The sequence below is a fragment of the Rattus rattus genome, chromosome 5, assembly GCF_011064425.1.
Source record: "Rattus rattus isolate New Zealand chromosome 5, Rrattus_CSIRO_v1, whole genome shotgun sequence".
Lineage (NCBI taxonomy): Eukaryota > Metazoa > Chordata > Mammalia > Rodentia > Muridae > Rattus > Rattus rattus.
In genome coordinates, this window is record NC_046158.1 from 152,405,767 (window position 1) to 152,476,218 (window position 70,452).

Genomic DNA, 70,452 nt, shown 5'->3' on the forward strand with positions numbered 1-70,452 from the left:
GACAGAGACAGAGAGGCAGAGAGGCAGAGGCAGAGGCAGAGAGGCACAGACAGAGATGCAGAGAGGCAGAGAGGCAGAGGCAGAGAGAAGAGGGAAGGAGGCAGAGGCAGAGGCAGAGGCTGAGAGAGGACAGAGAGAGGCAGAGAGGCAGAGGGAGAGAGAGAGCAGAGAGACAGAGGCAGAGGCAGAGAGAGCAGAGAGGCAGAGGGAGAGGCAGAGGCAGAGAGAAAGAGGCAGAGAGGCAGAGGAGAGGCAGAGAGAGAGGCAGAGAGGCAGAGAGAGAGGCAGAGAGGCAGAGAGGCAGAGAGGTAGAGGCAGAGAGGCAGAGGAGAGGCAGAGAGGCAGAGAGGCAGAGAAGCAGAGAGGCAGAGAGGCAGAGGAGAGGCAGAGAGGCAGAGAGGCAGAGAGGCAGAGAGAGAGAGGCAGAGAGGCAGAGAGTCAGAGAGAGAGGCAGAGTAGCAGAGAGAGCATCTCTCCAAGTTTGAGGTCAGAATGGTCCACATAGTTCCATGTTAGCCAGGGCTGCATATGTAAGACCTGTCTCAAAACATCGAAGGTATATGGGGGTGGGGAGAACCAGCCTGACACGGGCTTAACACGGGATCTACCGTGTGTTAATGGGGTGTGTGTTTTAATGTAAAGTCCTGGTTTCTCTAATCTTTGCTTTCCTTATTTAAACATGGGGATATACAGGTTAAGTTTTTCATGAAATTATACAAAGAAACCACTCAGGGTGGTGCTGGGCGAAGAGTGGGTGCTTCCTAATGGCATCATATCAGGTCCTCTTGAGACAGCAGCTATTTGAAACTGCCACACCTTCTATATCCATTTTTTTCTGCCTTCTCTCAGCAGAAGCATTTGCCTCTCCAACCCAGGCTCAAGGTTCTGGGTTCAAAGCTCAGGACAAACCAGCGTGGGGAGCCTGAGCTTCTAGAAGCAGCCCTTGGCCAGTCACAACTGCGGGAGGACCATGCATGCCTCTATCCCCTCTGCTGGTAAATATGACGACTTTGGGGTCCTATTTTTGTACTGTCTCCCAGAGACGCCATGTCTGAGGTTTGCCCGTGTACTGTGGGCACCTACAGAGGAACCCACTCTTTTCGTCTTATACACAAGGAGAGAGGGGTGAGGAGTATCTAGACAGGGACAAAGGCATTGTTCCTGATGCTCTCGTGACTTTCAGCTGCCAGGGTCTGCTGCTTCTCCTGGGCGTCCTTTTCCTGAAGCTTCGAGAACTTAACCCTGGCTAAAAGAAGTACCCAGGGTGAGCCACCTACTGGGTGTGCCCAAAGGCAGACAGATCACAGATAAGGACTCTTAAGGGTATTCTGGGAGGCACTCCCTTGCCCTGAGTAGAATACTATCTGAAGTGTGTGGGCTTACTTGAGGGAGGAAGCTGACCGTGCTCACCTACTGTGGTGGCTGTCTGGGTAAGGTATACTATCAACTCCTAGGTATTCAACAAACTCTATGTCCCAAAGTTTAACGACTTCTTCCTGGGATGCTCAAATGTCAGGGTCTGGGGTTATGGGGGGGAAATGGCTCAGTGGGTAAAGAGTTTTTTATGTGAGAGTAAGGTATATAATTACCCAGAATCCATGTCGAAGCCAGACACTACAGAGCAAGTCCTCAATCCTGGCATTTCCGTGAGGAGACTGGAGACCGAGGCAGGAGACTCCCTGGAAGGTCACAGGTCATCCTGGTGTAAGCATCGAGAAAAAAAAATTAACAAGGAACCCCCGGCACTGACTGACCCACAAGGCTGTCCTCTGACTTCCGCATGCCTGTGTGGCCTGTGTATGCCACAAACATCAATAGTATAAACATACACCATACGCATAAAGATTTTTTTTTAAAGTGTGCTTGGATTTTGAAGTTTTAATTTTATTCTAGGTTCTCATTGCAACTTTTTTCTCTGAGCCGTGGAAGACTGGGGGAGAATGAGAACAATCACTTGTTAGCCTTGGGGTGGGAACACGATGCTAGGGTCTGCTTCTTCCTCTGAGGGATGACTTGGGAAGGTTCACGGCAGAGTCCCAACAGGGCTGAGTGAGTTAGAACATCACGGCTGGTTGAGACCATTTGTGTCACCATTGTTATTGCTTCCCTGAGATGAAGGGACATGCTGACACTCAGCTCTGCCCAGCACTCCCTGTTGCATTAATAAAAACCATGAAAAGACCTTAGAGATGCTTTGTTACCCGCGGTCTGCCAGCCCTCTGAGCCTGAGACCATGACTAACGTGCCTTAGTTCCAGGCTCCAGGCTGCTCAGAGCAGGGGCTGGACAAAGGAATGAAGAAGTGGTCTCCGGACGGTGGGGGTTGGGGGTGGGGGCTGGGCACAGGTAAGAGGCAGTGGTGTGAAGTCATTGGGGAGACACAGGGCTAGTCCACTGGGGTTCACTTTCCTTGGCGTGTGAGACCTCCGTGAATTTTCTACCCAGAATTAAAGGGCTTTCTTGAGAATGACGAATGAGAATGAGAAAAACAGCTCGAGGTCTGGGGTACCCTGAGCCACCAATGCAGTGCGAGCAGAGGAGTTAGTTGTCGACGTGTGAAGACAGAATGCCAGCCCAGGTAGACAGCCAGCTCCGGTCTCCCTGAGAAAGAGTTAGAGCAGAGAAGCAGAGTTTCTGCTGCAAAAATCTCTAGCCCCAAAGTCGCCTGAAAACGGAGCTGGAGTCGGCTAAGTCGCCTGAAAACGGAGCCGGCTACCGTCAGAGAGAGGCTGGTACAAACCTTTGGACCGCAAACTGGCGGGGTTTGGCCTTTGTGCTGGCATTTTTGAGTCTGAGGCCAAAAAAGAAAATGTTCAAGGTGTTTTGTGTGTGTGTGCATGAGAGAGAGAGAGAGAGAGAGAGAGAGAGAGAGAGAGAGAGAGAGAGAGAGAGAGAGAGAGAGAGAGAGAGAGAGAGAGAGAGAATATCTCAGTACTCAGAAGGCTGAGGAACGAGGGATACCTTGAACTCATGGCCAGCATAAACTACACAAACAACACAGCATTCTCCATGCTGGAGATGCAGCCAGAGTTTAGTGCATGCTAGGTAAGCCCTCTGCCCACTACACAACGTGCCCAGGCCTCTTTAGCCATGTGCATTTGTAGAGGAGAACACATTTCACAGTCAATCCCCAGTTGTAGGCATTTGGATGACCTAGCTACTACCCAGGACGGGTTCCACTTTGTGCAGGGAAAAGTTGGAGGCCCGGGATGCGGAGGGCGGGGCGAGGCAAGGTGTAGGCTGTGAGCGGGGTGTGGTCTGCGGGCCCCCAAGGTCAATGACTCCTGGCGTCGCACCCGCTTAGGCGTCCTCAGTGGGGTTTCGGGTGCCTGCTGCCGCGGGCGATACCATCTGTGCCGCGCAGGTGTGCCCGGGCCCTGCCCAACCTGGGGCATTGCGAACACTGCGCCGATTGTGACTCCGCGCACCCGCCAGGCAGCTGCGCTCGGGGCTGCCATCTGTGCACGCGGGCGGCTCGGGGCGGCGGGGACGCGCCCTCCCGGGCCCCATTCAAGCGCTGCCAAGGTCTAATTGATGAGAAATGTCCCCAGCAGGTGCGAACCTGTCTCCGGAGGCGGCGGCGCCCGGGAAGCGGCGGCTGCTTCTCCGGGAGCGCAGCTGTCGCGGGGTCATTACCGCAGCGGCGTCCCTCGGGCATTCCAGGAAGCCCGAAAGCCCGGGTGGGCGTGGAGGCTGGGCGGGGAGGGGATCCCCACCTCCTTCTGCCCTCCCATACCCTCCTTCTGCCAAGATCTACGGGTTTCGAGGCTTCCTTTAGAGATCCTGTGACCCTGGCAGGAGACACCAGCCAGGTGGAACCCTACCAGACCAGAACAACAAGTGGTGGCTCCTCCAAGGACTCTCTGGCTCCCTGTCCCCAAAGGACTTTCAGAGGTGTTGAGCGACCCTTCTACTTCGGGTAGTTTTTTGTTTGCTTTTCTTTTCCTGTCTTTTGCAGTGTTGGGAGGTTCAACCCAGAGCATCACACATGCTGGGCAACTGCTTTGTTCCCAAACACTATTCCCATCCATTTTTAATTTTTATAGAGAGACAGGGCCCTGCCAAGTTACTCTAGCTTGGCCCTGAGGTCACTTCTGAAGGGCAAGCAACACTTGAACTTTCCATCCTCCTGCCTCAGCCTCCAGGGTCGAAGCGTCACTTTTGTAACCATGGGTGTCCTTGAACTCCTGATCCTCCTGCTTCTATCTCTCAGAGCACTGAGATCGCCAGCATGCATGTGTGTCACCAGGTCCTGTTCTGGGCTTGGGATAGAACCCAAGGTTTGTGCATCCCAGGCAAACACCCTACCAACTGAACCTCACGGCCAGGCTAGTTGGAGGTCAGTTGGATCTTTGAGGCGTGAGTCTACTGTTCTTAAGACAATGACGCGTGAAAACAATGTTGACCCCAATCTCCAATAGCAATAACCCCAAAGATATGTCCAAGTGCCCCGCCACCCGTTTCCGGTTCATGGAATCTTAGATCATTCGGGTCAGGATCTCAAGACAAGATTATTCTAGATCAGAGCAGCACTAAGACCCACGATGACCTCTTGAGGAAATACTAAGCACAACATTCAGAGAGCCAGGGAAACAGACAGACGGTGGCAAAGGCAGGCATTAGGGTGATGTTGCCAGGAACCCAGGAATGGCAGGTGATGGTGGAGGGGCAGGAAGGCTCCTCCCCTAGAGCCTTTGGAGGGAGCATGGCGGCTGGCTCTATCTCGGCACTCAGGCTTCTGGAGGCATGATGAAGTATTTCTGGCGTCTCAAGCTTGTTGCGGCTTGCTGCTGGAGCCGAAGAAACAAATACCGCCTTTGTGGTTTGAGACCGACCCACTCCCCATGCTCCCCACTGGTGGTGCTCCTGTTTTAAGGGTCCCTGGAACCTTTGGGAAGTGGAACCTGGCCACCGGAAGTAGGTCACTGGAGGCTTCTGGATGTGGCTCAAACATCTTGTCTGTGTATTCAGACATCGTGTGACCTCTCTACTGTTGTCCCTGCCACCATGAGCGCCGCCATACCTTGCCCGCACAGTGGACTGAAGCCAGGAGCCAAACCAACCGCTCCTGTGTTACTTCTCTAGAGCAACAAGAGAATAAATGTGCCGCTCATCCCACGGGCTGAAGTTGGAGAGAAGTGGTCTTCTCTCTCTCTCTGGGGGACTCTAGCCAGGATCTGTAGGGTGAGGTGAAAAGATCACACTGTCCTTAGCATCTGAGCTGCTGGGATGGCCTGGCAGCTTTTAAAATCTGGTCATGGGCTGGGGTTAGATTTCAGTTAGTGACGACATGAGGTAGTTGGAGAGGCCTCCAATCCTGTCACACTACCCCACCAAGGATTGAAAACAGCTCCCCCTAAAAACTTAAAACTAGTCACCATCCTCGGGACATGAAAATGACTTGAATTGTTTCAACTCCGAAGGGAAGAAAGGTGGCAGTGACTTCCCCAGACTTGACACTTGTCCTACTACAATCTGAGGTGTCCGGGAATGAGGCCTGAGCTTCTACTCATACGCTGAAGCCCCAGCCTCAGGACCCTGGCATGTAACCGCATTTGCAGGTAGAATTTATAGAGGGAAATAGGGATCTGTGAGATGGCTCAGCAGACAAAAGTCCTTGACATCACGCCTGCTGAGACATGACTCTGACATCTGCATACACAACACACACACACACACACACACACACACACTACGCAACACACACACATACACATATGGACAAATACACACATACATACATACATACATATGTAATACACGTGTGCAGACACGGATACTGTCATACACACATACATACATGCCCAATATACATGTGCAAATATGCATGTACATATACATACACAAGCACTCATATGCACACAAATCAATCAATCAATCAATGTAATTGAAGGGCTATAGGGATGGCTCAGTGGTTAAAAGCACTGACTGCTCTCAAAGAGGACCTGGATTTGGTTTCTAACACCCACACAGCAGTTCACAGCTGTCTGCAACTTCCGTTCCAGGGCATCCAGTGCTCTTCCCTGACCTCCATAGGTAACAGGTATACATTTGGTGCACAAACATATATGCAAGTAGAACATTCAACACATAAAATAAACATAACTTTAAAAAATAGACCAGTAAATGCCACTTAAAAAACCAACTAGTAAATTATGTCTAAGTTGAGGTCATTGGGCTCCAGTTCAATCTGTGTCCTTAGAAGAGGAAGACAGGACAGACAGACAGAGGGACAGCCTCGTGCACACACTGGGAGAAACCCCCTCCTGATACTGTGACCTCAGAGGCCAGGCCCACGACTGCAAATCAATCAACTGTCGTCTAAAACACACAACTGTGGTGTCTGCTGTGACACTCCTGGCGAATGATCCAGTCAGTTAGGCGACTTTAAGAACAGAGACACAATGAGCTCTCTTTCTCTCTTTGTCCCTCTCCCTCTTCTCCCTCCCTCGTTCCCCCCAACAACCCCTCTCCTTCCTAGAGAGGAGAGGTGACCACAGAGCCTGTGTCTGGAATGGGGCAGAGACTAACAGGTTTCTCCTCACAGGAGCTGGAACATGCTGTTGACAATTGTCTTGTGAAGTGACAGGTCTTGAATGCTAGCAGCATTAATCACATGTTTTTTACATTTATTCTGGTGTGTGTGTGTGTGTGTGTGTGTGTGTGTGTGTGTGTGTGTGTGTGTGTACGTGCCATGCCCCATGCCACACAGCTAGAGTATTGAATGTCAGAGGAGGGCTTGCAGGAGTGAGCTATCTCCTTCCTCCACACAGGTCTGGGTATTGAACTCAGGTTGTCGGGTTTGGTGGCAAGCTCCTTTATTCGCTAAGCCATCTTGCTGGCCCAAGACCAATCACTCTTAAACTTTCCCAGATGGTTAATAAAAATGTTCTTTCCCCACCCCACCCCCTTTTTCTTAATTTTTGGTTTGTATCAGCTGTTTAAAAAGCATCTGGTTGGGGACAGGAGAGGTGGCTCTGCCGAGAGATGGCTCAGAGCACTGGCTCCTCTGCCAGAAGACCCAGGTTTGATTCCCAGCATCCAATACAGTAGTTCACCACCATCTGTAAATTCAGTCCCAGAGGATCCAACGCCCTCTTCTGACCTTCTCAGGCACCAGGCACACATGTGGTACACAGACGCATGCGAACAAAACAACTGCTCACATGCAAAGTAAAACAGAAAACCAACTGTTTGCTATTTCCTCTCCCGTGATGTGTGTTCCCTGGTCAGTCGTTTGCCATTGATTAGCAATTTTACATTTTTATTAAAGAGGTTGCCAGGAGGGTCTGTGCTGCAGGCTGAGTCTGGATCCCCGTTCTTACTTCCCCATCCCTCTTTTGCAAGTTCGGGGAGACCTTCCCCAGGCCCAAGACTCTCTCCCACTCTCTCCCTACTTCCCAAGCAAGTGTTGAGTGCTCCAAGCTGGCTGGCTGGCTAGTGAGGACAATTAATTATTAAACCCACACTCAGTGGGGAGAGATTTCATTATGAGGTCATTTAATTAAGCAGCGGGCCAGAGGGACCGCGTTCGAGTCTGAGTTTCGCATGCTCTTGTTTCTGAGTTTGATCCTCTACCATGGCTGAGAGTACAAACAGGAAGACCCCCGTATCTGTGTGAGACTGCCCTCTCCCCGCTCCCTCCCCTTCCTCTTTATTTCCTTTCTTCAATCTCCTTCTTCCTATATTTCTTTATCATTTCCTCTTTCTTTTTCCTGTGTTTCCTACTCTTCCTCTTCTTTCCTCTTCCCCACCTTCATTTCCTTCCTTCCCACCCCCCCAACATCTCCCACGTTTCCTCCTTCACTCATGCCTCCTTCCCTACCTTCCTTATTGGAATATATTTGCTGACTGTGTCCCATACACCATTGTCCCTGAATGCTACACAAATGCCCAAGAAGGGCTTGAGTCCTCTCTGCCACCCAGACAGCATGGCTCTGTCCCCATGCCTTGGGTTTGGTGGGGTCTGGTGTTTTGTGTCCTGTTCTTCATTTTTAAAATGACAAGCCAGTAAGCATTCACTATGAAACCACCGCCACGTTCCTCCCCTGCCTCATGTCAAGGTTCCCTCGGACCTGGCTCAGGACAGGCTAGGCCTTGCTTCCAATCCAGCACGAGAAGAGCTTGGGCATCCAGGGGCAGCTCAAATTTGCAATCAAGGGCAACCGAAGAGCCTCCTCTGCCCCAGTCTGTGCACAGGTGTGGGGAGGCCCTGGGCTCTGGGCCACCAGAAGACCCTGCCCTAACCCTGGAGGCAGCTGCTGGCCTTTCTAGTAGGTTGGTCTGGTGCTGCTGTGTATTCAAATGCTAAATACTGTATCCCAAGCCTGGTTACTCCTAGATAAACCTCCTACAGTACCAGCTTTTGTTGTGTAAACCTTACCCCTCAAGTTATCCCTGATTGGTTAATAAAGATGCCTACAGCCAGTGGCTGGACAGAGGAGAGGTAGGTGGGGCTTGAGGTCCTGGGCTTAGGGTCTCAGGCAGGGGCCTCTGGAGGTAGAGAGAGGAGAAGGAAGATAGGTCAAGAGGGCTGGCCTGTTGGAGTAGGAGCGACCTAAGAGGAACATGGCAAAGATCTCTCGGAGTTACTGATAAAGAAGTAGACAAAATAGCATAGTGGGTTGATATCGCCCAGCTCTGGTGCTAACAAAGTTTATTATAAAGGCTTTGTGTCTTTTATTTGGGAACTGTATGGTCTAGGTAGGATTTAAAAAAACTCCAAATATTTACCACATCACGTCTTAACTACCCAGGGCCACCAGGACCAACCTCATCTGCTCTTTGAGCCTTTCACAGCCCAGAAAGATACATCCCACATCCTCCCACGGCTCTGTGGGCAACAGCAGACCCCTGCCCACCTTTCCCGGTCCTTCGGCTCCTATGTGCTCGATAGCATCTGCCCTGATGTTGCCGGGAGTTGGGTTTTGTCTTCTGGAAACTGAGAAGAGGTTTCCGTATCCTGTCACATCCTGAACATTTAGAAGAGTGCCGGGGGCATAGTAGAAGGAGCAAATGGTGACGCATCCGGCCTTCCCATGGCAACCCATGCCACCCTGCAGCATGTCATCTCACCAAGACTACAGCTCGCGGAGCAGTTCCCTTCCAGTTCGGATTTTAGACAAATTCCATTTTCCCCCCTGAACAAATGACAAGCAAGAAGCTCCCGTGTGTGTGTGTGTGTGTGTGTGTGTGTGTGTGTGTGCGCACGCATGCGTGCTTCCCTCAAAAGCCCTGAGCATGGAGGATGTGTGTGTGTATGATGCACGTGGGAAAGTGTGCATACCACAGTGTTAGTGTGGAGGTCATAGCTCTATCAAATCAGTTTTCTTCTTTTACCACGTGGGTCCCAGGAATTGAACTCAGCTCATCAGCCTTCGCAGCAAGCTTCTTCATGAACTGAGCCATCCTGTCAGGCCTTATACCGATACAGGCTGCTCAGGGCACAGTCAGTAGGGTGCCATGTGTGCCATGTGTTTTGTTCTGATGCCAACAGCTCAGAGCTGACTCCAAGACAGGCAGGGTCAGGGGACTCTGGGAAGTCACGAGTCCCATGTGTCCAGGGGAACTAAGGGAGACTCCCTGGTTAGAAGCCATTTATGTGCTCCATTAACACAGTAGGAACCATTAGTTGAGCATCTACCTTATGCTAACAATTATTCTAGGGCTGATGCCTGTTCTTAGGCAGAACATTCTAGCAAGGAGAAAAAAAAGTGGTAGCCAGATGTCCGAGTTAAGGTTTCCATTGCTTTAAAGAGACACTAATGAGCAAGGCAACTCTTATAAAGGAAAACATTTCATTGGAGCTGGCTTACAGGTTCGGAGGTTCAGTCCATTATCATCAAGGTGGGAAGCATGGCAGCGTGCAGGCAGGCATGGTGCTGGAGAAGGACCCAAGAGTTCTACATCTTATTGCTAAGGGAACTGGAATAAGACTACAACGCTCTTCCAGGCAGCCAGGAGGAAGGTCTCAAAGCCCATCCCACAGTGATGCACTTCCTCCAACAAGGCCACACCCACTCCAACATGGCCAAACCCACTCCAACATGGCCACACCTCCCAATAGTGCCACTCACTGGGCCAAGCATATTCAAACCACCACACCAGATAAAGGAACAAACATGAAAAGGGTGTTAAGAAGAAGCAGGGTCTGAAGGTGTCATGGCCACCAAGGCAACTGGCTGCTTAGCCTGGGATGCCTCCAGGAGGTGACGTTACAGTTAAGCTATGAGAGATAAGAATTTGAACCACAGAAAGGGCAAAGTAGCCAAGGAAGTGGCCACTATGCTGTGCAGCAGTGGATGGGACAAAGCCGTCCATCACTGGACAGGCTCCAAGTGGTTAGCTACAGCAGGGACGTTACCTCCTTCCTATTTTCAAGAAATCCTTTGGTGGATAAGGGGCTAGAAAAGGAGGCAGAGTGCACAGCATCAAGTCAGACATGTGGATGGGGGGGGCTACAACTTAAACCAGGTGATGTCGGGGGAAGCAGGTGGGTAAATATATTTTCTACCAAGAGCTGGAGTAATGTGTAGCTGGCCTACAATGTGGGTTGTGCATAGGACAGAGAAAGGACACAGGGTCACAGTGATGGACCTCAACTTATGGTAGCTGTGCTTATGAGTGTGTGTGTGTGTGCGTGTGTGTGTTGTGATGTTTGTATGTGTGGTGCATATAGTGTATGTGTGAGTGAATGTGTATGTGTGTGTGCAAACATGCACATGTGTGTCTATGTTTGTGTGTCTATGTGGTGTGTGTATATATGTGAGTGCATGTGTATGTGTGTGATGTGTGTGTGTGATGTGAGTGTGATATGTGTGGTGTGTGGTGTGTGATGTATGTGTGTGTGGTGTGTATAGTGTATGTGTGAGTGAACGTGTATGAGTGTGTGCATACACACACATGTGTGTCTATGTTTGTGGTGTGTGTCTATGTGTGATTACATGCATATGTGTGTGGTGTGTATGTGTGTGCATGCATGCATGTGTGCTTCTTCATAGACAGATATTAGTGTCTAATTCTACCATTCTTTACCTTATTGCCTTGAGCCCTGGTTTGGGCTAAGCTGTCAGGCCAGTGAGCTCCCAGGATCCCCCTATCTCTGCCAGTGCTGGCATGTACAGCCATAGCAAGCTTTCTACACTGGTGCTGGAGAGTCGAACTCCGATCCTTACACTCGCCTGTGCACTGAGCAGTCTCCCCAGTTAACTGTACTTCAGAGGTCTGAACTTCACTCCAGCAGAAATGCAGGGGGCGCTGAAGTAGCCAAAGAGGTGGGAAGTGAGAGAGCAAGGCTGCAAGGGCCACAGTGAATAAACGAATGAGTGAAATAGTGAATGAATGAATGAGCGAGTAAATGAATACATGAATGAAGTAATGAGTGAGAGTGAATGAATGAGTGAGAGTGGAGGAGTGGGTGAACGGCCTCAAACTTTTGGGGCTGGAGAACGGAAGCAGCTCTGTTGGGCCACGAAGGAAGGGGAGCCTGTGGTCTGACATGGAGGCAGGCATGGGGTAGAGGGCACCCAGGAAACCCGCAGCCAGAACACAAACTTGTTTCCTTCCGTGAGAGCTGTTTGAAGTCAGATGGGGGAAGGGGCAGGAAAGATGAGGAGAGGGTGACTTTGGTGCCAGCCTACCTAGAATTTGAGGTCACTTGTCACCAGAAGATCACTGGTAACTGCCCCAGGGGCAAAATACCTGAGGGGAAGAGCTTTGGGCAAAGCAGGGTAGGTAGCTGGGTGGGACTGTCCCTCCTTATCTCTCCACTCTCCGTCTGACAGGTTCCTGACAGGAGTAGCCTTCTCCAGGGACTCCTAGAAGCTGCTGGCCAGGGTCCATGGTGTCCACGGGGGATGCTAAGAAGTGTGGGTTCTGGGGGTCTCTTGATCACCTGGGCCCAATGTCCACCCCTGAGGCATTCCTTGGTGGTCACACGCTCTTCTCAAAGTCCCCGGAACTCCAAAGTTGCCACTCAGCCTCCTGCCAAACCTCGCAGAGGTCTGCAGTCACCCATAGAGCAGGGCGAGAGTAGATCCACAGGACACGCTCACAGGACGCACTGACGGGACGCGCTGGACACGTGCAGCTCCAGTGACCTTGAACTCAGCTTGTAGGAGAGAATATGGAGTGAGTGGGTTTGAACAGGGATTCAGGGCCGACCGTGGTTTCAACCATCTCATTTATTATGTGAGGTTTTATGTGTGCTCAGGGCATGCACAGGCCACAGTGCATGCATCTATGATGGTCAGAGCACAACTTGGAGGAATCAGGTCTCTTAGGGGCTCTCAGTGGTTGAACTCAGGTCATCATCAAGTGAGGCCTGGATCTAGCCTCACCTGAAGCCAGCTAAAGACCGCATCCTTCAGTTCCTTTGGCAGGAAGAGTCGTCTTGGCTGAAACCACTTTGAGGCTGTGTGTAGGACTTGGTACCCAAAGGGCATCAGTGTCAGGTGTGACTGGCAATGGGGGTTTGGGGGCTGGGGAGTGAGTTTGGGGAAAGCTGAAAGCAGAGAGGGCTATTGTATCTGGAAGGGCAGGTTTCCTGCAGAACCTTCCAGAACAGAAGGACCCTTGAGTTTACACTGTGGGAAGCCGGCTCAGAAGGGATTAGGGGATCAGCCAGGATCAGGCCTCTGTCTCATGAACCCCACAGTTTATCCTTCCCTCTCCCTCCTGCTGGGTTCCAGAGACTGACAGCCACAGCCGCTGGTCCTTGTCACACACACACCCCCCTCTCCAAAAACAGCTCCCCTTGCAGCCTCTGGGGGCCATGAATAGGAAGGGATGGGAATCACCAGCTCTGCTTCAGTGGGAGGTGACTAACAGGAAGCTCTGGAACACAGCTTGCCTTAGACTCAGTGAAAATTGAAAGCTAATGCTCTAAATGAATGACAGCCCCTAAGCCCATGGTTCTCAACCTGTGGGTCGTGACCCCTTTGGGGGACAAATAACCTTTTCACAGGGGTCGAATATCAGATATCCTGTCCATCAGATATTAACATCACAATTTATAACAGTAACAAAATTACAGTTTTGAAGCAGCAATGAAAACGATTCTATGGTTGAGGGTCACGACAACAGAGGGGAACTGTTTTAGAGGGTCTTGGCGTTAGGAAGGTTGAGAACCACTGCTTTAAGCACTGATGGAGAGTTGTTAAGAACAGGAAATATACACAGAGCACCAGGACTGTGCAGACGGGGCAAGGACGGGAGATGGAGAAGCTAGAAGAAACGGCAGGATTTCCCTTCCCTTCTCAGTGCACTGTCCTGATGACGCCCCGATCTCTGGCTTCTGCACTTGAGAACTGTGTGCAGACAACTGTGCTGTTGTCCACCACCCCACACGTAGCAGCCTGAGTGGTAGCTGTAGAGTTTGAGTCAGACAGCTCACCCTCCTGGTCCTCGACCACCGTCCTGTAAAACATTGACTCAGGCCTGCTGAGATGGCACAGTGAGTGGGTAAAGGGGCTTGCTGCGAAACCTAGCAACGTGAGTTCGATCCCCAGGTCCCACATGGTGGAAGGAGGGAAACAGTTCTTCCAATGTCCACACATAATGTGGCATGCTCATATCCTCCACAAACAATAAAGAAATAGATGTAGCCAAATAATTTTAAGTCACAATTTGTTGAACCCATAGGCTGGGGACATCTCCTACATGTCAACACTGAGCATGTGCAGAAAACCCAGCTGTCCCTGAGATGCTGATGTTCTGGAAGATGGAGGCAAAGCGTGCAATGGACGGGAAGGAGACACCTGCCATTTCAGGACAAATTAAGAGAGACCTCAGCAAAGAGGTGACATTTGAGCTAAGACGGGCCCGGCAGCATAGTGAAGGGTACCCAAGAGCACTGAGAACCACAGAGTGGGACCAGAAGGGGCTGGTCCAGGGGTTCAGGGTTTCCTTCTCCTCTGAGGAATGGACCTCTAGACTCAGCTTCCATGTGGCTCAAACCCCTTAACTGGAACTTTGCCCATGCTGGGTGGGGGATGGGTACATTCTTTTGGGTTGGGTAACTTTGGTCCATGGAATGGGGTGCCGAGACCAACAAGGGCAAAGGTGAACCAAGCCTGGTGATCTGAGCAGGAAGAGAGGCCCCCCAAAGGGACTGGGAAAGATGCTCCTTTGGGCTACAAACCTGCCCCACATCTCCTCGTGTCACCCCCCAAGAAAGACTGTGAGACATCTGGAGCCCATTACGATTCTGTCTGCCCCTTCCAGAGACGTTTTGACTAGGCCCTGAGATGGGTTTCTTGTACGTTAGCAGTGTTTATTTTCCAATGAAGATCCGTAAGTGAGGATTGCTGCCCTGGTTCCCTCTAAGGGCAGAGAGGAAACACAAAGTCTATCCCGTTGGTCAAGGGCTCTTGGGCCCTCCCATTGGGGACGGTGGATGCTTCCAGACATGGCCCAAGGTCATGCTAACCACTCTCATGGGATTTCATCTTTAACAAATGTCATTACCCGATCATTTTGTAGTAATAATCTTCACAAATGCAGCCTACATTCACTGTGTTAGCAAAGGACCAAACTATTGCATTGTCGGGAGGTAGATGGGAAACGTAGAGGGCGCGAGAGAGCTGAGGAGTGATAACACTAACACCTTAAAACTTTCTTATAGCTGCCCATGGCCAATCGGCTTAGGATGACGCAGCGGGAGGGGCGGGGCTATAATGAACAGTTAGGGAGCCAGTATCAAGACCAAGCATATTACGGTGTCGGTGTCGTAGTTTGCATATGAAGACGGATTTGGCTATTGAAGTCTCTGTCTCCAGCTGGGGGCGCTACTGAGAGGCGATTGGCTCACGGAGGCTCCGCCTCCCTCGATAGACCAATCCCCTGGTGGCTTTATAACTGGGAGTACTATTAGAAGATGGTGGGAACCAGGAGAAAGTAGATCACCAAGGTGTGCCCTGAGAATATGCTTCATTCCCAGGACTCCCTTCTCTCTGCTTCCTGGCCACCCGTTGTGGATAGCCTTAGTGCTGTTTCTATTTTGATACTAATTCTGCTTCCTGAAGAGGGGCTGTCCCCCATGAGGAGTGGATTACGTACTCAGGTGACTCCATGTGAACCTTCTCCCCATTTTTAACTGGCAAATAAAGGCTTGAACTTGTGATTGGGCAGTGGGAGGGTAAAGGTGGGGCTGGGAGTTTTAGAGAGGGGAGAGAGGAAGGAGGAAGAGACGGAGGGATGGAGAGAGAGGAAGAAGAGGTAGAAGATGGCGCAGAACCACGTGGCCTGGAGGAGCAGCAAGTAGCTAGAGATCTCATAGCTGGAGACAGAGTGGTGTGGTGCTGAATCCGCCCAATCTAGGAGCTCAGCTGTAAATGTAATAACGGAGTTGTGTGTTCTTTGCAGGGGCATAGTGGGGTTGGGGGTTTACCCATACAAATATGGCTGCTATTAAATATTAAGGCTGTCTGGTGTTTTCCATCTGAGGCCACTCAGGTGGGCAGGAGAAGAGCACAGTCGCAGGGTGGTCGTTTGAGGTTTGGCAGAACTAGCTGAGAGCAAGCCCCAGGGGTCAGAGAACCAGCTGGCCATTGGCAGAACTATGTTAGGATTGGGACCAGGGGCAGCTTGTTCTCAGAGCCGAGCTGAGAGAGTGCGGTCCCAAGAAGGTAATAGCATGGCATTTATAAAAATACATGCAAGAAGCATCTTGCTCTGTCCCACTCTCCCTCCGTGGCTGAAGCCATGTGACCACATAGTCTCTTCCTTCTTTAAGAAGGAAGAAGACAGGTGCTGGGCTATGCTGGAGATGCCCAGGGCAGAGGCTGTTTCTACCTCATGGAGATCAAACAAATGATGAAGAGGCAGCCAGACACTGACGGTTGTAAGCACAGGTATATGATCCAAGTCAAGGTGCCTGGACCTCACGGAAGTCCCCTGCCTGCCCCTGGGATGAGGAGGAAGATGCTCTGGTGTGGTGATTTGAGTGAGAATAGTCACTCACAGATTTGAATGCTTGGTCCCAAGGATCCTTAGGAGAGTCCCTGCATGGCGGATGCTCTGAAACGGGGTGCAGTCCCGTCACAGCCTCTTCAGGATGGCGATTAAGGACCAAAAAAACATTGCAGATAAGGAAGGGCGTTATGGCTTTCACTCACGCCTTTAATCCCAGCACTCTGGAGGCAGAGGCAGGGGGATCTTTGTGAGTTCAAAGTCAGCCTGGTCTACATAATTCCAGGACAGTCAGGAATATATAGACTCTGTCTCAAAACAAAACAGAACCAACAACCCCACCCCAAATACTACAGACAGCAGGAAATATTCCGGTTCATCCCACCCAATGCCTTCCAACCCTGACACCATAAAAACTCCCAAGCTGACAGTCCACACAGAGAAGGTGGGGGAGCCTCAGCTTGACAAAATTACGACAGGAATGCATTTTTGCTGGGGCTCTAGGGCCCCCAGCTCCCACATCTGCATCTGCGGGGCACCTTGGCTGAGGTTTCTGTCTCCACAGAGTAGATACTGTAGGCAATCTTTTTTGTTGTTGGCTAGTTGTCCTTGTCACCCTGGCCGGATTCAGAATCAGCCCGGTGGCACATCACAGACATAGATTTATGAAAGTGTGTTTCCAGAAAGGTTAGCTGAGAGGAGCTCTCCCCTGAATTTGAGTGGCACATCCGGAGGGTTGCAGAATCAGACTGAATAAAAAAGGAGAAAGCACGCTGAACAGTAGTGTCATCTCTCCGTGGCCTCCCTGTGGATGCTATACAACCAGCTGCCTTGAGTTCCCACTGCCGTGCTGGGCTGCACCCTGAACTGTGAGCCAAGAGACCCCTCCTCTCCCAGGTCGACTTTGTCAGGTTCATCAACACAGTGGCGAGAGAAGTAACTGAGATACAGGACTTGCAGACTGTGGGAGAGCACAGAGGCCACCACCCACCAGGTTTGTGGGCCAATCTGCTGTCCCTTTAATGTCCCCCGATCTTAAACCCCAGATCCACACGTGGCTTTGTTGGGCTCGTGCCTGAGCCTGAGGGGGCAGTGCATGGGTCAGGATTTCTGAGATAGCTCTGGGAGGATGTGAGGCACACATTCGACATGGACTAAAATGTGCGCTCCCTCAGAGCGGCTACATGCTGCACCCCACCACGGGGTCCTTGCAGCTCTCCTCCGCTCTTTGCTCTCAGCATCAGGACTATACTTGGCCACGTGGTGACCTCCCAGACATCATGTCTCTCAGCCTTTGGTTTGCAAAGCACTGCAGACATTCTTGATCCTGCTATCCCAGGAAGGTAATAGATGGGCCTGTTTCAGGCTTGTTTCAGAGGAAGGGGACTGGGGGTGGGGTTCGGGGACTGGCAAGGTTTGAGGAAGAGTCGGTAGTTCCTGGCCGCAGTCATTTCCAGAAGCCGCCCCTCTTCCTCTTCATTTGGTCCCTGTAGCAAGTTTTCAACAGTCCTACCATAGCGGAAACAACACAACAGACAACACAGAAACAAGTGGACAAAGCTGCATTTCAATAAAACTTTAATTGCATGAACAAATAGTTCCCCCACCCCCACCCTTTGTGTTTTGCTTGTTCCTATCCCTATGGTGCCTTCCAGACATGATACAGGATCATTAAATACTCACCATTATGATTGAATCTTGCCATGAGGCCTTAGCAGATGCCTTTCTCCGAGCCTCCATTTCTTTTACAAAGTAAAAACTTCAGCCAAGATGGTTCACCTCCGGGAGTGAACCATGGGCCGAGAACATCCCTGTATTAATTTCTTAACAAGAAAACGTGGGGGCTTTGGAGAGGGCTCCGTGGTTAAGGAGCTGCCGTGCAAGCGCGAGGATCCTCGCCTCCCGTGAAAGGCAGGCATAGTTTTCACGTGTAATCCTAGTGCTGAGAGGAGAAGACGGAAGAGCAGGAGCTTGATTGACAGTCAGTCTAGCCAATCAGTGAGCTCCAGGTCCAGTGGGAGACCCGGCCTCAGTGAGAGACTTTTCAATCTAGCCAATCAGCGAGAGACCATGTCTCAAAAAATAAAAAACAAAACAAAACAAAACACCCCAAACAAACCAAAAATACTCATTTGGAAAAGGTGGCCAAGCCTGATGACCCGAGTTCAATTTCTGGAACCCTCCGGGTGGAAGGAGAGAACCAACTCCCACAAACACACACACAAACACACACTCCACGTAAAGATTTGCTTTCTTAGTTACCACCTTTGATTTGACTTCACCTTGTTTCTCCTTTGCCTCAAATGTCTCTTCTTCAGTAACGGTTTGTCTCTGACCTCCCTCAGGGAACTCTGACGGCCTTTCCACCTGTCCCTGGGCTGTCTCCCACCGTGTCTTCTCATCACGACTCTTTCGGTTGCAAGTAACAGAAACTTGAACTGGCTGGGACGTAAAGAAATTTATTGGCTCGTGAAAATTAAAGGGCCGTGTAAAATATGGCTTCCCGAACCTTCTAACAGGAAGCGCCAAGGAGTCCAAGATCTCTGTATCAGAATATAGTCTTCCACATGTGTCCAGCCAGGGGAGGAGAGAAAAATCATGCTTAACGGGGTTTATCGTTCTAAGAATTGGATCATTTTGGGGGTACACTCGTGCTCTCATACCATGTTCCCCTTCCGATGACCTGAGCGGGGTGGGCTAACTTGGGCACTGGGGAAGGCAAGAAGGAGAATCTATAGCTCCCTACAAACTGGCTGTGAGCCCCCCCAGAGCAGGTGGCTGAGAAGTTCCCTTTAATATGGGCCTCAAAATAAAATCTAAGTGGCCGGGTCAGGGGGAGAAGTAGAGAGATAAACGCATATGAACTGCTTTGAGAAACTCTATACACCAGCGGGGTTATTATCACTGCTGGAAGTGATTAGTGGCCAACTGGCTTTCATCACCCTGGGAGAAGATGGAGCCTCGAGCCCAAGGGAACCTGGGAAATGTCTAGCCAAAGGGGAACAGAAAAGGGCTGCCGAGAGATAACGTCCTGGGTTTAGCGCAGCAGAAATCCTTAGCTTTGGACCAGACAGCTGCTGAGTATACCTGGGCTGGGAAAAAAGTCACCATGGCAACCCAAGCATCCTCTCTCTCTCTCTCTCTCTCTCTCTCTCTCTCTCTCTCTCTCTCTCTCTCTCTCTCTCTCTCTCAGGGCTCCCCCTCGAAAATCAAAGTTGAGAAGTGGGCTTGCAGCTGTGTGCTGAAGTGTATACATGGGAGGTAGAGATTCCTAGCATTTTAGAGTTGGATCCAGGACCAGGGATGTGGCTCAACAAGTTAAGGCACTTGTGGCCAAGCCGGATGATCCAGGTTTGATCCCTGAGACCCACTCAGTGGACAAAGAGAACCAGCTCTTCAAAGTTGTCCTCTGACCCCCACCGTGCACCACAGCATGTGTGTGCCTCCTTTACGTTACAAAAATAATTAAATTAAAAAAAATTTTTTAAAGCAAAACTTGAGTTTAAAACAAAGTCGCATGGGTGCTCTGAACTCAGCCCTGGGCAGCACTCAGTGCCCACTATGAACCAGCACCGTGCTGGGGACTTCTCGTTCTAACTACATACTGCTTATGAGTTACTCTTCCTCAACCACTCAAATGTTTCTGGCTTTTTTGTTATTGTTTCTCTTGGGTCTCCAAGTCGAGGACCAAGCTGGGGAGCTGTGGAAAAGCTAAACCCAGGCCATTTGAAGGCTTTCACCAAGGGCCTTGCAAATATCTTGGGGCACAAGGCACTTGTCCCAATATTCTTCCTGTGCTGTGATTTGAACCTGCAGCGTCCCCACAAGCTCCTGTTTTATATGGTTGTTCTCCAGCTGGTGACACTGCTTTGGGAGGCTCCAGACTCCTTAGGTCCTAAGGGTGGTTCTTAGCCGTCCGAATGCTGGGACCCTTTAATACAGTCCCTCAAGCGGTGGCAAACCCCAACCATGAAATTATTTTCGTTGCTACTTCATAACTGTAATTTTGCCGCTGTTATGAATCGTAATGTAAACATCTGATATGCGGTCCCGAAAGGAGTTATAGGTTGAGAGGTCGGGGTGGACTGGCAGGAGCCACCTGTCAAAGGCTCGTCCGAAGCTCTTCCCACTCTGCTTCATGGTGCACTGTGATGTGAACAGCCTGTGCCGTACACTCCTGCAGCCATGCTCTCACCAGCCCTGCCATGCCTTCTCTGCCATGACACGGTGATACCCACTGAAGCCAAGAGCCCCAAGAAATCATTCTTTAATCTGTCAGAGAGTGTGGTCGTGTGGCCGATGTGCCCACGTTAAGGAGAGGCTGGGCGCCTATATGGTGTTCTCCAGTTTGGAAACCCTGCTCCTTGTCACCACATGTTTAGAGCACAAAACCCCTAGTAAGCGGAATTCCCCTCTGGCGATGCCCTAAATCCCCCAGGTGCACTGTGCAGCCATCGGCTCGAGGGAGGGACAGCCATCAAGTCACTAGGGAGCCTGACCACACGCATCCTAGCCCCTTCTGTTCATCATCGGGGCACATCTGGCAAACGCTCTTACCTGTCCTCGATTTCATATCTGTGAAGGAAATAAAAGGCTATGCTGAGGGCCACGTGAGGTGCACAGAGCCGGGCCTGGCATAGGGAACACATCCAGCCATCGGCGTGAGTGATAGGCCGTGGTTTCTGAAGAGAGAGGGGCTTCCATCCTGACACTGGGCGATGGGCTATCTGCCCAGGCTACTAGGATAAGAACGACCATTTCAGGGCTGGGGGCTGGGTATGTTAGCTTAGGGATTTTACCACAGTGCCCTGCAGGTGTTTCTGTCTTTGGGAAGAAGGGCAGAGTCTCAAGGTGCAGCCCAGGCTGAGCTTGAACTCGTGGTCTTTGGAGTTCAGGGATGACAGGCCTGCACCATCACGGCAGAATGGTGTCTATATGTTTACTGCTTAGCATGACCACTGCTCAGACTCCTGTTGGCCCCAGAACCCGTTCTGGGAGGTAGGAAAGACCTGAGGTGGTGCAGTGTAGACCTGAGGCGGTGGGTGGCAGTGCCACAGTCAGAGGAGGGAGAGGAGGAGAGGAGGGAGGGGAAGAGGAAGAGGTGGGAGGGGCTGCTTGGCCTCACTGGCTTCCAGGTCTGCTGTGCCCAGGCATCCCCTGGCCTTGTTGCCCTGGGCCTCTCTCAACTCCTTCCTCTGAGGAAGCCCCTGTAGGCCGCTGTCTCTCACTCTGTCAAGGTCTTCTTCGACCTAGGCCAAACTTCCTCAGCCAAGCCAGACTCAGGTCCCCATCTCGTCACACCCCATGGGTAGGTGGGGACACCGAGGCCTGCTGAGCATCCATGATGTGTCCGGTTACACAATTATACAGGGTGTGATTGCAGGGTACAGAAGGACCCAGACCTCCTGGCACTCCCTCAGCAAGGGTAGCCATACAGGATAGCCGTGATCACACAGCATCAGGAACTGACAACTGAAGACCTTAGTCCTGCCTTAGCTCTGTGATTACGTCCATACACCTGTCTGGTGTCCTGCTTGGGAGGCAGGAGTATGAGTGTCAGCTTCTGGATGGACAGAACTGGGATGTGACTGAGGTCCCCTTCCCCACCTCAGGTGCTGAGGACTGCCCCAGTCAACAACTCTGAACCCTGCAGGAGTGACTTCACTGCCTCCCCTTCTGCCGGACGGTTTTAGAAGTCAAGAAAAATCGAACCGAACCCAGTGGCGGTTTAACCCCAGTGTCTCTGACAGATGGCTGAGGGGTGGGTGCACAGAGTGAGGAGCAGCAGCCGAACTCCAGGAAGTGGCCTGGAGGACCACCATCCTCCAAATTAAGCCAACTGGCACACTCACCGCTGTCTGAGTCTCTGGCCCCTCCCGCCAGCATTTGAGAACCCGGGTGCTCATTTAAAAGGGGGGGAAACCACATTACCGTTCTCCACGCAGATCTGGGCTTCCATTTTAATTTGCCTTCATTATCTCCCTCTCTTATTAAGCATGGTAAATCTGTTTTGTGTTTTCATTATTCCATTAGCTGGAAGAGGCTCATCAGTAATGTGGGGCGCTGCCGACACAAATCGCGCAATTTTCATAGGAGCGATGGAATAATTGGCTTAAGTCCCTATTCTGCGGAGGCCGAGGCTCACAATTAGAGAAAGCAGCGTGATTGGAAAACGAGTTAGAATTGATTGGATTTCAGGGGAAACCGGGTTTGGAATGTGTTAATTGCATTCTGCCTAAACACGGGCTCTAAATGAAGCAGCCGGAGATTTGGGCAAATAACAAAATCTTCTCTAGAAATGGCCCCAAATTGCTTAATAGGATGGGAGAGATCTGATTAAGACGGACGCTAAAGGCCTCGCTGTGTTTCAAAGCAGCAGGCTGAAATTCTTGTCTAGGAGACGCAGAGAGAAGAGGCACAAACTTAAGCCATTTTGCCGCCTGGCTGGGTTTGGGGGATGGGTGTCTCCTTCCAGAATGTCTTCTCCTATCTCCCACCAATGACCTATTAGCAAATATCAAGAATTCACGTTTCAAACATGCCCAGGTCAGCACTCCGTGTCACCACAGGGGGTCAGCCATCAGCAACCTGCCTTCCTGGCTTCCTGATGCTCCTTCTTCAACATGACGCCTCTTCCCTTGACAGCAGCTAGAAGAGCCTGTGACCTTCCCACGGCTGCCATCTTGCTCCAGAAACCCCAGCCTTACTGAGCTGCAGGGCCCTGCCTGTCAACAGGGGTGCCCAGGTCCTTCCTGATCTTTTCTGTTTCTGTGACCTTCTCTTATTTTTTTCCCCTCCTGTTCCAGTCACCAGGGACCACTTATCAAGGGCCCTTGCTTTTCCTTGGTTGTGCCCCATCATGGTAACCTGGTCTGTGCTGTCCCTTTCTTGGTCACCAGGCTAACTCCTCAGCTTCTCCTTAATCTTAGCTGCTCCATGACTCCCACTTCCTCTCGCTTTTTCTCTTATAGATCTTAGGAACCAAAGGGGGTAATTTAGTAGGAAAGTGTTGTCTTGTGTGACTGGCTTCGTTAGCCCCCAGGGTTAAGTTTCCACTCCTGCACTCTACATAGATGAGCAGAGACACACGGCTCTGCTGCCCACTGACGGCACCTCCTGGTCACAACTGATTGGCCCAAATCGACTAATCCAAGTTTTACTTGGGAACTTGGGGTATACTATAAAGATCCAAGTATCAAAATGGTCACATCTGTCCATGTACCTGAAACTTAAACATAGAGACTAAGGCAGGAAGAGCTCAAGTTCAAGGTAAGGCTGGGTTCCACAGTGAGATCTTGTCACAAAACTAAGAAAGGTGCACATTTTAGTCCTGGTGCAGTTGTATGTCTCCTTTATCCTTTACTTTGCTTCTCTCTCTCTCTCTCTCTCTCTCTCTCTCTCTCTCTCTCTCTCTCTCTCTCTCTCTCTCTCTCTCTCTCTCTCTCTCTCTCCAGGGTCTGATGTATCCCAGTCTAGCCTTGAACTCACTATGTAGCTGAGGATCACTTTGAATTTCTGATCTTCCTTCCTCTACTTCCCAGGCATTTGGATAACAGGGGTGTATTGCAACTCCTGGATTTATATGCTAGCAGGTGTTGAAGCCAGGGCTTCATCCATGTACATATATACATATACACATATACACATATACACATATATACATATACACATATACACATATACACTATACATATATACACATATACATATATACACATATACACATATACATATATGCACACATGCATATATACATATGTACATATGTACATATATACATATATGCACATATACACATATATGCACATATACACACATACATTTACACATATGCACATATATACGCACATATATACATATATAGACATATATATTCCATTCTTAATCTTTTTTGCTTGGTTCCTTTTGATTCATGATCCTGCATAAAGGAATGTGTGTGCTGCCAATCATGTGGGGAGTAGCACATGGTTCTCTTGTCCATTCCCCATCAAGAACATCCCTGTGCCCCTGTGAGGGACCCACATCCCTGAATGTGTCTCTCTAAGACGCTGCGTTTGTGTTTGTCTTTCTGTGTCTTCTGATATCATACCGTTACCTTGTTTGCTGCTGTGTTACCTTGCCAAACACTTGACCAGAAGCAACTTGAGTGGGGAAGGATTTATTTGGGCTCCCACCTTGAGGAGATCTGGTCCATCATGGTGGATAACGCATGGTGGCAGGAACTAGAGACTGTTGGCCACAATACCCCCTGTAGCCAGAAAGCACAAGGGGGACAGGAAGTGGGGTCAAGTTGCAAAGCTCCAAGGCCTGCCTTTACTTACTCACTTCCTTCAGAGAGGCTCTGCTTCACAAAGGTTCCACAACCTTCTGAATAGCAGTATTGAAACACAAAACCCTGTGTGTCTCTGTGTCTCTGTCTCTCTCTGAAGAAGGATAGGAGGAAGAGAAGGAGGTTGAGGAAGAAGAGAAGGGGAAGGAAGGGGAGGAGGAGGAGAAGAAGGAGAAGGAGGAGGAGGAAGGAGGAGGAGGAGGAAAGAAGGGGAAAAGAAAAAAAAAAAGGAACTGCGGCTTTCAATGACACAGCAGTTGCACACGTTAGCTAGACGACACCCAATGGCCGACTTTTTCACCCAGCCACACTGGATCCCTCTTCACAGAGGCCACATCTGAAGGTACAGGTGTTCACCTAGCTCTACTACTTCTTATTCTAGTCACTGCCACCTTCTGACTGACAGACAGACAGACAGACAGAAAAGCAGGCAGGAAGGCAGAGCATGCATCTGCCACAGGCCCCCTCATGTGCTGTTCAGACTGCCTGAACATATCAGACAAGAGCTCAGTGGCTTTTTTCTTGTCATTCTGCTCACCCTTAGTCTTTCTCCCAGCCATTCCTATGGGGGGGGGGTCTGTTCTCTTTTACACTTACTGCTGTCTCAGAATTTCCCTTTCAAAATAAAGGTCCCGACTCATCTAGTTTGTTGTAGCCATCTCTCTCCATGAATATATATTTATCCTTTCTAGCATGTTTAATTATCCAAAGTGAAGAGTTTCATTGTGTAGCTCTGTACCTGCACATGTGTTTCATACTTTGCAAGTCAGTCAGTCAGTCAGTCAGTCAGTCTGTCTGTCTGTCTGTCTCTTTTACTAGAGGGAAAATTCCGCAAAAGCCAGGCTTCATCGGTCACTCTTGGCCCTGTGGTGCCAGAGTTTGGCCAGAGCCAAGCAGGGTGTGTGTGCTCAGTAAGTAAGCCATGGACCACTCACCCCACAGAGCCTAGGTACAGGACAGTTCGGCTCGGCCTTTCATAGACATGAGAGCTTCAGGGCGGCCTGGGAAAAGACAGATTCTGAAGCAGCTATGGCGGCGGTGGTGGTGATGATGGTGATGGTGATGGTGATGATTATAGAGCCGTGATGATGTCAAAGGCAATGGTTATGATGATAATAGTGCCATTACTGGTCCTTGGCCATGGGAGAAGCAGTGAGCACTTGGCCACTGCAACTGTCATACATTTACCCCCAAAGTAAAACCAGTCCAAAAGAAATTTTAAAAAGAGGTGAAAAGCCCGTGCTTTAAGGGAGGGGACTGGATCCCTACACCTTCACCCTCCCAAAGCTAACTCCATTGCTAACATTTGACTCCCTACTGTAGACTCTGAAGCAGAGGGTGCCCTGGGGGCTTTCCCCTACTTTTCCAAGTAGGAGCATCTACAATGCTTCCCAGATTTCCTGGGGCCTGCTCCATTGGACCAGCCAGCCACACGGCAACGTAATCTCAACCCAAACTGCCATCCTCTGAGCCTCTCCCCAGGTCTCTCTAGGACATAATTGGTAGGTCCGTTGGAACCTTCTTGAGAGCAGAGGATGCTTTCTTAGGTCAGTTCTGCACTTGACCAGTATGAGCTGGTGAACCTGGAATACAAACTGGGAAGAAATCTGTGCCCTCCCCTACCCAGTGATCTCTCTAAAATGATGACAAACAGAGCCACTTCATGGAGAGCCTTCTAGAGCCCAGGAGCCCAAGGCAGGCCTCTTCAGGGAGCTCATGTTCCTCTGACCTCTTGGGGTGCTTAGTTCCTGAGCTGCTATTCCCAAATCTCACTAACATCGCCTTCTGTCAAGATGCAGTCTCTCTCACTCTGACAATCTATGCAGGGTCCAGCCCCAGGGCCTCGCAGCTTCTCCATTTCCTGTGGCACTGAGCGACATTGGAGCCATCCCAGGTACAGAACAGCCCCTCGGTCTGGTTTGTCTCACCAGCAGCCCTGGTCAAAGCAAGCAAGTGAGGAGAGCCAGAGAGTGGCTTGTAAACTCATGTCTGTGGTTGCAGGGCGAGGAAGGAGCCCGAGCCCAGGACTGGATCTGAGGCAGTTCCTCTGAGGTGGCCGAGAGTGATGGTTCCCAGTTGTGGTTCATTTTGCCATCCAGAGAAGTGGAAAGATCTGGAGTTCTGCATGAACGCTCCCCAGGGTCCGAGACTGCGAGGCAATTTAGAAGAAATTTGCAAGCACTAGGCTGTGCATGACAGCTGGAAGCTGGAACTGGCTGAATCCAGCTCCCCACGCCCCCTGCCAGGACCACCAATCTATATCCATGTGGAGAGAGGGGGGAAGTAATGAGGAAGTAAAAGGAGAAGGAAGAGGACCGTGTCAGGGTGTCTCCGATAGAAACACTCAGTCAAATGCAGTTGGACAGTGAGGGTCGGTGGGGGGGACAGGGAACGGGTTCCAAGTGGAAGCTGACAGAGCTAGGGTAGTGGCATCGCCACCTCTGAGCCCTGAGGCTATTCTTTAGGGCAGAACAGTTTTGCTCACACCCCAGCTCCCTCCTTCCACTAAAGCTCACCAGACACAGGGAACGCCACAGCTGAGCCTCTGGCTCCTGGAAGGAGGAGACAGAAGAAGCAATGGAAGAGGCTGGCACAAGGCCCCACCTGACGCTCATACTGGCAGGGAATGTGATTGTCACCTTATGCTATCAATGTATTTTGTCCTATAGGATTGGCACCTGCTGTGTCCTGCCTGGCATCGTTTGGATGAGATTGGGTTTCTTTTGGATTTACTTGTCTTACTGTTTTCTGTACACGTGTGTTTTGCTGGCATGTACGTGTGTGCATCCTATGAGTGCCTGTGCCTGCATAGGTCAGAGGAGGATGTCTGACTGGAGGTACAGAGGGGTGTGTGGGTATCGAACCAAGATCCTCTGCAGAAGCAACAAGTGCTTTTAACTGCTGCCCCAACGTTCTAGTCTGGGGTTGGGTCTGGGGTTTGTTTGGAGACAGGGTCTCATGTAGCCCAGGCTGGCTTCAAACTCACTATGTAGCCAAGGATGACCTTCACTGAGCATACTTTGTGCAGTACACAGTTATTTTCTATTTGCTACATTTTCCTCTCTTTAACCTACGCTCACAAACTGACAATTTGGTTTGATGACCAACTTCCCAGCTCATAGTCCAGTTGTGAAAAGCAGGAGCCTCAGAGGAAATATGGAGGAAACAGGACCCACGTGAATGGAAGGCCTGGCTGGGGTCGATTTTCTTGCCTCCTCCTCTAGAGACTGGACAGGTCCCTAGACCTCTGGCTGAGGATTCTGGATTTTAAGGTATTTATAAGGCTCGATACCTCACTTTGTTTGAATGTCACCCTCTGCACTCTATGGCCTGTATGATGCTAGGTAGACCAGTTGGCTACCCAGCCTCAACATCAACATATGTAAGCAGAGGGAGGGTAATTGTTTCTTGGCCTTGTTCCTGCTGAGTGTGGCTTAGAGGTGGGACATGGGGACCTGCTTAACCCAGCCCTTCTATTAGCATTCATCCCACTGAACAACTATGGAGTGGTCTGGTCTCTATTTCCAGTGGACTTCCAGAATCTTCTAAGTGTTTTTGCCTTCAACCTGATGCCATGTATGCAGACAGTCCTGCTGGAGACATGAAAGTGCGCAACTCCAGAATAGTGGTTGGATGTGAAGGAGAATCGGGGGACCTTTTACTAATATTCATTTACAATCTTTTAAATTTACTTTTTAAAATTTTTATTTATTTGGTCAGTGTACGTATTAGTGACCTTTCTGTCACTGTGTTAAAAATACTACGACCAAAACCAGCTTACAGTTTCAGAGGAGTAGAGTCCCTCTCAGTGAAGGCATGGCAACAGGCAGAGATAGGCCCGACAGTGAGAGCCGGAGGCAGGCTGGTCACATTTCATCCCAATGCAGGGATTAAAGATGAGAGACAGGAAGTGGGGCTGGGCTACCTCAAAGGTCACCCCTGATGATGCACTTCCTCTAGCAAGGCTGTACCTCCTGAATTTCCATAATCCCCCCAAACAGCACCATAAATGGGGGGGGGAACAAATATTCAAACACATAAGTCCATGGGGGACACACTTCATTTGAACTATAGTGTGTGTGTGTGTGTGTGTGTGTGTGTGTTCATGTGTACAGGTGTGCACACACCAAATGTGCACATGTGTATGAAAGCCACAGGTCCATGAGTGTCTTCTCCTATCGCCTTCCGTCTTATGTTCTGGTAAATCTATTTATTTGTTTATTTGTTGGAGAGCACCCTCCGCCATGGTGCATGTGTAGAGAGCAGAGGACAACTTGTAACAGTCAGTTCTCGCCCTCTATAATGTAGCTCCTGGGGGTCAAACTCAGGTTGTCAGGCTTGGCGGCAAGCTCCCTACCCACTGAGCCATCTCACTGGACCTCCATCTTATCTTTGGAGACAAGGTGTCTCACTGAAAGCTCACCAGTTAGGCAGTGTGGGCTGGCCAAGTAGCCCCAGGCATCCTCCTGTCTCTACCTCCACAGTGCTGGGCTTGCAGATGTACACTGCTATTCCTGGCTTTTCCATGGGTGCTGTGATCTGATCTCAAGTCCTCATCTGTGCCAACTGACCCACATCCCAGCCCTCATTTAATGGTGGTCCATTCCCTTAACCCCAGCACTCAGGAGTCAGAGGCAGGACTCCAAGGTGGGTGCCCGGAGATATGGACGGTGAAATAATGAGACCAGGGGGAAGGCTGTGGTGGGATGTGCTGGAGAACTAAGTAAGGCATGGGATGGTGACTCGTTTCAGGAGGATGGGGTTGAGAAGACTTGCTAAGATGGCTGAAAACATTGGGAAAGAGAGGAGGGGAGACGTTCCAGACAGCGGGAATGGCTGCTGCAGAGTGTGCAGGGCAGGACATCCCTGGGGGCAGGGGCAGCACTGTCTGTCCTTAATGTGTTTGCTTTAACTAGAACGGACATTTATTTCACTCATATTAATAAAAGTGTTTTATTGCAAGAAAAGGAAGGAAGGAGGGAAAGGGAGGGGGAAGAAGGGGGAGGAGGGAGGGGGATAATAGGGAAGGGGAGAATAGGGAGGGGAAGAGGGAGGAGGGATGGGAAGAAGGGGAGGGGAGTATAGGGAAGGGAAGGAGGGAGGGGGAAGATGGAGGGGAGGATAGAGGGGGGAGGGTAGGGAGGGTGAGGAGGGAGGGGGAGGAGGAAGGAGGAGGATAGGGAGGGGGAAGATAGGGAGGGGGAGGGGGAGGAAATGCCTCTTTCCCATTCCCACTCCGGACACAGCATTTAGCCAAGGCTGGCTTCCCACTGAATTCCCTCAAGCATCTCAAGGTGAGGAAGGCCACCCGCCCCTTCAGCCTCTCCCACCGCCGTTGACCGCAAACTGACACATGAGGAAACCATGCTGACCACCTCCTGAGGGTACCGAGGCAATACCAGAAGTCAGAAGTTGCCTATAAAATTAGACGTGCCAAAGGGGAGAGATTTACCCATTAACTCCAGCCGGAGGGGAGAACTAACTTCCCAATTACTGGTAATGCGAAACACTAGTGGGAAGTCCGAGATGACAGTCTTTTTACAACAGCCATGGGGCCACTTCCCACTGACCCTGAGCATTAACCGAGCAGGGACCACTCAGTTGCCTGCTCTCTCCTGAGTCCTTAATAGCATAAAATAAAAGGATTTTAGCTAAGATTTCATTCGGCGAGTCAATAGGCAAAGCACACCAGGCATCGCGGGCGCCGGGACTTCGAGCTAATGGAGATGATTCTCTAAAGAGACCATTGCTGCCAAGCTGCATCCTACAGATGGCTAAGCACCGAGGATTCCGTCTCCGCAGGCCTCTACGACTCCTTCGGAGTTCTGCATAACTCAGTACCAGCCAGCCCTTTACCAAGGGAGGGATAACTAGGTGTAGGGACAAAAGCCCAAATCCTTGACACGACAGTGCTTCCAGAAGGTTCTGGCCACTTCCTGTTTTTCCACCAACCCATGTTAGTCTTTTGTGTAATGACACTGCATGATGTATGTGTGCGCGTGTGTGTGCACCCGTGTGTGCATGCAGGCATGCATATTTGCGTGAGTGCATGTGTGAGTACATTTGTGCATGTGTGCATGCATGCACGTGTGTGTGTCTGTGTCTGTGTCTATGTAACTACAGGCACACAGCACCCTGCCAGCCTTTTGTGTAGGTGTTAGAGATCTGAACTCTGGTCCTTGTGTTGGTGGCACGTGCTTCACCGACTGAGACATTTCCCTGTCCCCACATTAGTCCCCAGTTGGCTCCTCAGAGAGCTCTCTGGCTGTCACCTCGGGCCTTTGCACTTTGGGACTCCTTGCTGACATGTTTCCTCCCTGACCCAGATTATAACTCTCACGGGAATGGATGTGACTCAGTAGAACACATCCGGCACTGCAGAAACAGCTTTAGGAGAGAGGATGGACCACACGGGATCTGTCACTCACTCCCAGCATCCTTCACGCCCTCTCTAACTGTAATTAGGGAACAATGTTCTTCTACCGTACCTCTGCTCCTACTGTGGCGTCTTCAATGGCAATGAACCAGTTACTCTGAGCCTCTCAGCCTCGGCTATAGCTGTGGCCAGGTGGTCTAGCCAGGAATTTGTCCTCGGGGTGCAAAGGATTATTTGGAAAAAAACCACAGGGTTCCAGAGGGCTTCTGTGCTGTCAACACCAGGGGCTGTCTGTCATCATGACAGCCATCAAGTGGACGTGGCCTCTGGTTGGTGACACGGCCGATGACCAGCTGAGTGAATGTCGGTGTCTTCGAAGCTATTTTAGAAGGGCCAGCTGGGGGACGTGCTTCAGAGTGGTGTCTCCCTGTGGGAGGGCTGCTGTGCAGTCTGGGCTGAGCCCCAACACAGCAGCAGCTACAGTGACACTGAGGCCACCTCAGTGTAGGAAGGTTCAGCAAGTGGAGGCAGCTGGTACAGCGCAGAGAACTGAGTCTCCTCAGAACTCAGGGGACGGCGCCCTGAGCCCAGGGAATCATACCCCAGGTTTGTACCCTAGATGCCCCTGGTCCCAGGCCTAGGCCACTTCCTGCCTCTTGTTCGCAAGAGCAAATGAATGGGTTCTGAATACTTTCCCCAAACCTGGGTGCCGGCAGCCTGACCCCCTTATTCTTGTATCCAGCAACAACTTTATCGAATTCCTACCACGAACCACACTGCTAGGCATGGGGGACACAGCAGGGCCACGCTGCCACACATTGGTACAACCAGCAGGGAACAGATGCCAAGAGAACTTGGTTTCATCAGGAGCCGTGAGTATCATGAAGACAGCCTGGCCACTGATGGGGGACAATGTAGCGGTCGTTTAACAGCTCTGTGCTCCCGACAGGTTACACTCGAGCACCCACCCGAGAGCTATCTGGATTCAAGAATAAAACACACACACACCCACGCATATGCACACACGCATGCACACACTAGTAAACTGTAACTATGCCTTGACTAGCTGGGCAGTTCTAATCCTCTGCCCAGGTAGCATACATTTCCCTCCAGTACTCCAGGCTCAACACCTGGCTCAAGGCTCGCTGGTGGAATGGTGCGTGGGGAGCAGGTGGGACATCCTGATCCATGGTCTGCAGGGCTGGGTTCCAGCACACCAACACTTGGGTACCCTAAGTCCCAGGATTCCAGATGTCTGCACTATTAGACAGTTCTCTGCCTTGGCTCTGCTGTGTGTTCTCCGCCAGGAGCCAGGCCTTCCATTCACCTTGGGTCCCGAGGTAAATAGCCTTTAGGCTTCTGATTTTCAGTACCGAGCTACGAGCTGGGATGTTGGTTATGAAACCAAACTGTCGGTGTGCGAGCATCCTTTTCAAAGCAGGGAATGTTAACAAATACAAAATAACTGTGTGTTGCACAGAGTATGGCCGGAACCCGGCTCTGTGACTTGTGTGAGCATGCGTGTGGGTGCGCATAAACACTGAGTCACAGGGACATTTAATTTCCTCTGGTCTCAAGATGCCAAAGCCCTGCACTAGGTCACCTGTCTGGGCCTTCCCATTTAACTGGCTCTGCCTCTATCCCCATCACCCTCAGGACCAGACAGTGTAACCGCACACCCTGAGCAGAGTGGAAATTGAATCAGGGAGTGAGTTCCACGCAGACATCGCCTACGGTTTTTATTATTCCCAATATGCAGAAACCACATTAAGGCTGAGTTTAAAAAGCTGGAACGCAGCGAGGCAGCTTGGTATTTCCTGGAGATCTGTCCTCACACTTCCAGCCACCCTGGCAGGAAACAGCCTCCCCTCCCCCTCCCTCTCCCTCCTCCCCTTCCACCTGGGGAGAGTGGCTTCCTGGCCCCCTTCATTCCCGGGGTCCCCCGATGTTCTAATACAGCCATTTCCTCAGTCATCCCCACAGTCACCAAATGTCCATTTCCTGAGTACCTGTGATGACCCTAACACCAGCTGACGCAGAGGCCTGGGGTGCGTCTGGGCTGGGGAAGGAGTGGACGTGAAGGTAAACCTGTGGTAGCTTCCAGGGGGTGATGGGACTTGAAACAAGATGGCGGACGGGAGAGAGACAGGAAAGGGGATGATGGTAAAGATGTAGTGCAAACTCTTTCAGAAGTGACCACCAGCCTGAGATCTAAGTGACCGGAAGGAATCAGAGGAAGAAGGCCCAGCCAGTGCAAAGGCCCTGGGGCAGGCACCCCTCATCCTTCCCCAGGCTTTGTACTGGCCTCACCCACCTTCTAGACTTCATGACATGAGAGCGAGTTTTTTAGTGAGAGAATCCAGTGCCCCAGCTCCCTCTTCATCTGTGACCTTTGAGACACCTATCATCCGGGGAATCCACTCAATGGCCTGTTTTTATCCCCATTTTCTGCCTGCAGAAATGGAAGCTCAGAGGGGGGTGTGTCACCCAGGGTCAGATGGCTTCTGTGGTGCTAGGACCAGGGGTTAATCTAAGCTGTGATTAAGGCAGCCGGAATGGGCTGCAGTAGGCTTCTGCTAGTAACAGCGGCCTCCCCTCCCCCACACTCAATCACCGATCGTTCTATTTCTCTCCATTGCCTGTTCCGAGTGCCCTGCAGTGGCTGCTGGACCCACAAGAAGCTCAAAGCTGCACTCCAGGACAGTGGACATCCACTCGAGTGATCTAGAGTGCCGGACCATGTTTCAGTCCCACGTCAGGCCACCAAGCTTCAGCAGCGAGCAGGTCTGCCCGGTGGGGCTGGCATGGCCAGAGAAGCCTCAGTCAAACACTGGGCGTGTTGGGATCTGGCTGTAGTGTGGGGCAGAGGATGAGGTAGGCTGCAGGCTCCGGAAGCAGTTAGTGACGTCATCCTCAAGGCTGACCCCGCCCCATCCTCTAAGTGTCAGCTCAAGGGGAAGCCTAGCTAGTTCCCTGCCCTGATCAGTGTCCTCTCCTGGCTTTCCACGGTGTTCATGCTTCGCTCCCTCTAAGCTTCAGGCCTCTGCTCTGCCACATCCTTCAGCCAGGTCAAAATCCCAAACCCACGCAAAACCCACATCACACCCAGCTTTCCGCCTGCGGGCACGCTGCACACTCCGGGCCTGACCGGCCGTGCTGCCTCTTTGCCGACCCCATCAGCCCTCAAGGGCTTCAGCCTCTTCGTTCTCTGCCCTGTTGTAGCAGCCAGAGAAAAATACCTGGTGCATGGTAGCTGCTGGCTGAATGTTCATGTGCGTGCGCATGTTAACACACGCACACTCACGTGCACGCACACATGCACACACACACACGCATACGCCCACACACAAACACATGCACGCGCACACACACGCACGCACGCACGCACGCATCCACGTGCACGCACATACACATACACACTGTTAAAGAACTTACAGATAAGAAATGCTTTAAATGAGACCTGAGGAGCCAGTGAGGTCCCTCCATGGCCTAATGGCCTGAGTTCGATGCCAGTATCCACATGGTAGGAGGGAACTGACTCCTACAAGCTGTCCTGTGATGTCCACATACACGTGTGCATGAAGATAGGTAGGTAGATAGATAAATGAAAGATAGATAGATAGATAGATAGATAGATAGATAGATAGATAGATGATAGATAGATGATAGGCAGACAGGCAGACAAGCAGACAGACAGACAGGAAGGCAGACTTTAAATACTTCCCTCTGGTCGGTAGTGTCAAGTGTGTATGTGTGTGTCTGCTCTCTTGGTCCTCCCTATCTCATTCCCTTCCCTGTCCTTGGCTGTATCCGAGCAACGTGAAGAGTAAACAAGTAACGAGTTATAAAGGTGCCCCCCAGCTCCGCCTCCCGACTCTCCTGCTGCCAGCGGACTGTTCTCCCCGTTAGAAGCCCGGGTTATCACCAGCCGTGTTCCTTCCTCACAGGCTGCCGCATCAGGGAAGAAAAGACCAAGTGGGCTGCACCTTGCCATTCTGCTGAGTCCGCTCCATCCATGCACATCTGCCCAAAAGCAGAGAGAAAGGAGTGGGTGTCTCAGACCTTCCCACCTCTCTCCCCCTGTTTCCTCTCAACCCCAGCAGGGTCTTTCCGCAAAGACTTCCTGACATGAGCTTCCCCAGACTCCTTGCTGACCCCGCTCTGGTCTCCACCATCTCCTCCTCTGAGAAGCTCCATCCTGGGGATAGGCAATGATGGTGTGCTCTGTCCTAGCAGTTAAGACAAACGCCCTTACCTCTCTGTCAGAGGCCCTCCACGGTGGGAACACCCAAGGCAACTCCTGTGACTGACAAAGTACACCCCACTTTACAGCCATCGTTAGGGACTAAAGCTATATGAAGGGCTTGTCACTCACAGGCAAAATCTAACGTGACAACCTAGACTGGGTGGTGCTTGTGCTGGAGGTTACACCTGTGTCAGGAAACTAATGTCAACAGTTGGGGTTTTTGTTTGTTTGTTTGTTTGTTTTTTTAAGATTTATCTATTTTATGTATGTGAGTACACTGTAGCTGTCTTCAGACACACCAGAAGAGGGCATTGGATCCCATTACAGATGGTTGTGAGCCACCATGTGGTTGCTGGGAATTGAACCTCTGGAAGAGCAGTCAGTGCCCCTAACCTCTGAGCCATCTCTCCGGCCCGATGTCTTAACTCCAGAAAGCATACACTGTCTCCCCATGCTGAACAACCTTCAGAAGCCGATTTTTTAAAGGGATTTCTTTGTTTTCGTTTGTTTGTTTTGCTATTTTGGTTTGTTTTGTTGGTTTTTCAAACGGTTTCTCTGTAGTGCAGGCTGTCCTGGAACTCTCAGTAGACCAGGCTGGCCTCAAACTCAAAGATCCGCCTGTCTCTGCCTCCCAAGTGCTGGGATTAAAGGCATGTGCTACCACCGCCCAGCCCCTTGCAAGATATAATTTTTTTTTTCTTCTTTTGTATGTTTTCCTCATTTTCTTGAAGGTGTCCTGTTCCCTTTTAAGGAGAAGCTGTAACTAGGAAACGCAAAGGTGCACTTGCACCCCCTGCTGGTCACGCTGTAGAACTGCAGTAAGCGCTTGCCCGGTGTGTAGTGGGGAACAGAGGCATTTCCTTCCATCAGAGGCAGACTACAAGAGGGACCACGATAGATCCGCACCCCCAAGTACTTCAAATTACCCTTAGTCTTCTCACACTCTGTTGAAGCCCCTAAGTAGATGCCCCGAAAACTCCACTCCCGGCTTAGGGACCCCTCCTCCTGACTCCCAAGAGGTACCCGGGTAAAGTCCAGTCAGCATGGCCCTTGGTGACTCCATGTCTTCAGATATGCCACTCAACTGCTTTGCGCCTCAGTTTCCTCATCATACAAGGCAACTCATTAGGCAGGGTTCTCCTCTGAGCTCCAGTGACAGTGTGGGGAGCGTTCTTCATTCTGTGTGCCTGTCTTAGGCAAATGTGACCTCATCCCCAGCCTCTACCCTCTAAGGACCAACACATTAGCCACGACAAGCCAAAAGGTCCCCAGAATTGGCAAGCAGCCCCGAGGTGTGGCAGTACTGTCCTGGTTGAGAAACTTCGACGTTACAGCTACTGCTAGGATGATCTCCTCTGACCCAACCACAAAGGGTCACTGGGACCTTGGGCTGACAAGTTTGAGGTCAACTTGACACAAGTTAAAGTCAAAAGGAAATTCCTCCATAAGATCAGGCTGTATGCAAGCCTGTAGGGCAGTGGCTCTCCTTCCTAATGCCGTGACCCTTTAATACAGTTCCTCATACTGTGGTTACCCCAGCCATAAAATTATTTTCACTGATACTTCATAATTGTAATTTTGCTGCTGTCGTGAATTTTAATGTAAATATCTGTATTTTCTGATGGTCTTCCGTGACCCCTGTGAAAAGATCGTTTGACCCCAAAAGGGGTCACAACCCATAGGTTGAGAACAGCTGCTTTAGGGCATTTTCTTAATCGGTGATTGATGGGGAAGGGCTCAGCCTATAGTTGGTGGGAGGGGGTCACCCCTTGCCTGGTGGTTCTGGGTTCTATAAGAAAGCAGGCTAAGCAAGCTATGAGGAACAGGTCAGTAAGGAATACCCCTCCCTGGCCTCTGCATCAGCCCCTGCTTCCAGGTTCCTGTCCTGCATGAGTTCCTGCCCCCACTGCTTTTAATGATGAAGTGTTCTATTGGAACTGTGAGTGAAATAAATCCTCTCCTCCCCAACTTGCTCTTGGTCATGGTGTTTCATCACAGCAATGAAACCCTAACTAAGACAGGCCCTGAGTTACTCCCTTCTGCTTGCCACCCATTCCAAGCCACCACTGCCTTCACAGACCGCCCCCCCCAAGCATCCCTCCTGCTAGATGGCCCCACCGTGAAGGATCTCTGGGGAGCTTCCTTCACTGGCCTGCTGGGTCTGTTGTGCTTGGCACTGTCTCTGGCTGCCCCAGCAAGGAGAGCAATCTTCATTAGCATAGAAAAACAAGAACAGAAAGGGTCATAGGCTTTGTAGAGGAGGGAAAGTGGGGGGGGGATTGTGGCAAACACATCCTGGTGAGGGGGACATGAGGAGATCTCAGCAGAGCAGGGCACTGTCATTCCAAAAGGGGACAGAGACAGTTAGGAAAACTAACACCTGCCCCACTCCCTGGCCTCTGGGCTTCCACATTGGTGCTTAGAGGATACAGGGTAGCTCCAGGGCCTCCCAGGCAGGCACAGGGGGTAGAGAGAAGATCTGGGGTCCTGCTACAGTTTCTGATCCACTTTCTTCTTGGGGAGAAAGTTTCCTGGTTGTTTGTTTTTGTTTTAAGTGTGTGTGTGTGTGTGTGTGTGTGTGTGTGTGTGTGTGTGTGTGTGTTAAGATACAGTGTATATGGGGTTGGGGATTTAGCTCAGTGGTAGAGTGCTTGCCTAGCAAGCACAAGGCCCTGGGTTCGGTCCCCAGCTCAAAAAAAAAATACAGTGTATATATGTATGTATGTATACACTGTAGCCATCTTCAGAAGAGGGCATGGGATCCCATTACAGATGGTTGTGAGCCACCATGTGGTTGCTGGGAATGGAACTCAGAACCCCTGGAAGAGCAGTCAGTGGTCTTACCTGCTGAGCCATCTCTCCAGCATGAGAAAGAATTTTCTAACCCCAAAGACTAGAGCCTGAGGACCAGAGGTTAGGATAGAGGGTGTGTGTCCTGATGTCTAAGGTGGGGAGGGTGACCTTCAGGTACTGAGATAATCTCTACTGAGGTAGGGCACTGTGGTAAAATCCTCATGACCTGACTGAGAGTGTATGTCAGTGGCAAATCGTTGCCTACCCAGGTAGATAGCTCAGTACCCAGGACTGCCATTAATCAATCAATCAATCAATCAATCAGTAAAATAAATGAATAGGGGATAAAAGATAGCTCAGTTGGTAAGACCTTTGCTTCACAAGTTTGAGGACCCAAGTTCAATCCCAGAGCCTAGGTGAAAAGTGAAACGAGCTCTTAAAATCCTACTCTGTGGAGGCAGAGACAGGAGGATGCCAGCCAGTCTGGCCTAAGTAATGAGTTCCAGACCAATGAGAGATCCTGTCTCAAAGGTAGGAGGCAGCATTCTGAGTGTGATACCCAGGTTTTCCTCTGGCTTCCACACACGTGCACATGTATACATGCGTGTACACACACACACACACACACACACACACACACGTTTGTGCACTAACCCCTCTTGAAAATGCTGTGCAACAGCAGCCTCTAGCTGTCCATTTGTTCAACTGGAGGGTGATTTTGAGCACCTACTGTGTGCCTATTTGATGACTACCTACTATGTGCCAGGTTCTCCTCTTGGTGGTAGAAAAGCAATGCTGAGGACACAGCAGCTGTGGTGGTGCAGAGAAACGGAGTCTCATCCCTTGCTGGTAGGACTGTAACTCAGAGCCACTCCTCCGGCTCCTCTGAAAAACAGTGAATGCTTTCTTAGCAGGCTAAGTGCACGCTTAACTGGGGGGACTCCGCACTCCCACCTCTGGGTGTGCAACCCAGAAATAACCCCCCGGGTCTACTCAAAGAGCGATCACAGCTTCTTTATCGTTACCTTGGTCTGAGACTGCCCTCACTGTCACAGTGTCTCTCAGCTGGGAAAGGGAAACATGCAACAGTACATCAGGGAGGGACCTGTGACTGACTCAGCGATAGAGGGGAACACGGGGCAGACAAACCACTGGGCAGGGCTGCAGCTCACCGGGGCTCTGCTGGGTGAAGGAAGGCAGTGTCAAAAGTTCACAGACTGGTTCACTTCTTCAACCTTCTAGAAAAAGGAAAGTCAGAGCGAGACCAGAGCAAGTCACATGAAAGCGCTTGGAGAGGAGAAGCAGGGGAAGGAGGGTGATATATATATCACTATATATATATATATATATATATATATATATATATAGTGTGTGTGTGTGTGTGTGTGTGTGTGTGTTTGACATGCTCATACATACTTGCACAAGCACCACAGTGCACGTGTGGAAATCAGAGGACAGCTTTCAGGAGCTGGTTGTCCTGTCCTACCACTAAATTCCTGGAGACTGAACTCTAGTTCTAGAGCTTAGCAGCAAGCGCCCTTACTGAGCCATCCTGCTGATCCACTGTTTCCAAATGCTTGTACCTTCTCTACATTCATGGGTACAGCACAGAGCTAAGCAAGCTCACCTCAGGAAGGCCCCTTCTCGTGTTTTAACCTTGGCGACATGTGGGGCTTTCTCCTTGCCTTTCTCTTTTCCTCATGGTTCTTACTCTAGAAAAACAAACTCCAGTTTCCAGTGACCTCCAAAAGACCCTTGTGAGTCTCACTAGCTCAGCTCCGTGGGTCCCTGTCCTGGGTCCCTTGTGTGGCTGAGGATACAGGGTTGGTGCTCAGCTCTCACCAGACCTGGGGAGCATTCGGAAGATTTGACCTGACCAGCAAGGCTGGCCGACTGGATCTAGGTGCTAAGAGGACTCCTTCATTGATGGCTGCGGCTTAGAAAGTCCTTTCACGAGGACCTGGTGCTCCCTCTTGTGTCCATGTGGTGTAATAACATCTCGGGTGTTTTAGATCAAAATTAAGGTCCCTGTTGCAGGGCACGAAGAATATACTTGCCAAACAATGTCCGCAGGAACCTAAACACTGCACCTCAGTTCTGATATCATGTTTTTCTTCAGAAAAAATATATAAAAATCACTGTTAATAAAAATAAAACCCACTCAGCCACAGAGACACATGTGGGAAAGGCATCTCCCTCTCCTATCCCCCTAAGATATAACTCGTGTTAGACAGTCCACAATCGAGGCCTGGTGTGGGTCTGTATTCAAATCTATCCATTGGATAAATTCCTAATCAACTGGATAGAGAACATTTGGCTTCACCCTCAAAACAGGTGTTCAGAGGATTTTAAAGAACTATTCCTGGATCTATTGTCGCTGGCCCTGACCTGGTCTCTCCTAAGTTAGTCTCGTTAGCCACATGTGGAGGGTGGAAGGCTCACTGGCCAATGGGTGATGAACTAAGACTAAGGAGGTTGTCCCCAGGGGAGAAAACCAGGGAGGATGATGTCTAAGCTGCACAGCTGGTCCTGTTACTGCAAAGTGCACAAAGGCTCTCGGGACTGCTGCACTGTGTGAGCTCGGGAATGATGACGGAGTGCTGGTGTACCCTGTGCTGGGCTGGTGCAGGCAGGAAAGGACAGACGCCCACAGGATCAGACAGACAGATACTGGGAAGGACTCGTGTCCAAGCACATGTGGACGGGGAAGTGAAGGCACCGAGATGTATGAATGGGGCACCTCCCTGCTTCCCATTTGGCTGAAATTTAAAGGCCAAGGAAAGCTCACTGGGTGGCCAGGATCCTTCCCTGCATGCATGTTGGAATCACAGAGAGAATGGTAGGATGGATGAATGGGTGGAGGGATGGAGGATGGGTGGGTAGATGGAGGGATGGAGGGAGGGAGGGATGGAGGGATAGATGGGTGGGTAGATGGAGGGATGGAGGGAGGGAGGGATGGAGGGATAGATGGGTGGATAGATGGAGGGATGGAGGGAGGGAGGGAGAGATGAATAGAGGGAAGGAGGATGGGTGAGTGGATAGATGAATAGATGGATTGATGAATGGAAGGGTGGATAGGTGGAGAGAGGGCAAGAGGGAGGAAGGATAGATGGACAGATGGACGGGTGCACAAATGGATGGATGGATGGATGGATGGATAGATAGATGGAAGGAGGGAGGGATAAAGAGAGGGAGGAAGGATGGATGGATGGTTGAATGGACAGATGGACGGATGGATGGCTTTGAGAGCCTTAGCTCAGTGCTGCCCTGCAGAGGCTGGAAACTTTGGGGTCTGCTGTGGTCACAGCACTCAGGGTGCTACATGTCTCTTGCCACCTGCATGTGCAGCTCAAAGGTGCAGAGACATCCCTGCTCTTGATTAAAGCCAAGGATGAGGAGACTGTGTCTCTTCATAGATCAGCATCCGCGAGATAGTGTGGGGGCGTTCCTTGAGGATGTTGGGGCTGGGGTCCCACATTGAACCTCTCAAGTGATTACTCACAAGCCTGTATGGCACCCTCTTCCACATGTTTGTTTTCTTACAGACAAGCTATTTGGCACTGTGGTGGTTTGAATATGTTTGGCCCACAGAGTAGCACTGATATTTGGTAGTATGGCCTTGTTGGAGTAGGTGTATAACTGAGGGCATGGGCTGTAAGACCCTTGTTCTAGCTGCCTGGAAGCCAGTCTTCTGTTTGCCTTCAAACAAGCTCCTCCTGCACCATGCCTGCCTGGATGCTGCCACGCTCCCGCCTTGATAATAATGGACTGAACCTCTGAACCTGTAAACCAGTCCCAATTACATGTTGTCCTTATGAGAGTTGCCTTGGTCATGGTGTCTGTTCACAGCAGTAAACCCTAAGACAGGCACCTTGAAGGGCAGTTGGCAGACTTTTCTGGTGGGCCTGCTGGCCACGAATGAGGAGCTCTTGGCCACGCAGCCTCTTGAGTATCCTGTGATGGTTTTAAATGCTCCCTGGTCACTCTGGGACAGCTCCACGAGAGATGCAAAGACCACTGTCACATCTCCTGCTGAAGCCACAAGTCCTGTGTCTGGAGACCTTCCTGCTGACCTGACTGCTCCAGGTAAATCGTGCTGGCTTTGCACAACTCCACCCACTGTAGAACAATGTCAGTGCATTCCTGATGAGCCTGCTCACCCTGTAGCTGGCCTCACTCAAGACAAGTATGTTGTATCTCCCTAGAGACTTGACAAAATGCCTAGGATTGGTTCAGTGTGGAGACGTTGTCTTAGTCAGGTTTCTATCCCTGCAGAGAATCACCGTGACTAAAGCAGCTTGGGGAAGAAAGGGTTTGTTTGTTTTACACTTCTATAACACAGTCCATCATCCAAGGAAGCCATGGCAGGAACTCAAGACAGGGACCTGGAGGCAGGAACTGAAGGAGAGGTCAAGGAGGACACTGCTCATTGCCTCATTCCTCACGGCTTGCCCAGCCTTCTCTCTTATACAACCCAAGATCGCCTGTCCAGTAATGGACTGCCCGTGTGGGCTAGCCCCTCTCATGTCAATCATCAGTCAAGACCACACCCCACAGACTTGCCTACAGGTCAATCTTACAGAAGCATTTTCTCTTCCCAGATAGGTCTCGGTTTGTATCAAGTTGACAAACCAAGCAAATAAGAAACCCAAGCAGAACAGCAGTGTGTGGTGCATCTATTCATCGGGTAGAAGGGAGGCCATGCACAGGCCAGGCTGTGATTGGTGGGATTCAAATCCTGCCATATCCCCTTTCTGGCTCTGCAAGCAGCCCGTTTCTCAGTCACCTTGGATCAAGAGACTTCTCGCCCATGCCCTACTTACCTAGTGTTGCAGCATCGGGCCCAAAAAGGCTTCTCCGAAGAGGACTTTTATCTGTTTTGGGGATTTACCATTGGCGGGGCAGGTTGAGCTAGGTGCTGGAGAACGAATCAAAACTCAGGACCTCTGGTTCTGTAATGAAACCTCTAAGAGTTCCAAAGAGTGAGGGAGACGCTATAAGGACCGAGGACAAACCACGGTGGACGTATCCAGCAGGGGAGAGTCTGTGGCCAACCAGAGGCTTTGAAGGAGAACAGCTGTGAAGATCTGAGGGCAGGAGCCAACGCTACAGGACTACAAACCCCATTCCTACAGAAATAAAGTGCACTGGTGGTTAAAGAGCCAAGCTCAAGGGCTGTCGCTCAGGAGGCTGAGTGTTTCTGCTCTAAGCCCCGGCTTTGAAAGCTTAGAGCTACCGAGTCTCTGACTCTTCAGATACAAACTTCCGTTTTGGAAGTCCATCTTCCAAAACAGGGTCAGGGCTGTGAATGCTGGGGTGGTGGGTCACATACATAATCTTAGTAATTTGGAAGGCTGAGGCAGGGGCATTGCCAAGTAGCTCCAGGCTAGTCTGGGCTACAGTAAGTAAAGTCTTTTCTGGCAGGGAGGGAGTGGGGTGGAGAGGGAGGGAGGGAGAGTTAGCCTACCCACAGTTTCTATCCAGATAGGAGAAAAAGAATCTGGTCATTCATGTAAAACCAACCCGTGCTCAGAAAATTCGAAGAGGGCTTAGCCTCTGCTGGACAATGGTTTGCTGATATGACTGCGCCTAAGAGAGTGTTTCTTCCAGAGACTGGTTCTCAACTTCTAGAAGCAGTTGGCTCTGGGTCAGCCAATGGTCCCAGTAGAATACGACCCCAAAGTGTGACAAACCCAAGCAGGTGTCAGACGATGGACTGCCTGGGACCTACAGGCAAGTTTGAGAGTGGAGAGCCGGAGGAGAAGCAACCCCTGAATCTCAGGTAGTGCGTTTGCATCTTTCCGACTCTGTTCTCTTAATAGGTAGAACGCACAGCTCTGTGAACCACCTCATAACCAAGGAACAGCTCAAGAACGAGGGCTGGTCGTTCAGGTGTAGCCGCTTGCCCTGGAACAAGATCTCCTGGCTGGAAATCGCATGGGCGTCTCATGTTTCAGATTAAATTGTCTTCGAAAACAAATTCACTGGCAGAATCAGGATTCAGAAGCCCTCGGTGCCCAGTGCGGGAGAGCTTCAAGGACTGCTTAGAGCCTGAGAGGCTTGGTTCGGAACCAATGTGATTGGGTTTAACCATAAAGTGTTATAGTATTTGGTCTCAAACCGGGGGGTTTCTACCCCACCTCGTATCCTTCAGTTTCCAGATGAAAGACACTCGACCTTTATATTTCTAATAAACCTCAGTCACCAGTAAAGCATGGCAGATATCTACCCTCTAAGCTATTTGAATCTATGACCCCATTGATAACCCCAAATTATAATTTGTCATGGTCCATCTGGGCAGCTCTGAACTCCAATTGGCCAGCTGTGTTTGCATGACTGACCTAACCCATGGAGTCTTCTCTTCCCACAGTCTCTTTCCCACCCTTCATGGTCTCCTCAGAGCCCAAGGCCTACAATCCAAACTCTGCCTTTCTTTCCTCTGCCTGCTATTGGCTGTAGGCGTCTTTATTCACCAATTAGGGATAACTCGAGGGGACAAGGTCACTAAACATCCCTTGTATGTGTGCAGATTCTCTCTTCCCTGGGGGCAACCAGAACTTGGGGGCCAGTAGTTAGCATTACAATACATAGGGAAAGACCAAACCTCAACAACCAAGGCTGGCTTAGCAACTTGTTCTGTGCCCAGCTCGGTCTCGGCGGATGACAAGGACAATGTGGCACCCAAATTCAGCACTGTTGCCAAGTTCTCCCCGTCCCCAGAAGTTGACATCTGATTGACAGGCGGAGTCAAAGTTTATTGGATCACATCTCGGTAACCACCAGCCCAGACATTCAAACTCAGAGATTTAGGGTGGCGTCTGGCCCATAAGTCTGGAAGAACTTAGCAACTTCACGGGCTGAACACAGAGGAGATGCACACGTAGAGAAAGCTGAGAGGCCTAGAGGCGGGCGAGAAAGAAAATGAAAACATTTTCGTTTCCACTGGCAAACTCAGTCTTTGCCAGGAAAACTGGAATGTTGACTTGGAGCACATACAACCCAAGTCTCTCCACACAGAGAAGAAACAGCCAAACGATGAAAGAAATCACGGACTCTGCTCTTGATCTTGGCCAGGACACTGTGTTTCTGAACTCAGCTTCTTCGGACATGGGGCATGGTGAGAAGCACCTTTAATCCCAGCACTCGGGAGGGAGACAGAGGCAGAGGGATCTCTGTGAGTTTGAAGCCAGATTGGACTATACAGTCGGTTCTGGGACAGCCAGGGTCACGGTGGCACTTCTGTTTATCTTTGTAGGGCTTTTTTGTTTGTTTGTTTGTTTTGTTTTGTTTTGTCTCACTGTCTCTCTGACTGACCTAGAACTCCCAGAGATCCATCTCCCAGCCTCCCAAGAGTTGAGGTTAAATGTGCACAATGGAGAAAGGAAGCAGAGACCAAACATTCTTTGTAACATGCAAGACAAGGGCAGTTCTTTTTTTTTTTTTTTAAGATTTATTTATTTATTTTATGTGAGTCCACTGTCACTGTCTTCAGGCACACCAGAAGAGGGCGCCAGATCCAATGACAGATAGTTGTGAGCCACCATGTGGTTGCTGGGAATTGAACTCAGGACCTCTGGAAGAGCAGTCAGTGCTCTTAACCGCTGAGCCATCTCTCCAGACCAAGGGCAGCTCTTAACCTTTTACTTTTAGAGTTTGTAGTGTTTCCGAAAGCGTGGAAACAAAAAGGTTTGGGGACTGGAGAGGCTTTTGCTGTTCCCATGTCTCTGTCAATCGATGATTTTTTTTTCCTCACTGCCTTCTGTTTTCTCTCCTTTTCCCCTCTGCCTTATTTCCTTCGCTTTCTCGTGGAACGATCACCCAACCAGAATGTCAGAATAAGTTCAGCAACTGTGTCTAGGCCACACCCAGCTCTGGGGTATAGAATGAGGCTTGATACTTAGTCGACAACACGGATGCAATTGTGTGGAAATAAATCACCACCATACACGTTTGTCTTCAAGATAATTTATTTCAAAACGCACTTTTAAATTACACATCTTTGTGTGAGAAAACATTTCGCCTGAAGAGCATTCTGCAAGCAGTCAGCGTGCAGTTGGGGCTAGGCGACAGACACACATTCCAGAAGGTAAGATGCGTGCGTATCAGGGCCCTTCCCTCCATTGAGGCAAAGAGCAAGTGTCTGCTGAACTGACCAATGGAATATTCTCTCTCTCTCTCTCTCTCTCTCTCTCTCTCTCTCTCTCTCTCTCTCTCTCTCTCTCTCTCTCTCTGTCTCTCTCTCTCTCTCTCTCTCTCTCTCTCACACACACACACACACACACACACCGTTTTCTGCGATGTTTTCAACATACCAGCTATAACAGGAGGCATCTTTGAGTTTAATTTATATAATTAACACTTGACCCAGCAGTTCCCAACTCCAGAAAAAAAAAAAACCAAGCCCTGGTCTACAGTGTTCCCTAACCTCTGGAATGCAGAGGCTCGCCCAGGGTCGGTTCATCATGAAGACACTGAGCGCCTAAGCGGAAAACATGTACCTGCCTCTGTCTCTGTCAGACCCACATGAAGACATCCTGGCAGCACGGAGGAGGGAGAAGCCGGCAGAGACCTTAGGAGGTGGCGACTCGGGCTCAGGTTTTGTATTCTCCTATCGATTTGTTTGGACAAGGTTGCAGTTTGAAGCCAGGCTGGCCTAGAACATTCAATCCTTAAGCCCCAAGTGCTCGGATTACAGGCATGCACCATCACGTAGGCAGTGATGATGTCACTGACTACTATAATGACATTTATTATCAACTAGAACACTTTCACAACGATGGCAGTGCTTAGCACCCCGTCTATAGAAATCTTGACTGTGTGGGAGTCGGCTCTGGGCAGCCAGCACAGGTTTAATCCAGCACGCCATTGGTCATGAGTGAAATATCTAGAGAGAGTGTGGTCACCAGGTCAGGCTTGGCTGACAGTGCCGGTGAAGCCAGCTACCCAGTGTCCAGGAACAAACTATCTTACTGACATCCTCCTTATGGCAACTCTGACTTGAGACACTTGCTTGTCTCCAGCTGACTGACCCTTTTTACAATGCCCTGAAGAAGAGCCCTGTGTAACAGGGTGAGCAGAAGCTCCCAGGGCCTCACTGAAGACCCTCCTGGGAGAGATGGGGTAAGTCAAGATATCCTGAGGGGTACGACTGTGCCCATTCTGCAGACAAATAAACTGAGGCCGTAGGGAGTCGTTAGCACCCAAAGTAGAAGCCACAACAGCCAACACATGGATGAGTCCCTCTAAACCCTTCCTTCATTCAAAGCCCATTGCTGAACCCCAGGAACTGTGGGGTTCCTAGTGCTTGTCACGTGTCGTGGTTCAGCTCTTACGTTCCAGAGTGCTAGACTCTGGAACTGAGGTGTACTCTGTTAAAAAAAAAGCTCCTGTCCCCAGAGCCATTTGATGGGGGCCCTCACCGAGTGCTTATTATGTCCCTGCTCTGAGACTTCCATTCTTGTGGAGAAGGGATCTTAGGAGCAGCCTAGTCCAGGTTTCTGTAAGACACATGGGGGAAACTGAGGCAGGGTCATAAAGCCATCTTGGTTACAGCCTGCTGTCCCCAGTCAGAGTCCCAGCACCTGATAAATATCTTGGGCAAGAGGAAGGTGGTGGTGAATACGGGTTCTGGATCACTAAGACCTCGGCAAGGGGACGAGGAGTGTGGAGACTCAGCCTCTGCTGGTCTGGGCTGGTGGTAGGGGACACCTCCTTCCCAGGTCTTCTGAGAAGCACTTGGTGAACACACCACAGAGGGTGTCCTTATAAATATGGTAGACAAGCAAACTCCACAGGGAAACTGAGGCACGAAACTAGAGCTTCCAGAGCCCTTGGAGTCTCACACTCAAAAGGGAGAGTTTGGTGCTCATCTCTCTCCCTGGTCAGAGGCAGCCTCTGGAGCAGGGCTCTCTACAGAAGGAATTCTAGATCACGAGTTCCAGGCCCCAGCAGGCAGGGATCTGGAGCTGGGCTGCAGAAACCAATGTCCCAGCATCTTCCAAGCAGACGGACCCCTCAGGAGGCTGAGGAGACCTCCAGGCGGCGGTACTGAATACCGCTGTGCTGCCTGTGGCCAAAGCTCAGAGGGAACCTGCCAAGGAAACCGTACAATCAGAGAGCGGCAGACCTGGGCTCTCCCTGAGCAGGAAGCAGCGGACATTGTGGTCCCCACCTTACATGGTGGGGCTCTGTCTCAAAAATAAAAACCAGGGCTGGGATGGAGCTCAGTGGTAGAATGCTTTCCCCTGGTTACACATGCAGAGGCCCGGATATGCTCCCTTCAGCACACGCACAAATCCAGGGGAGCTGAGCCTTAAGTCAATGCAGCACCAACACTAATGATACAAAATAACTGAAGGAAAGCAGCGGGGATCCCGGATGGGCGGTGAAGGGGTGAGGGTGGGGGGTGACAGGAGATGTGAGCATCCAGCAATAGAAAGAGGAGTCTGAAGGACCCCACTTTTGAGGCGCCGTCCCAGCCCCCACCCCTCATCCACCACATACCTCCTCATCTGAAACTGCTGCTCTATTTCAGCTAGTGACTGTCCTTTTGTTTCAGGAACGAGTAAGTAGATGAAAGCTAGGCCAAGGACAGCGGTCAGCCCATACAGCAGGAAGGTCCAGGCCAAGCCGATGGCACCTTGGGACACAATGTTGGGAGTGTGGGTCAGGAGCAGGTTCTAGATGGAGAGCCAGTAGTCCACCCACGCACGGGCCGGGGATGCCAGTTTGCAGAGGGCTAAGAAGTCCTCAGGTAAGGACTTGACAGCCAGAATGTGACAGGCTGTCCCTGAGGCTGGGGCCACCAACACAGTGAGGACAACTTGTACGGAGAGAAAGAGCTCTCAGAGTCAGAATACCCACGTGGAGGAGTGGCTAGCTGCAGGGCCCATTAGAGGCCGCCAGAATTTCTGCTCTAGAAGGCCACAAAGGGTCACCTTGAAATTTGAGCTACAGTTGGTCTAGACTAGACCTGAGCCAGAACAGGAAGACGCGAGCTACTGCTCCAGCCTAGGACTGGGGGCTCTGGACCATATCAAAGAGACCTCCATGGGCAGCTTCTAAAGTCAGTGGGCCCATGACATAGAGAGGGGACTTGAAGGAAGGAACTCTCTATAGCGGGGAAGCCAGGTTCTGCGAGGGTGCCTTTCTCTCTGGCAGCCACGATTACCCTTTCCATCACCCTCCTGTAGAAGTGGAATCTGCCCTAGGCTGGGTCTGTAGGGCCAGGCTCCAGTCCTCGGACACCAGGCTGGACTTAGAAATTATTTCCCCATCCATGACGCGGGGCTTGAGGGCTCTTGATGGGTCCTTCCTCTTTCCTCCCTCCTGATTTTGTCTCTTTGTCCATTTCACATATCCATCCCACACAGCAGCGAAGGAAGGCTGGGAGACTGTCATGTGGGTGGCGTCTCCAAAATGTCCACACAGCCTCACGAGCTAGACATGCAAACACTTGACCACCGGAAGTAGGCAAGTAACCCAGTCCTAAGAACTGCCAGGGTGAAGGAGCCTCTGGGCATCAGAAGAGCAGGCCATTGGTTCTAGGAGGGGCAGGTGATCTCGTTGAGCCAATGGGAACAGGACCCAGGACTTGGGCTGCAGCTTATGAGAGAGGTGCCCCAAGGCATGCTGGCTGCAGGGTGGGGGTGGGGGTGGGGGTGGGGGTGGGGGTGGGGGGTGGAGGGCGGTGCGGGGAGTGTGTGTGGGGGGGGTGTGGGAGGGTGCGGGGGGGTCAGGTGTGGGGGTGGGTGGATGAGGGGTGGGGGTAGGGGTGGGTGGGTGAGGGTGAGGGTGGGGGCGGTGGGGTTGGGGTGGGGTGGGAGGTGGGGTAATGGGGATAGCAGACTGAGAGATAATGAAGGACAGACCCTGGAGTAGGAAAACCCAGGACTGGCCTTGCTTGCCACTCACTCTGCTCATTTAGGTGACCTGAGATAAAATAGTCCCTTTCAATTCACAAGTGGGCTGCATCAGGTTTCAGGCCGCTGTGACCCAGCGAATTTGGTCGCTTTAGCTCTGGAGAGAACTGTCGCAGGGTCCAGCTGGACACCCCCAGGATGAGGCCAGAGTGCTCACCGATGAGGTCGAGGAAGGACAGGCTGATGAAGAGGTTAGCTGCCCAGTTGAAGCTGCTGCAGAAGGCGAAGGCTCGCCCTCGGATCTCCACCGGATAGATCTCACTGAGGACCAGCCAGGTTACTGGAGGCGAGAGCAAGAGAGATTCTGGGCACCCATGAACTGAACAGGCCACCTCCCACCCTTGTTAGCCAAGGCATGTGTCACACTCCTGGCCTCAGATTCTCTCAACTGCACACCCTCTGTGCCTCTGCAGGAATCCTGTGAATAGCCGAGGTCTCAGGTTCCTGGGACATAAGACATTCAGTGCCAAGAGCAGAAGGGTCCTAGGCAAACTCGTGTGTCTGGTTTTTTTTTTTCTTTTTTCTTTTCAGAGCTGGGGACCGAACCCAGGGCCTTGCGCTTGCTAGGTAAGTGCTCTACCACTGAGCTAAATCCCCAACCCCTATGTCTGGTTTTTTTTTTTTTTTTTTTTTTTTTTTCCCAGAGCTGGGGACCGAACCCAGGGCCTTGCGCTTGCTAGGTAAGTGCTCTACCACTGAGCTAAATCCCCAACCCCTATGTCTGGGTTTTTTTTTTTTTTCCAGAGCTGGGGACCGAACCCAGGGCCTTGAGCTTGCTAGGTAAGTGCTCTACCACTGAGCTAAATCCCCAATCCCTTATGTCTGGTTTTTATCTGATTCATTACATTCTCTTCAAGCCGGTCCTTCCAATGGAACCACTCGGGTATAGATCTAAGGATTGAAGAGACTTGAAGTTTAAATTATGGTGCCAGGGGTGGGGGTTGGGAGAAGGGGGTGGAGCTTAAAAACTTACAGGTACTGTTGGGTTTAAGCTAATGGGGGAGCCCCTTATATATGCAAAGGACCCTGGAGCCTCAGCCTAAGTGTCCCTAGACTAATAAGGCCCACTGAAAGGGACAGAAAGCTCTGGATCTCCCTGCCCTATAAGCCCTCCTACCTGGTCCAAATCCAAAGGAGAAGGCGCTCACGTAGACCATCATGCAAACCAGTGCAGACCAGCAGAGGAGGGTATGCTCCGGGATGGGACTAGTGGGCACTGAGGAGTCAATATTCAGAGCTGGTCCCAGGGACGCTGTGATGACTGGATGGATGGGTCTCTCAGTGACTGACCGGACTGGTTGTCCTTGGTCTCCACTGGTGTGTAGCACTGGTGGTAGAGATGTTCGCACAAGCAGACCCGGGGTTTGAGGCAGGTCCACCTGCTGGCTGGCGTTGGATGTGGCCAGGCAGCTGGGGCCAGAGTCCAGGGACACAGCAAAGCTGACTAGGCCTATGCCACTGACAGACAAGGCCATGAGAGCACAACCAGAGAGTAGAAGGGCTCTACGGCCTACACGGTCCACCAGCCCCGTGGCGATCAGGGTGGCAACCACCTTCACAGTACCAAGCCCCACAGAAGCCAGCACAGCTGAGGAGCCCCCATGGAAGCCAACAGAGCGAAATATGGTGGAGGCATAATATAGCACGTTGGGCTGTCCCGTTAGCTGCTGGAACATCACCAGCCCCAGCCCCACTACTGTGCGGCTCCACATGCTGTCCTGGGCCCTGAAGAGGTCCAGAAAGGTGTACTGTGCCTTCACCAGGCCCAGTTTGCTGGTCTCCCCTCCCTGGAGTGGGATGAGGTCTTGGCGGGCTGCTGTGCCTTCTGTACCAGCAGGGAGAAAGAAAAGGCTGAGTGACTGTAGGAGAGCGGGTGCAGCCGCCCAGCCGAACATGTGCCTCCAGCCCCAAGGGCTGCCAGCCAGGACGTAGTTGAGGCCGTAGGAGAACAGGATGCCCACAGTGATGCCCACCTCGTAGAGGGATACCAGCACGCCCCGCTGCCTCGGCCCCACCAACTCTGACACGTAGATACAGCAAGCCATGGAAGACAGAGAGATGGCGAAGCCCACGGATGAGCGGCCCAGGAGCAGCCAGGGAAGGGAGCCGGCCAGACCCAGAATCAGGCTGCCAGCCAGCAGCACCACATTGCTCCCCAAGATGGCTCGTCTCCTGCCATAGCAGTCAATGAGGAAGCCCCCGACAAGGGAGGCGAGGAAAGCACCCAAGAGCAGACTGCCCACCAGGAGCTCCTGTTCCAGGCAGCTCAGCCCGAAGTCCAGCTGCAGTGGTAGGAGGGCACCGGATATGACAGCCAGCTCATAGCCAAAGGTCAGGCCCCCCAGCAGAGACACGGAGGCACAGAGCGGGAGGACAGTCGGGCCAAGGCCTGGGGAAACAAAATGATAGGGCAGGGCTCATATTGACTGTCATAGAGGGTCTGCATGTCACCTCTTCCCTTCTGTCTGTCAGCCCTCCAGCTGTCCAGCTGTCTACTGTTCAACCACCTGCCTTCCTTCCTTCCTTCCTTCCATCCACTGACACATCCATCCATCCTTCCATCCCTCACTCTAAACATCCAGACAGCCATCTGCCTGCTCAGCCTGTCTCCATACACCCTTCCCTTTTCCACCCATCTACCTATACATACATACATCCAGTCAACTACTTATCCTTCCTTCTCTTCCTCTCCTTTCTCTCTCCTATCAACCCATAGATCCACCCATCCACCCACGCATCCATCCACCCATCCATCCACCCATCCATCCATCCACACATCCATCCATCCACCCATCCATCCAGTCATCCATCCATCCATCCACCCACCCACCCATCCATCCACACACCCATCCATCCACCCATCCATCCAGTCATCCATCCATCCACCCACCCACCCACCCATCCATCCACACACCCATCCATCCACCCATCCATCCAGTCATCCAGACAGCCATACTCCTTTTTCCCTCCTTCCCTTCCTTTATCCATCCACCCACATATACCTCTGTCTATCCATTCATCCTTGCGTTCATCCATGCATTCATCCATCCTACTTTCCTCCCTCCCTTCCTCCTGCCAACATACATACTCATCCCTCTCTTTTTCCTTCCTTATGTTTACCAAACCATGCAGTCACGCATTTACCTATCCACCCGCCCATCTCTTGTATCCACCCACCCATCCATCCCTCTATATCTCTCCATTTCCCCTTTAATTTGCCCAACCACCCATTGGTTCATTGACCCATCTATCCACAGACCCATCCATTTCCCACCGTCTTCACAGTCCACTGGTTGTCATGTTGTTGCAGATAGCCACCATCCAGCATCTATCACATGCTGGCTGTGCTCCGAAGCCTGGCACTGCTGTGGTGTTGTCCAGGACCGGGAGCCAGACAACTGATAAAGTTCATATCATTTCAGGTGAGGACTTCACACCATCAGCACTGGGCAATGGAGGAGCCCTGCTGAGCTCTGCTTTACATGGGGGAGGTAAAGGGTTGGGGGTGGGTGAAGCCGTGTGGGCCTGGGGATGGAACCCTTGCCTACAGTGAATGAAGCCCTGAGTGCTATTGATAGACTGCCAAAGGAATGGAAAATCGGTTTTTGGAAATCAGGGTGCACATCTGACCAGTTACCACCCTCCTTAAGAATCATGAAACTCAGTTGGGGATTTAGCTCAGTGGTAGAGCGCTTGCCTAGCAAGCGCAAGGCCCTGGGTTCAGTCCCCAGCTCCGAAAAAAAAAAGAAAAAGAAAAAAAAAAGAATCATGAAACTCTGTGTTCTTATGAGACATAAGTAGGCCATGAGCACAGCAGGCAGAAGTAGTACAAGTTTGGGGCCAGCCTGGTCTACACAGCAAGACCCTGTCTCAAAACACAACTAACTAGCAGAGAAGGCGGAGGAATAAGATAAAAATAGCCATCTACAGGGACAGAAAGGCCACATGCATGACTGTGGGATGTAGTCAAAGAGACAGCCAGGTGATTTTCATCAGAATCCTCAAAATAACTGACAAGAAATTATATCTCCAAGAAAGGGAAGGAGAAAAGTTGCAAGAAAAATAGCCCCAAGGAGCAAGTGGAGTTCGTGAATTTAAAATCAGATGTTAATGAGATGGTGGGTGGTGGGAGAATCCATAGTTGTTGGTCATGAAGCCTTGAGGGTTTGCACAGTGAGGAAGGAGAGACAGAAATACAAATGGTGAGGGATTTTAAAGGGACTGTGAGCAGGAACACTGGAGACAAGCACAGCCCAGTGATGCAGCGTTTGTCAGCCGAGATCTCTCCCACCCTCATCCTCAAGACTGGCAGGTTCCTAACTTTATTCATGAAGGGACACCCAACCTTCAGAGCCCTATGTTTCCAGAACACTTAACCCCAAGCACTTAGAACTGGATGCTATCCAGTTCAGCCTAAGAGTTCCTGCTTCGCAAAGATCAATTTAAATGTATCAGCCAAGCTCTCCACATTGCCCACTCAAGACGCTGCTTTTCGATGCCAAGCCTGCTTTTCACGGAATGTTCTAGAACATAGAAGCCTCTACACCTGCACTGTTGCATACATTAGTAACCAGCCGCGTGTGAACGACTGGGCATTTGAATGGCAGCTAAGGTGATGGAAGGTGTCGGGCTTCGTTTCCATAAATTTACTTAGAAAAACAGTCTCTTCGTGCCCATGACTTCGGAATAAAATTCCTTTCATTACTATTAATAATATTAATAACTCGTGTGTTTGGTGATTGCCACATTGGCATTGGAGTTGTGCAGGTCATCTTAAGTTTTAATTCACACTTTAAGCACAGATATTTCTGGAAGCATCTAGAAGCAGCCAGCAGCATCTACCACCCCACCCCCACTGCCGACAAGGAGAACTTTGGTAACACGACCAACCGCTAGATTTGCTGAGAGCAGTCTCTGGTCCAGGTGTCGCTTTGATTACTAAGCTTTAACAGCTCATTTGTGTCTTACCACGGCGTTATGAGATGTGCCTTGGTATTACCAATGAGGGAATGAACTCATGACCAGAAAAAGGAGAGGCCTTTGCCAGAGGCAAAGTCAGGCCATCAGCACCCCTAGATGACAAATGTTTGTGCGATAGGATTTTATTCTGATCTCTCCTTCCTGCCTCTTCCTGGGTGTCAGATAATTTTTATGAAGAGGCAAAATGCTCATGGTGGAAAAATCGATGCGATTTTCACCTTCTTTCTTCATGAAGGAAGCACCCACTGCCTGGCCCACTGTGTTGTCATTTCTTCTAGGCTCCGCCCCACTAGTTACCTGGCTGCTTGCCCCCTCCTCTCTCTTGCTCTTGTGTTCTTGCTCCCTTCTCTTCTCCTCTTGCTCCTGCTCCTTACCCTCTTCCCCCTCTCTCCCCATTCCCCTCCCCACTCTCTCTCTCCATTTGTTCATGGCCAGCCTCTCCTCCTTCTCTCCCTCTTCCTCCTCTCTTCTTCCTCCTCCTCCTCCTCTTCTCCTCCTCCTCCTCCTCCTTCCCTCCCTCCCTCCCTCCCCCCCTCTGACTTTCTCTCAACTCCCCTCCCCATGTCCTGAATAAACTCTACTCTATACTATACTGTCGTACCTCAGGTGGGGAAGGAATGCCTTAGCATGATCCTGAAGACATATCCCTGGCTTCTCTTATCTCTTTATAAAGCAAAACACACTGTCCTCACCTCCTTTGGTCCCTCAAGTTCACTCTCAGAGGCGACATGAGGTGATTACTAGAGCTTATGTATGAATTGAACCCACAAAAAGCTTGTGTTGTTGGGGAACTTGATCCCCTGTTAGTGGTGGGAAGGTTCTGGAAACATTAAGATGTGGAACCTGTCTGGAAGAAGTAAATAACTGACTCACTGCCCTTCTCTACCCTTTGTTTCCATTCCATCATGAGGTAAAAGGACCCCTTGCTCTATGCTTCCTCTACCACACCATCCTGCCTTTACGCAGTAGACCAAGACACCATGGACCAAACACTCTAAAACTGGGAAGTCAAAATAAGCCTTGGCTACTTTCAAATTATTCTCTCTGGTATTTGGGCCACAGCTATGGAGAATAGCTAAAAAGGTGATTGGTGCCAGAAGTGGGGTTGCTGCTGAGGCTGTACCTGGTGGTTCTTAAACCTATGGGACTTATGGTTTGTGGGAGGGGTTGCAAGAGTTTAGGGATATGGACTAGAGAAGCCCAAGAACACTATTATCAGGGCTTATTGAATGTGTCCTGCAGAAGCTCAGAAGACCAGAACACCAACAGGAATGTAGGCACTGACGGCCTGGCCCATGAGGCTCCAGACAGGAATAAAAGTTCTACTCAGAATTGGACTAGACACCATTTGTTACATTCCAGCAAAGAATTTATGTATGACTTGTCGGCAGCCTGAGAGACTCTTTGGAGATCTAAATTTAAAAGTCATATTTTAGGTCCAGTGAGACTGTCTAAAAGCAGGTAAAACTGCTTGCTGAATAAGCCTGGAGCTTGAGTCCTAGAATACACAGAAAGCCAGATGTGGTTGCCGCATCTGTAATACCAACATTCCTCTGCCAAGGTGGGACACAGAAACGGTAGAGTCACCCAGAAGTGTGGAGGCAGCTAACCTGGAGCTCGCAGAGCAACAACAACAACCAAAGAGGCCCTGGCTCGACAAGGAGAGAGCAGACTGATTACCCGAGGCTGTTCTCTGATCTCCATATGCACAGGATGGCATGTGTACTCCTGCACCCTCTTCCCACCCATACACACACACACACACACCTCCACCACCACCACCACCATCATCATCACCTCTCTCACACACACATGCACATACACACACACACACACCACCTCCACCACCACGACCGCCATCATCACCTCTCTCACACACACATGCACATACACACACACCACCACCACCATCATCACCTCTCCCACACACACATGTGTACACATACACATGCATACACACACACTCCACCACCACCACCACTATCATCAATCACCTCTCTCTCACACACATGTGTACACACACACACACACACATACATACACACATCCCACCACCACCACCACCATCATCACCTCTCTCTCTCTCTCTCTCTCTCTCTCTCTCTCTCTCTCTCTCTCTCCTCACACACACACACACACACACACACACACACACACACACACCATCATCATCACCTCTTTCTTTCATATACACGCATGTGTGCACACACACACAACTTTTTTAGAAGTGATTTTTAAACAACTAAACTGAATGGGAATTTCCAGGTAGTCATATTCGGGCTATGACATAGCCATTGGTAACTGCTTTTTGCCAGGTTTACAGTGAGAGTTGGGAGCCAGAGCAGGGCAGCCTGGCCTGAGAATCCAGTGTGAAGTTGGGCCTGAGGAAGGCAAGATCCCCGAAGAGATTCACACCTTTAAAAATAAGCCAAGCACACTGTATTGGATTAATAGAGTGGATGGTTTGTGGGCATCTGAGAAATCCACCAAGTTCCATCCACTCCAAAGCTATAAACTTAATTAAAAGGCTTTCCTGGGAGAGGAGAGAGCCCTTGGGGACACTGTGCTGGCCCAGAGCCACTTAGAAAATAGTTTCCTCAAGGTTTATATCACCATGCCAGGGATCAGCAGGCCACTGCAGCCGTGGATCCCAGAGGACCCTGTCACCCTTGGAACTGGTGGGAGAACTTCATCGTGGAGATCCCAGGGAATTAGAGGTACCAGACCGTCCACCAAGGAAAGCCACAGAGGAGCCAGCTCAGACAGAGGCATGTGGTCCTTAGTCTCTCAGTTGACAAAGACAAGGCGGTTTAAGCCCACGCAAGCTCATGCCATGACACCGTGGGTCCCAGACACCAGCCATGGATATCCAGGGAGTCCTAATTGCCTGTCTGGGGTTAGTTCTTGCTTTGGCTCAATTTTTCCTTGAAATTCTCCTGTTCCAACCTGTTAGAGGAACAGTGTTTATTCCCTGACAGGGCTAAGAGAACGAGCCTTTCTGTACTGTGTTATCTACAATTGGGATAACAGCTATCTCCCCAGTGTTAGCTACAGTGACTCTGCCCTGAACAGCCTAGGGCACAGTTTTAACAACAAGTTACCCCATCCACCATTGCAGCTTAAAACCTCCAGCTTCCCTTGTCGTTTGGAATGACATCCAAAGTTCTCTTCACGGCCCTCAGAGCCTGGCATGATCTTCCCTACTGGCCTCTCAGCCCCCTCCCCTTATCCACTGAGTTGCTGAGCCTCTGGCTTAGACCCCAATGTGCGTTTCTGCCCACCCCCCAGCCCCATCTCAGCAAAACCCACTTCTGGACAAGACCTCAGGTCTGCCTTGGCCTCCTGTGCTACCCAAGGATCACACCTCCTGGCCTTCATACCTCTGTGTGTTCCACAGCTCGTGTTCATTGCCTGGTCCCCAGCTCCTCACCTCGAGGCTGAGAGTACAGTCTCCCTGTTCACGGTGTGTCCCAGCCCCGGGGTCTGAACCTCATGTCCACGGAAGAATGAGAAACTGACTATCCCTTTAAGTTTCTGAGTCCAGAAAAGATAACAGAAATCTTGATCCCCTGCAGTAGCAGAGACCTGTCCTCCTGGCTGGAACCCCTCATTAGTGGACCTATCTCCTCTCACCAAAGCCAAATCCAGCCCAGGAGTTCTGTCTAATCTGGCCCTGTCAGTGCCCTGTCCCTAGGGCAATACCCAGCACTGAGGTACTTAGCAACCTGTTAGCTGGCTTGGCTCCGGGGTGTATGGCCCAGTCTGCATAACTGGAGTCTCCTTGGAGCTGTCTGCAGAGCCCTCAATGGCCTCAGCACCCCAAAGTGACTCTGTCTGCAGAATCATTACTCTGGGGCTCCTGGGGGCTCTCTGTGGTCAGGCCACTCCCCAGGAAGGCGGATGGACAGCGGGGGACCGCCCTGCCTGTCGCGGGGTCCGGGAGGGTGTGGGGGTGGCCCGAGATCCGTGGCCGCGACTTACCCATAGCTAGCGAGTAGCGCTGGGCAGGCGGGCTGGGCTCTGGGCCCTGCACGTCCTGGTCAAATCCCCGCTGTAGCCGTGGCGGATAAACTTTCCCCAGAGCTAGGGCCTGCGCTCTCCCTCCGCCACGTCGGCCAGCCCGGCCTGAGCCTGGGGGGCGGGACAGAGGGGAACCTGGTACCGCCCGACAGCCAATGCTGTGGCTCCACAAAGGAACTTACTTTAAGTTTCCCTGGAGAAACTGTCACTCTGCAAATAGTTACCACAGCACTGTGGCCCACCCTTCACTGGCCTTCCGAGTGTACACACACACACACACACACACACACACACACACACACACACACACACACACACACACATCCTGTGACGGGCCTCTCCCATGTGTACCCCCACACCCCACACACCCCGCCCCACACAGCACCTCTAACATCTCAGGCATTTAGAATCGTTCACTCTCTATCCTGATAAGCACAGGAACACTTGCTCAGACTTGGGGTGGCCCAGGGAACAAGGCAGACAAATTCCTTGTTCCTATGGAGCTTACTTGAAAAGGCAGAAGAAAATTATCTAAAGGAGTCAGAGGAACCCTGCAGCACAAGGAAGGGCAGCTGCAGAACATTAGCCTGGGTGTGCAGCCAGGCAGCTGGGGATGGCTGGGTTGCTTTGTCTGAGGAAGGAAAACTTCAACTGGGGCCTGATGGACCAGGTCCTGGGGACAGTGAAGGGGATGGCAAAGGAACCAGTGGGGAACAAAGGAACATCCCAAGTGAAGGCGGAGGGTCTGGAACCTAGGGGTTCAGAGAGGTCAAGTGGAGAGGAGTGGATGGGTCAGGAGCCATACCCTGAGATCTTGAGGCACTGTTAAGAGTGTTGGTTTCACTGTAGTTCTGGGAGTGGAATTTAAGCCCTCCTGTATGCCAGGCGGGTACTCTGTCACTGAGAATATCCCCAGTCCAGGAATGAGGAGTTTTATCCCAGTTGAAGGAGACAAATTCTGATGGGTACAGGGAGCTGGGCAGCTGACAGTGCAGTAGGGATGTCTGCCTAACTGTCCCTTCCAGAAAATTGAGGCATCTTTCTTCACTTGACCCTCTCAAGGAGGAAGCACCTTTCGATTGCTTCCCAACAGTCCCTGCCCCCTGGCATTTGTACCCTAGGGTCATCCACTTCCCTGGCTTCCATGCCTGTAGTGGAGACCTAGTGAGAGGCTCCCAGCAAACGGAAGACAGAAAAACGAGATTTACAATCTGGTTATGCAAGTTGGCATTGTCAGCCTTACTTGGTGTCCTGGTCACTTAACCATTCGCTCTGACCAAGCCACAATGTGATGTGCCCTACAGAAGCCCCCCAAGCCCACCCCCAGGCAATACTAGACTGAATCATAGTGCCAATGCCCCCAGGCACTAACCTGTAGGGAGCCTTAGATCAGCTGCCTGTGAAGAACTGATCCTCAGCCAAGACCGCAGTGTACTCGGGCCTCACTGCCAACCCTGCCTGCCGGACACGTCTTCCTGGCTGATGCCTTGCTCTCAGCCATTGCCACGCGTATACAGCATAAGGGGGTTAATTTTACTTCCAATCATTAGGTTTGTAGTCATTTGTTATGGAGAAACAAATAGCACGTACTCCATCACTATCACCCACCTTGATTGAAAACAGGAGGAAGCCACCTAAAAGGAAAAAATATGGACCAGGTTGTGTATCCACAACTGGGGGGTTGGGGTGAGAGGGTTATTCACCTTCCTAAGTCTCAGATACAGCTGAGACTACATGACTTTGGACACACCACAGACCTGGTTTATTTATTGTGTCTCTTCACAGAAATGAAGCCGTGTGAATGGGAACTTGTTAAAAGTCTTGTATTTTCTTCTTCGCGCCAACCTTTGGCTAAAATGAAGTTCCAGGACTCTGCCCTGCACACAGCCAATGCGCAGGGACAACGTTGAGGGTGTTTGCCTTCCTTGTACTCATGAGTATCAGTTTAGACGATGTCCTGGTATCAACCCAACAGGGGAGATGAACTGAGACAGGCAGAGGGACGCAACCTTCCCAGAGCACTGAGGCACGGGCTAAGTACCATTGGTCAATGCTACAGAGACTGTTAATTTTGATATAGATTTAGGGTTTTTTTTTTTTTTTGTAAGTGCTCTTTAATGTTTTTTTCTAATGAGCAAAACCCTTCAGAGCAGGGCCATTCCATCATACATTAAAATCCGGCAAGGAAGCCATTGACTGAGGAGTCACTTCTCTGGCAAGTGACTGGATTGCCTCGATGGCAGGCTGGCCTTTTTGGACACCTTATGGTCACTCTGAGGACACTGCAGCTGAAGTCAGGACTCCTGCCCCAGCAGGCCTTGTTCCAGTCAGGACTGCTCCAGACATCTTGCAATGGCTGCTGTTATGCAAGACCTAGATATCCTTATCTTCCCTCAGAATGGGATGGGGAGCCCTTTCTCAGTAATTTGGGATTCCAGAGGTAGTGGAGAAGAGACCAGGGAGATAACTAAGGGAGCAGAAATACAGAGGGGCGGTGAGGAGCTAAGATCAGGGGCCACCGTCCAGTCTCTGGAAGAGATCCTGGGAGCTGTCATGTCCTGAGGACAGAGTCCGGCATCCAAAGCCAAGCTAACACTGCTCCCAGTGACTGCTGAGGGCTGACACCTGAGGCTCCGGTAGCCCAGCCACTCTGGGAGCTGAGAATCCTGACACCTGAGGGTGTGGAGTAACTACGAATTCCTGGTGAGAAATTGCTCCAAGCACTTAGAGATTCATAAAGGAAAAACTCTTTAGTAATAGCAGTCGGCCAGATTCTGGCTAACATACAAAGGAAACTAGCCCCAGGTAGGAAACTTGCCAGTTTATATAGGCCTTAGGCGTGTGTGTATGTCCCACTGTCATCCTTAAATCTCTTTCAAGTCCTGGCCCCAAGCCACACTTCTAACAACTTAAAACAAGATGCAAGAATTATTTCCTAGGTTCATCCATGTTGCTTATTTAAATATTTTCCCTAGGAGGGAACTTGGACTTGAAGGCAGACTGAAGGCTGTCCTGGTGTGAGGTGTGAAGTCGTCCCGCCCCCCCCCCGCCCCCCCAGCTGCCGAGCTGCCGGTTGGTGGAACGTTCTTTGTTATGAGACCGGTCCTAAAGGCTGGGTTGTAAGTCAGACTTGTCTCCTTTTGTTATGGGAATGGAGCCTAACTGTAGGTCAGTTTTGCTGAACAAACCTAATGGTGGGCAGAAACTGCACAAGACTGTTTCTAGCAAGCCTGATTAGATGACTATTTCTGGTCCTACTGAAGCGGGGCTTAAGTTCTACCTCATGTCACCTAATTGTGCTAATGACAGGTTAGAGTCATCAGGGAGGGGGAGCCTCGACTGAGAAATGTCTCCTTAAGACTTCACTGCAGGCAAGCGTGTAGGGCATTTTCTTAATTAGTGATTGATAGGAGAGGGCCCAGTCCACCATGGGCGGTGCTATCCCTAGGCTGGTGGTTCTGGGTGCTTAAAGGAAGATGGCTGAGCAAGCCCTGTGAGCAGCAGCCTCATCAGCTCCTGCCTCCAGGTTCCTGACCTGGCTTCCTTCCACGACCAACTATGAAGTAGAGCTGTGAGCCAAGCTGACCCTTTCCTCCTGAGTTGCTTTTGGTCACAGTGTTTCATCACAGCAACGGTAACCCTAACTAAGACGGTATTCCCTGAGTAAGGATATTTATAGATCCTGTAGAGCATCAAATCTATTCCAGCCCCTTCTGCGTCACCGAGGCCTCAGAACTATGATAGTAGTTGACCCTGACTACTGCTAACTGTTGCTATGAGGAGCTGAGAATTACACTAACTGCAGCGGAGTGCTGGGCTGCTGGCAAACCTAAGTCAGAGCATAAATAAGCCTCTAGCTAACATAGGCACCCGGAGCCATGCGCCTTGGCGCCAGAGCCTGGAACCACAAGCCTCTAGTTGTCAGAACTTGGACTTCAGTTTCAGTCAGCCCCACCCATAAGCCTTTGGCATACAAGAATCCCTGTCTGTCAACACTAGTAGAGCCACTCCTTATTTACCTGTGAGTTCTGATAGAGGCAAAAGACCCAGCCAGCTGATAGGGGATACAGGCACTGCAAATTCAAATAACAATGGTATCTATACAGCTCCACGCGGTGTTACAAATGAGAGAGCAAGCCAGGTGAGGTGGAGTGCTCAGGGCTGTGACAAACCAAAGACCACCGGTCCAAACAGGAGGTAGCGAACACGGCCAGCTATCTGTGCTGTTCATGAAGCACATGACCATGCCCACACTGCACAGATGTGCTGAGGGAGTAGTCTGTGTGGTCTTATCTGTAAAGCTGTCTCTTAAATTGGAAATTTTTGAGGAGAAAGAGCAAACCTACAATTGTCTGGTTAAAGCAAGCTTTATTTTAGAGGTGTGCCTGGGAACATCCAGCCAGGTATCTCACCCTAAGTTGGGATTTTACAGAGAGCCTTGGATGTGAGGAAGACAAGATTTTTATACCTCAGAGGTAGCGGGGTTTCCAAATGAGGGAGTTAGTGGGCAAAAATGGGTGGGTTACAGGAACAGAATATAAGCATAACAGTTACTCGGAATGACCTCCTGAGACAAAGACATGGTGGCCATTCCTGGAACGTGCAGAACCATGTGTAGTTAAGGTTACAGGAGGGCATGGCCCAAGCCTGGAGGAACAGGGGTTTAACCATAAACAGGGTATGAGCCTACTTTGTCTTTGTAAGGTGGCTTTCAAGACTAAAATGGAGGCAGGCAGGTTCCTCACTGGCCAGAGTCTTACCAGAGCATCACAGAAGGCATTTGACAACCATAGCCCAAACTCTCTGGGCAGCTGAGCAGCAGGGCTGAAATTCGGCCTGTCACGGCCAGGGGACCTGTGCTCAGCTTGTCACGGTCAGGGACCTGTACCCAGTGTGTGCAGTCTTCCACCACGGGGGCCTTCTGCTTTCTTGTCTTGTCTTGTCTTTTTCCTCTGCTTTTCTTTCCCCTCCTCTTCCCTACTTGACAGTGTCTCATGTAGCTCAGCTGGCTTCCAACTCACTAGGTAACCAAGGAAGACCTTAGACTCTGTCCTGCCTCAGCCCCTCACGTGCTGGGATTACAGGTGAGTGCCACCTTGCCTAGGTTATACAGTGCTGGGATAAAACCCAGGGCTTTGTGTCCACCGATCGCAGGAGCTGGAGAAAGCTAGGGTAGGGGAGGTAGTGAGATCTGAGAAGAGCCAGGGAGCCAGCATGGGCTCTGAAATCTGTGACAGGCACTTGTGACACCGAGGAAGCTCTTTAAGCCAGCTCCAAACCCTTCCACAACTTCCCACTGCGCTGAGGACCTTTGGTCTGAACTCCTGCCCCCTCCAGAATCCCCACTCCTGCCCCACCATACTCCCTCTGCACAGAGCCTTTGCACCTGCTGTTTCCACCACAGGAAACTGATGGGGGGGTTGCCCTCTTCTGCGGGGGTGCAGATAACAGGTGCCAGCTCCTCAGAAGGTGACCCTGTGGAGGAGATAGTTGACAGAGGAGAGAAGAGGAAGAGAGGGATCTAAGTTCAGATGGTAGCTAATGTATTTCCCCTTCCTTAAAAACATGTTACTTGTTGCCACCCTCATCATGAGTAATACAAAATGTCCCCACCCTGGATGGCAGTATGCCCAAGAGGAGGCCCCTGCCCTCCACCCACATGCACCCTGGTCAGAGCACAGTGCTCTTCTTCTGGGGCAGGGCAGAGGCACCTCATAATTCTCCCCAGAGTGAGTGACCCTCCCCATGGTGATTTGAAAGCAGTACCTCTGTGACCCAGGGGTTTCAGGGTCTTGTCCTAGGCATTGTCAAAAACATAGGAGGCAAGAATTGGTGAGCAGAGAAGAGTTTGTTTAAAGTTTGCATAAGAACTGGAGAGAGTAAATCCTCTGCTTCTCTCTGTTTGCTACTGGCGGTTGTCTTAGGGTTTTGTTGCTGTGAAGAGACACCATGACTATGGCAACTCTTATAAAGGGAAACATTTAATTGGGGCTGACTTACAGTTCAAAGGTTCAGTCAGTTACTGTCATGGCAGGAAGCATGGTGGCATGCAGGCAGACACGGAACTGGAGAGGCAGCTGAGAGGTCCACATCTTGATTGGCAGGCAGCAAGAGGAGACAGTAACACTGGGCCTGGCTTGAGCATCTGAGACTTCAAAGCCCACCCCAAGTGACTCACTTCTTCCAACAAAGCCACACCTTTTCCAGCAAGGCCGCACCTCCAAAAAGTGCCACTTCCTATGAACCTATGGAGACCATTTCATTCAAACTACCACAACAGTGTTAGAATTCTAGAAAGAATGAAACACACACATTAGGAGCTCCACATGTCCAGAGAGTAGCTGTGAGGTGAGCTCTCACAACTGCTAGTGGCAGCCCTGTCTTGGAGGCAGTCACTCAGCCACAGGCTCTCAGCCCATTCCCATCTCTCTTCCTGGATAAAATTTCTGTATTCTTAGGACCCCTCCCTGTTATAGAGGACACTAGCTCTCTGCATTGTCTCTTCTCAGCAGAACACTCGGTACTTCTTGAGGAATGTAGCTGGCCAACCCACTTCTCACTGGCAGCCGCACATCCCTACCACACTCCCTTCTGGAGTATGCATTTCTTCGGATGAAGCCTTGAATATATGACTTTACAGTCCAACTTGCACTTCATACTACCTGCCCCTGGAAGTAGCCAAATGAAGAAGGCTCCTGCCACCCACCCTTAATCACCCCCTTCCTGCTCTCCTGCCAAGGTACAGGGGCCAGTTGTGGACCAGCCTGTCTCTCATCTCTCCAGTCAACTCATTTTCTCATTTGATGTCTTTAAGGTCTCCACCCACATCTCTAACTACCTTTTCAGCACCCAAATAGACAAGAAGTCACAAGTCCACTTCCCCATTTGGCTGTTAAAAAAAAAAGTCACACACACACACACACACACATATTTTAAAAGGTCAAAATTTGAATTTAAATGCCCCCACCCTCAACCCCCCAGTATCACTAAGTATCAGGCTTGAAGTCTCCTGTCCCAACCTCTGAGTGCTGGGATTGCATGCATGCACTAGCTTTCTCTCTCTCTCCCCCAACCCCAACCTTAAGACACTCTAGGCCAGTATCCACCTCTCTGGTGCTGGGGGAAGGACGCCAGGAACAACACAGTTCTTGCCTTGTAACTAGCTACATAGTGGGGGGAGGTAGGCATCAATCAAACAGTTGATTGGCCAAAACCAAAGGGGATCTGAAACAGGCCTGGAAACTAGAAAGCAAAGGCTGACTACAGTTGAATTCCCTCTCCTCATATTGGCCCGGAAGGGCTTGTCCAGGGAAGTGACCCTGCAATGGAGAATAAAGGATGTCTATGCAACTCTAGTTGACGCGGGGCTGGACGAACATTTCCCTGTAGAGGAAATAGCAGGTGCGAAGGCTCTGTGCTGAGAGCACCGTGAAGGATAGGCGGGGATTCTGGAGAGGGAAGGGTTTATGAGGGATGCAGGAGTCCATGGGCTAAGTTAAGGGTTAAGACTTTCTTCTTAGCACAGTAGGGAGACACTGAAAGGTTTGAAGCTGGTTTAAAGAGCTAAACCCAGCCTTATTTAGCAAGCCTGGCTCTGGTCAGCGCCTTTGCACAGTCGATTTCTAAGGCAAGGGTTCAGATGGGTTTGGTCACCATAGAGATGGCTGTGTGGACACAAACAGTTATGATAATGAAGTTACAAACTTGAGCACTGAGCGGGGAGGGTATAAACAAAACGGGTTCTGGGTGAGCTTTGCTGGAAAACACATTCTGTCCACACAAAGGGTCTGATGTATGAAAAAGGACCTGCCACGAATATGAACGAAACCCAAGGACCACAGAGCCAGGATGCTGGTACCATAGCAACCCGGACCAAAGGGCTTCTCTTCTGTATTTTCAACAGAGCCCCAATGAGCATGGGGCAGGGACAAGGAGGTCAGAAGCCATGTGAAGAGGGCTCCTGTCCACCGGCACCTTGTAACCAGCCTCTCATTTAATTCTGATAACCCCTCACCCCAACAGACCGAGGTAACCTCATTCTGTAGATGAAGAAACCTGAGCTCAGAGGGATGGTGCTGGCTGCTGATAGGCTGGTGCCAGGCATTAGGTGGCGTCTTCGGATAGAAAGCTTTGCCTAGTCTCTTGTTCCCTTCCGGCTTAGAGCATGTTTCCAGACTGAAGTGGGACACGAGTTCGAAGCTAATCTAAGCTACACGGTGAGACTCTGTCTCAACAAAAGGAAAAAGAAAAAGGAATAGAAATTTAAGAATCCTAATAGAAAGGAGCGACGCGTCCACAAAAGAGTTTTACCAAAAGAGCCTCCAAATCTCAGATTCATCCCAAAGCCGGAGCATCACCAACAGGCTTCCGGAGGAAGCCGGAGAATGAGAAGCTTTTGTCCGAAAGTTGCCGAACGCTCACGGAGATAGACGAAGAACTTCGGGAAGGGCAGCGCGAACGTGGAGAGGTTGTGAGGCGGAACCATTCTTGCAGAATAAAGTTGTTGAGCGGGGGGGGGGACGATGTTCATAACGGAAAGAGGCCGGAGGATTTCCGAAGCGGGCGGAAGCGGCGTGGTCGGGGTCCAAACTGCCCGAAAGCATGGCTGGCGGGTCTTCGGAGGCAGAGACGGAGGCGGAGGCGCTGGCCGCGGCGCGGGAGCGGAGCCGCCTCTTCCTGAGCGGCCTGGAGCTGGTGCAGCAGGGCGCCGAGGCTCGTGTCTTCCGTGGCCGCTTCCAGGGCCGAGCGGCCGTGGTGAAGCACCGCTTCCCTAAGGGCTACCGGCACCCGGAGCTGGAGGCGCGGCTTGGCCGGCGGCGGACGGTGCAGGAGGCTCGCGCGCTGTTGCGCTGCCGCCGTGCTGGTGAGGAGGGCCGGACGGGGCTCCGGGAGACGGGTCGGGACGGAAGAGACCGGGCTCGGGGAGACGGGTCGGACGGGACAGACGGAGCTCCGGGAGACCGGTGGGGACCGGAGAGACGGGGCTCCCGGAGACGGATTTGGACGGGACAGACCGGGCTTCCGGAAACGGGTCCGGACGGGACAGACAGAGCTCCGAGTTCCAGGTGCGGAATCAGATGGCAATGCTTAAGGACTCACTGTGACACTCAGGACGCCATTCCTCTTGGTTCGCGGGACTACGCAGCTGTTTCTCAGCTTGTTTAGCGCCCAGAGCCCTCAGTTTCTCCTTTCTGCGGTTTCTACTTACTGTCCTCCTCTCTCCATTTGGTAGTTTTAAGCAGCAGGTGTCCTGACAATCAAGGCATAAGCATCGTGTTCGTATGCTGACATAGTTCAATAAATGTCTGATTTTATTAAATTGCTTATTTTCTCTTTAAAAAAACATCCGCCAACAAAACAACAACACCATTACTCCAGAGAAAATGAGACACAGAGGACAAGTGCCCAAGGTTACACAGCAACCTGGTAGCCTACCTGTGGCCCAGAAGCACCGACCCTTTGCTTTTTCTTATTAGTGCTTTTTAGGTGCCTACTATCAGGACATTTATAGATGCCAGGAGACTGAAAACACAGCAGGGAACAGGCCTGCACTTTTCGGCCCCAAAGGGGCAATGGAGTTATAAAGTGTGTTCTATATTCTTACCTTTTGTAAGTTTTATCAGACAGGGATGGGGGCCACCTTGATGCCCATTGACAGGTCTCCACTTTCTAGGAAAGTGTCCTGAACCTGGGTGACCTTCAGGAGAGACTCCTGAAGTCAACTGGAGGCATTGCTACCAGCTTACAGTTGTGGAGACTGAGGCGTAGAGTAGCTAAGGGAGCCTTGAGGTTTCACAACTTAAGGAGGAGCTGGGATTTGAACCTGCCTGTTCCAGAGCAAAGGTGAGCCTGTAAGAGGACACCCTGCTTAGCCTCCTGCTCTGTCCTTGCCAGGTGGAAACTCAGACTGCAGGATGCTCTCCTTCTGGCTTCTTGTCTTGTTTGTTTTTAGGGAGTAGCAATGAATTCAGTCCTAAGGAGGCTTGAGAAAGGAGGAGCAAGCTTTGACACTTCCAGACTTACCCTGGGCTGTCTCAGGCCACATCCTGCGGGGCTATAACAGGGCAAGCGTCTGGGTAAATTGTGCCACTTCCCGCAGTATCCCTAAACCCTCCGTCTAAGGTAGACTTAGACTGAGAAACTGTCCACCTGTGCAGGTGAAGCCGGCCTTCATGAAGGAGCACTCCCTAACCGAGCTAACCACGTGTGTCCATTGCAGGAATAGCTGCCCCCGTCGTCTTCTTTGTGGACTATGCTTCTAACTGCCTATATATGGAAGAAATCGAAGACTCGGTGACTGTTCGAGATTATATTCAATCCACTATGGAGACTACACAAGACCCCCAATGCCTCTTGGACTTGGCCAGGAAGATCGGGCAGGTTCTGGCCAGACTGCATGACGAGGACCTCATTCACGGGGACCTCACCACCTCCAACATGCTCCTGACACGGCCCCTGGAGCAGCTGCATATCGTGCTCATCGACTTCGGGCTGAGTTTTGTCTCAGGACTGCCAGAAGACAAAGGCGTCGACCTCTATGTCCTGGAGAAGGCCTTCCTCAGCACGCACCCCCACACCGAGACTGTGTTTGAAGCCTTTCTGAAGAGTTACGGTGCCTCGTCCAAGAAGTCCGGTCCAGTGCTGAAGAAGTTAGATGAGGTGCGCCTGAGAGGGCGAAAGCGGTCCATGGTCGGGTAGCAGAGCTGTGTTGACTGGCTCACAGTGAAGGATGATGTAGACCAGGCTGGACCTCAGCAAAGCATGGGGTCGTTAAGTGGTCTGTGATCATGCTGGGACACCACCATCCTTGGCTCACTGTTCTCAGGGGCTTCGTGTACATGACGTTTATTTTAGGCAGAACCGGGTGGGTAGCCCAGGCTGGCTTCAAACTATGTAATTGAGGATAACTTTGAACTTCTGATGCTCCTGTATTCATTGGGGTGTAGGTGTGTGCTGTCACATCTGGTTTCTGTGGTGCCTGAGGCATACTAGGCAAGCATTCCAGCAACTGAGCTGAGTCCAGCCCTAGAAATGGGTGTTTCAGATCAAACAAGCTTTCCCCCAAATGGCTGTGGGCCTGCATAGCAGGCAGCACTGAGCTGAGAATGGTGGTGTAGTCCTAGAAGAACAAAGGCAGGACTCAGTTTGGGATAGCGGTTCTTGGTCTGCCCTTTAATCTGGTGGGGTATTTGTTATATGTATGAAGACTGCTTGAGGGCTGGAGAGATGGCTCAGTGGTTAAGAGCACTGACTGCTCTTCCAGAGGTCCTGAGTTCAAATCCCAGCAACCACATGGTGGCTCACAACCATCTGGAGATCTGATTCCCTTTCTGCTGTGTCTGAAGACAGTTGACAATGTATTCAGATACATAGAACAACAAATAAACCTTTAAAAAAAAAAAAAGAAAGAAAGAAAGGGCTGGAGAGATGGCTCAGCGGTTAAGAGCACTGACTGCTCTTCCAGAAGTCCTGAATTCAAATCCCAGCAACCACATGGTGGCTCACAACCATCTGTAATGAGATCTGATGCCCTCTTCTGGTGTGTCTGAGGACAGCTACAGTGTATTTACATATAATAAATCTTTAAAAAAAAGAAAAGAAAAGAAAAAGGAAAAAGAAGACTGCTTGCAGCCAGTTCAGTGGGATGTAGGCACCACTTTGAGAAAGCGAACAGACTGACCGGGATGCAGTGGACTGCTCTACAGAGCTTGTTCCAAGTGTGGATTTTTACATGGGTGTGTTTGGAGTTTGACATAAAAGATATTTTTGAGGGTCTGGAGAGATGGCCTTGTAGCTAGGAGTACTTGCCCTTCCAAAGGACTCCAGTTTGGTTTCCAGCACCCATGCACAGCTCTCAAGCTGTGAGGGACCCAGTGCTT

At 50.9% G+C, this 70,452-nt stretch overlaps 2 protein-coding genes across 4 annotated transcripts; one reads left to right on the top strand and one right to left on the bottom strand.

Moving 5' to 3' along the window:
- Window positions 1-47,415: 47,415 nt before the first annotated feature.
- Slc2a10 (solute carrier family 2 member 10) lies at window positions 47,416-58,822 on the bottom strand. Of its 3 annotated transcripts, XM_032904803.1 has the most exons (6): window positions 58,756-58,822; window positions 58,535-58,684; window positions 50,691-51,962; window positions 49,731-49,853; window positions 48,156-48,291; window positions 47,416-47,742 (listed from the first exon to the last, which is right to left on the bottom strand). In XM_032904803.1, exons 2-6 carry the CDS (start codon window positions 58,536-58,538, stop codon window positions 47,667-47,669), a joined length of 1,611 nt encoding a protein of 536 aa, XP_032760694.1. In that variant the 5' UTR covers window positions 58,539-58,684; window positions 58,756-58,822; the 3' UTR covers window positions 47,416-47,666. The 3 variants fall into 3 exon arrangements, with proteins under 3 accessions (XP_032760694.1, XP_032760696.1, XP_032760693.1); XM_032904805.1 differs by lacking the exon at window positions 58,756-58,822 and having other exon boundaries at window positions 58,535-58,705; XM_032904802.1 differs by lacking the exons at window positions 58,535-58,684; window positions 58,756-58,822 and adding an exon at window positions 56,234-56,303.
- An 8,309-nt stretch (window positions 58,823-67,131) lies between these two features.
- Window positions 67,132-69,492, top strand: LOC116902332 (EKC/KEOPS complex subunit Tp53rk-like). The gene is made up of 2 exons (XM_032904806.1): window positions 67,132-67,436; window positions 68,793-69,492. Exons 1-2 carry the CDS (start codon window positions 67,175-67,177, stop codon window positions 69,269-69,271), a joined length of 741 nt encoding a protein of 246 aa, XP_032760697.1. The 5' UTR covers window positions 67,132-67,174; the 3' UTR covers window positions 69,272-69,492.
- The last annotated feature ends 960 nt before the right edge of the window (window positions 69,493-70,452 follow it).

What these genes read in the sequence shown, in the direction of transcription:
- Slc2a10 (XM_032904802.1), bottom strand. Translation starts at nt 56,273, where the DNA reads ATGCCATCCTGTGCATATGGAGATCAGAGAACAGCCTCGG. An exon ending in AGATCAGAGAACAGCCTCGG is followed by an intron (nt 51,963 to 56,233) that starts GTAATCAGTCTG and finishes TTGTTTCCCCAG; the next exon opens with GCCTTGGCCCGACTGTCCTC. An exon ending in CAGCAGTTTCAGATGAGGAG is followed by an intron (nt 47,743 to 48,155) that starts GTATGTGGTGGA and finishes TTTCCTTGGCAG; the next exon opens with GTTCCCTCTGAGCTTTGGCC.
- LOC116902332 (XM_032904806.1), top strand. Translation starts at nt 67,175, where the DNA reads ATGGCTGGCGGGTCTTCGGAGGCAGAGACGGAGGCGGAGGCGCTGGCC. An exon ending in GTTGCGCTGCCGCCGTGCTG is followed by an intron (nt 67,437 to 68,792) that starts GTGAGGAGGGCC and finishes TGTCCATTGCAG; the next exon opens with GAATAGCTGCCCCCGTCGTC.